The 54004-nt window shown below is 42.2% G+C and overlaps 4 protein-coding genes across 5 annotated transcripts; all 4 read right to left on the bottom strand.

Annotated features, from left to right (window-relative positions):
• Positions 1-8468: 8468 nt before the first annotated feature.
• Positions 8469-12192, bottom strand: LOC127763314 (probable protein ABIL3). Its single transcript, XM_052287973.1, has 9 exons — positions 11521-12192; positions 10579-10661; positions 10332-10482; positions 10035-10134; positions 9857-9952; positions 9750-9783; positions 9495-9616; positions 9281-9372; positions 8469-9125 (listed from the first exon to the last, which is right to left on the bottom strand). The coding sequence occupies exons 1-9, from the start codon at positions 11641-11643 to the stop codon at positions 8973-8975; spliced, it is 954 nt and encodes a 317-aa protein (XP_052143933.1). The 5' UTR covers positions 11644-12192; the 3' UTR covers positions 8469-8972.
• A 5320-nt stretch (positions 12193-17512) lies between these two features.
• LOC127758178 (auxin response factor 1) lies at positions 17513-22470 on the bottom strand. Its single transcript, XM_052283801.1, has 14 exons — positions 22321-22470; positions 22099-22226; positions 21880-21978; positions 21693-21749; positions 21135-21290; positions 20962-21046; positions 20734-20824; positions 20456-20620; positions 20252-20371; positions 20081-20153; positions 19834-19999; positions 19106-19749; positions 18138-18316; positions 17513-18050 (listed from the first exon to the last, which is right to left on the bottom strand). The coding sequence occupies exons 1-14, from the start codon at positions 22331-22333 to the stop codon at positions 17927-17929; spliced, it is 2100 nt and encodes a 699-aa protein (XP_052139761.1). The 5' UTR covers positions 22334-22470; the 3' UTR covers positions 17513-17926.
• A 23726-nt stretch (positions 22471-46196) lies between these two features.
• On the bottom strand, positions 46197-50988 carry LOC127762929 (uncharacterized). 2 transcript variants are annotated; one of them, XM_052287476.1, is made up of 2 exons: positions 50221-50988; positions 46197-46620 (listed from the first exon to the last, which is right to left on the bottom strand). In XM_052287476.1, exon 1 carries the CDS (start codon positions 50848-50850, stop codon positions 50233-50235), a length of 618 nt encoding a protein of 205 aa, XP_052143436.1. In that variant the 5' UTR covers positions 50851-50988; the 3' UTR covers positions 46197-46620; positions 50221-50232. The 2 variants fall into 2 exon arrangements, with proteins under 2 accessions (XP_052143436.1, XP_052143443.1); XM_052287483.1 differs by lacking the exon at positions 46197-46620 and adding an exon at positions 46627-48486.
• A 931-nt stretch (positions 50989-51919) lies between these two features.
• On the bottom strand, positions 51920-53474 carry LOC127768137 (uncharacterized). Its single transcript, XM_052293672.1, has one exon. It carries the CDS (start codon positions 53316-53318, stop codon positions 52143-52145), a length of 1176 nt encoding a protein of 391 aa, XP_052149632.1. The 5' UTR covers positions 53319-53474; the 3' UTR covers positions 51920-52142.
• Between the last annotated feature and the right edge of the window lie 530 nt (positions 53475-54004).

Below are 54004 nucleotides of genomic sequence, written 5' to 3'. Positions count from 1 at the left end.
GCATGCACGCACGCAGCGGTAGCGCGGCGTTTTTGCGGTATTCTAGCGGGCAATCAGCGGGGGGGAAATAAACCGGGGGTGCAGCGCAGCGCGTGCGATCCCGCGGCGCGCGGGCGGGCGGGCGGGCGGAGACGGGGATGCATCGAAGAGGGTTTGATTTTAGAGCATCACTTGCGACTTGCGAGGGGTCGCGGCGTGAGCACATGCGGGATGCGTGGACGCTGCCTGCCCTGCCCAGGCGCGCTCGGGTGGCACGGGGACCACCTGGGCTGGATGGATGGCCGATTGGTTGGCGGCCAGGATCCGAGACTGCCAGGTCGGCTGGAGATCGCATCTGCCTGCCTGGAGTAGTGGTGGGAAGTGGCTACTGGTTAGCTCCCCTCCAGTCCCTGCTGCACGGAATTGCACGGAGCCTCTCATACCAACATACCGAGATCATCGCGTGCTCCCTCTGTCCTAACATATAGCAACATATTTAATACATATCGTTTGAGCTACTGTGTAAAAGTAAACGAATAAAATAAATAAAAATATTTATATGTAAAGCTTTTTTATTCTGCCGTTAGTGGCACCAAAACCATTATTACTAAATAATGAAATATGATTAAGTTCAAACTTTACTTTTGCCCTTTTGCAATCTGGGTGTTACTACATTTCACGGTGTTAGAGTGTCGAACATGTATTAGAGTTTGTGTATAAAGTCGGTTATAATTTAGAACTTGGATTTGTACTGAGAAGAGTCGGACTCTATCATAGATTCTCTCTTAAATAGAGAGACGAACATGTTTTAACCGCATGACGATTTAGCATAGGCGAGTGGTAGCGACTGACAAAGGCATCCGACCGAGAGTCGTTGTAACTCTGATATATTGCAATATGTTAATCTAAGGGCGGATCCACCCATTAGACAGGGTGGGTCGACCGACTCAGCTATGACTCGTGTCGCCTCACATCCTTTAGACCCCTTTACCCCCTTATAATAGTCACGGGTCATCAAAATTATATATAATAAGGTGTGAACATCTAACATATTATGGCAGCTATGCGAATGGACTATTAATATAATATGTGATGTGTTCGATTGCTCTTATTGAGTGAAAATCTCCATTCTTCGTCTGTTGGATATATGGGCCCGGGGGTATGCGAAGTGAGGGAAATCTACCTTCCCATCCTGCCACGTGTCCCTACAACCTGGTCCTGCCTCCGCATTTCACGAACCGCAGGAGCGGCCGGGGGGTCAGGGCCTCGGGGTACCACGTCATACCCCTCGGGCCCTTGCACTGCTTTGCCCCGAGGCCCTTGCCCAGCCGCTGTTTGGCGGGGGGAGCAAGCGAGGAGGGGGCCCAGGCTGAACTTCCTTTAATGCGCGCAGCGCCCCAACTGCCCCCTGTCGCATTTAATGCAGTGGGGCAGACGTGCGGCATGCTGAACTGACGCGCAATGGTCAAGAATGACCGGTCTGCGACCGGCCTGACGTCGATCACGTCCAACTGGACGGACAACCGTGCTCCCACGTCGCATCTGCTTCCGGCGGAGTGGAGGTAGGTATGACCCGTCCCATCGGGGGATCATTCGGACGGCGGCCACCACAAGTCTTCACCTATTAATGAGGGAATGACAGGGTTGTCCCCCGTGTCAGGCGAGGGACGGCACTGGGCCCCGCTCAAGGACAAGCTGTGGTTTAGCTTCCAGGCGAAGGCGCGGGTCGAGTTCTAATCAAGATAGGGTGGGTCCCCACCCGAAAGAAGAGTAGGTAGAGGCGGTGCATGTGGTATCCCCTTGAGGTATAAAAGGAGGACCTTGCCCACCGAGAAGAGGAGGACTCTGAGAAAACCTGAACTCGTGGAGGAGGGAACAAAGAGTGTTCTCCCGAGTTTAGGAACCCTTGTAACTCTCAGTCTAAATCCCATTCACAGGAGTAGGGTATTACGCTTCATAGCGGCCCGAACCTGTATAATTTGGTGGTGTGCGAGTTAGCTAGGAGCCTTGGGAACGGATACGTGATTTCTAGAGGCGAGCTTTTTCCCCCGGCCGAACTCACGAAAGGGGGTCTCACGATCTCCCGCCAGAGAGGATCACTTCTCGACACCGTCCCATCTATATTTTAAAAGCTGCGTTCGCCAGTTAATCAATAACCTAGAGATGTAGTCTTCGACTGAAATCCGTGATCAAATATTATCTCGGGTCTCAGAGTCATCATCAGTTTTATATCTCCTGTAGTGTTTCTTCCATGATTGGATCTTGATGTACTATCGGGCCCTTTTTTTACCACACTCAGCCATTGTTTGCCCGGTGTTTTAGGTAGTACGTGTACGTACTAATACCCTACCAATCTACCATACATCCAATACCCTTACTGTGGCCGCGCTGCGTCCATCCACCGATGACTGATCCACGGCGTCTCTGGTTTGGCCACATGGCGACGATCCCGCAAACACTGCTTGCCCTGATTGATACTCCTCTTGCTACAGTAATATACTCCGTTCGTTTTAAAATATTTGACACCGTTGACTTTTTAAATACGTGTTTGACCATTCGTCTTATTCAAAAAAATTAAGTATTTATTTATTTTTTTCATATAATTTGATTCATTGTTAAATATACTTTCATGTACATATATAATTTTACATATTTCACAAATTTTTTTAATAAGACGAACGGTCAAATATGTGCTAAAAAATCAACGGTGTCAAACATTTGGAAAAGGAGGGAGTACTCAGCAATTCACCATATAAACAAATCACAACATGGGCCATCAACCTTGCCTAACAAAGGTGCGTACGGAATCGGGACGCCTCTTGCCGCCTCCCATCCGATACGCACCAGGGGGTACTCTGCTTCTACTACTCTTACGCGAGGCTGCGACGTGGTGACTCGGAACAGTTCTGGGGCCTTGTTGTCGCCTGCCCGCGACTTGACACTTTGCCTCACCATTTTTGATTAATTATTAATGGCTACGAGAAAAAAAATAAGGCAAAGGGAGAAAACGAACGAACAAACAAACAATATATATCCAGACACTGCTTGTATGTTTGCGTATATAATTGCGTGTGCCACATTATATCAGGATTGATGGATGAGATCTTCGCGACAGGTACTTTGACAGGGAAATCATGCTGATCAACGGGAATAGGTGATTTTTTCTGTGCTCATGTTTAGCTTCTTCTCGATTTTTCTGCAGTCAAATCCAATTGTATATATATGCAGCTACTATTACACAAGTCCATGTCGATCTCGATCGGTCGACCTGCAACTGCAACTTAGCTAAAAAAGAAAAAAAAAAGAAGAGGACCACGAGATTAAATGACCGATTATTGGTTGCATGCCGACCACGGAATTATGAGAAAACGACGGTGAAATTATATGGTACGTTCTCATCTCATCTCCTTCCTTACCTTCGATAGGGAGCGGAATTTAAAGTGACAGTACAATCGGTGGATCTCCGAGTTTACTGGCGGAGCTTCAACAAGAGCCAGGAGAGGCTTGAGCTTATGCTGAATCCGAATGGCTTTGGATACGATTTGCGGAAGGCGGTGTGTATATGCTCTGTAGATACTCAATTAGATCCCTTTGTTTCAAAGAAAAATTATAGAAATTTTAGAGGATTCCATTCATATAGGAATTTTTTTCCCTGTATAGCCCTTTAAATTAAAGTAATGAACCTCATGACCTATGAAAAATTAACATAAAGTGGAATCTCATGTCTCAAATTATTGTGTTTTTTTTGTATTTTGTAATTTTCTCTTATACACTTGTATTTCTGTCAAAATCTTGTGTTTTTTTTTCTATTCATCTATTTTTCCACTCTATTTTAGAAATTAGGGATCAATTGGTCGTCAACAAGTATTGCACAATCTATTGTTAATGGTATTACTAGCAATGAAAATAGTCACGGAAATTCCTGATGGCCGAGGTATTATTTCCGTATAAGTCATATCGGTTTTTTCAAAATGTAAAATTTAATTACTTTTTTTAGTTTCTTACAGCATCATATTGATGCCAACATTAAGTAGTTAAATTGATAAATATGATTAATTACTGACCGACTAATCATCATTTTTGAAGAGATGCTACTGATTTTGACTATTTCTGATCGTTTCATCGCTAGGTAATACTACCTCTATTTTAAACTAGAAGGAATTTTCTTTCTATTTTGAGATGGAGGTAGCATAATATTACAATTTTAACCATATGTTAATTTTGTTGGTTTTTCAATTCAATTTTTGTTGAAATGTGCAAGTGAAATTGTTTTAAAGTTCTAAAGATAAAATAATTTTGTTCCATTCATACTTCAAAAATAATATCAATAATTACAATCCAATCTAATACTCCGTATTTCTTATATTACTTTCTATTTTCTTATGTTTAATAACTTCAAATTTCAAAATTGATATGTATCTTTCTGTATGTTAATGTCTCAATTCGGTAATGTTGCTATAATTTAGTCTAGAGGTTTAAAACTAATAAGTATAGTTTTTATATACAGTTATGTATACTATTTATCTGCCAACGTATTTATACGCGCTTGAGGTATCTCATATTTAGCATACCGACATAATATCAATTATAGATTTTCATAATAATTAATTTTAGATTTATATGAATTTAGTTAGTTCTTGTGAAAAATTTGTAATATTCATGTGTTCCAACGGAGAGGGAACAAAAAAAATGCATACTCAAAGATTCCGAAGCATAAATCTGAAACACTTTTTTTTTCACAATTTCCCTTTCGAATTCACTAGTGGATTTACAGTGCCAAACATGACCTGATATATGCTGTTGCATATCCGATATTTGTTCCATTTTTTTGGGTGGAATCATGAGCATCTTCCATCGCTTTCCCAACCAACGCCCAACTTGCCCACAGAAAAACACTAACCAATGGTCGATGGGAATTTGAAACGACTACAGCACCTCTCGGACAAAAGAATCGCATCCACAAGCCAGAGCACTATGGACATGGACATCTACTGCTTCTTTATTTTATTTATTTGTTTTGACTAACAGGTCTACTACTACTAATCAACAGGACTAATAAAGCATTACCAACTCGTAGTAAGTATACTTAATGGTGATGATAACCATCATTGATTGGCGTATAGCTCATGAATGATGGATCCATGCATGTCGATGGTCAGAGAGTTGCAAGTGCTGAATTTTGTGTCGACCATCTTCTTGTCAAGCAATATCAGCAACTAGCAAGTGGTTTGCTTCCAGGGAGATGGACAGCAAAGGTTTGTTTTATCTAAAATAACCTATGTTCAAGGGAGAGGGACATCAAGGTTAATTAGTCTACGATTCTATGAACATGTGTTATGTAATCATGTTTGTGAAGCTAATCCATTGGTTCGAAACGCCAAACTGCGGCTGCGCCATGGATAGTCCATAAGGCCCTGTCTGACATTTTGGTTATGTAAGCGTGCATAATTTCTGAACATACGTACGTATATGGGATGTGGTACCTAGCTAGTCGATGCTATTATAATACTTCTACTTGACGTTTTAGACACTATCTTCAATGCAAATGTTTTATTCATATTTTTGCTAAATACTATATTTATACAAATCATTAAAACACAGACACTCACAACGCACGCGCACTCACCCCTATGAACATAGGCACGTAAACCCTAACCCTATGAGCATCTTTGAAGAAGAGGCCAGTATTTTTGCTAAATACTATATTTATACAAATCATTAAAACGAAGACACTCACTACGCACGCGCACTCACCCCTAACCCTATGAGCATCTTCGAAGAAGAGGCCAGCAAATCCTGGAGAGATTGACGAAGCTGTCGACATGTACGTTGCCTACCATTGAAAGCACAACGCCGTTAAATCCTATAAAATTCGCTCCCATGGGGAGTCGAACCCAAGATCTCAGGTGTTATTGAGGCTCTTGTAACCACTAGGCTACAGGCCCTTTCGCTAAAAAATGACCATTAAATTAACATATAGCTATGTGAAAGTGTCGCTCAGGGAAAAAATATTAATATTTGGTATATATTATACTATATGATATATAAGATTTTGAGATTTGACTGTACATTTTTCTTATAATAAATGATATGTTTGAAAAAGGAGAGAGTACAAATATCATAATGCATTTATATACATAAGAGAGAGTTCTTATTTTGTTATATGAAATCAAACAGTACCTCGGACCATCACCTACTGTTTTTATTACAAAGAAACTGCATACTGGCTAGAAAAAAGTGTGCATAATTTAATAGGAACTAAAAAGCAATTGTTAAAACCAAACCCTACCTTAACTAATCCATCATATTTTCTTTGATTAAGGAAAAGAAAGAATATCTCTATTTTTATAGTGTTGGTTCTTCCCTCGTCTACGTACTCAACTACTGAAGCACAAATGGTCGTTGTCAAGAAGAGTTAAACTTAGCAGTTAGATACAATGTTCTTGTTTGCCTCTTTTTGTACTATAAAATTTCCTATAAATTTTCGCTACAAGATGAATATGCACCGTGTGTGAAGACAGGACTAGAGCAGCACATACACGATACACCTCGAATCCCTATCGTGACAGTATGCACAGATCATTTAATTTGTTTGGTTGTCTCATTTTAAAAAATTCTTTGTATGCATACTTGGCCAGATTGTCACAACTCACAAGAAGTAGTACAACGGAAATAATATTTTGTCCCCTTTTTTGTTTTCCAACAGCTGAGGGAGTCAAAGACGTCTTCAAAAAAATTGTGAGAATGACATAATTATTTTCTTATTTCTTTCTTTATTTCTTTTGTCGTCACAACATTTCATCGAACAGATGATTCCAAATGAAATAAATAAAAACAAAAGGTACACATCAATCTATGTGCTCCATGAAAAATAACAAAGAAATGGGAGAAATTTAAATAAAGAGAAATGGTATACGAGTAGGAGAAACCGAGGGAAGCAGCTGATTGACCCCCAACCACTACTTTGTTTGAAAGTTTTCTTGTTATAATTTTTAAATTTGTAGATATTTCTCTTATGTAAACTGTCGCCTAGTATTTTTCAAGCTGATGTCGTTTAGTCCGTATTCATCTAGGACAGTACGGCTGCACGAATTATCTCTCAGCAAAAGAAATGAAAAATAAAAGGAAGCCCATTCTTAAGATGCAACATTGCAACCCTAGTGAAGGCCTAGGCCCAATTAAACGAGACTCAGACAAGCCCTGTATCAGCCATGGCAGAGTGTGGGCCAGGTGTCAGTGGGCTATATGGCACCTGGGGCCCACTCATATATGTGTTTTTCTTTTAGATGACCCCATTTTCTATGTGATATATTTGCATATGAATCGGGCTAAGGGCCTAGTATTGGCCCAATAAATCTATTCATTCCATCAAAGAAAAAGGATAGTTAGAATTGATTGGGAACTTGATTTTTTTTCTTGTTCTTTAGTTGCTTTGACCGTATATAATATAATTTTGCTTGATAAATAAAAATTAGATATTCATAGGATATTTGACATTTTTTTTATTATACGGCGGACGCATATAAATACACCACTACACACGCAACACCACACTCACACTCACGCAAATGCATCCCCTCACACTAACATACAATATACTTCAAGAGATGGAAATCGACGATACATTCTAGTATATTCGTGGGCATTAGAATTTAAATTCTGGTGGGTGAAGTCATGCACCTGTGATTTCACACCACACCACTGGTGCTTTTCACATGATAATTTATGGTCTAGATCATATGCAAAAGATTGGCCCTCTCTAGCCCTTGGACATATCCAAGTTCATTGAAAATTGTATAGCAGCATAGGATATAATCATATACCATAATACTATATCAGGGTTTGGAACTTTGGATTGGCATGCTTCTGAGAGTTTGCTGACAGCCAAACGACATGGTTCCTTAAAACAAGACATTGCCATGAGTGAAGTCTAATCACTCAAGAGAAAAGGTTTAGTGGACTCAAAAAGTATCATGTTTCATTACTTTATTGGAGTTGGAAGAAGAAGCAAGTTGGTTCCACCCGGGATGTGCACTGCACAGCAACCTAGCAAGTATCCATGTTGGCATTATTATAGCAATGCTACTCTTGGACTTTGCTTATGTTAAACACTTAACCAGTAAGCCTTGTCCAATCACATGTGAGCTCAATCATGACAAATGCATAATGATGTGCCCCACTGATCAAATAGGATATATATACATATATACAACTCCAATTCTCTTCTTTCAAAGGCTAAGAGCCCCATCGTTTGGTAAATTGGAGGAAAAACGAAACGACATATTTGCACATGAAAAATAATGTGAATAAAGTTTTTATATACATATTCTTAACGATATAAAAGCAAATACTGAAAACTAAACTATGATGAATAAAATCCCAAAATCAACTCCAAATTTAAGATTACAATTCAAATTTTGGTTGATAAGCATAATAATCCAATTATTTACAAACAGATTATGACAAAAAAAAAAACCAGGGCCATGTTTGTCATCTGCCATTTTCTAGCACTAGCTCCTAGCTATTGCAACCACAGCCCTCAGGGATCCCCTCAACAGAAACTGCCAACCAGCTCCATGTATGACAAGATTGCTAACAGTCACAAGGTAGAAAAACATCAATGGACCACCATATGAGACAAGTTCACACCATCTGAGAGGGCATAAGATGGTTTATGATTCATCTCTAGTGAAATTGTCATTATTCTGCTTGTGATTGTACCTTGGTATCAGGAGAAATGGAGACTTGGAGAGCATACGAGTACTGAAAAGTGAAAATGGAATTGGGAAAGCTTATCTGAACAGCTTAGTAGTTGCTGATGGATACACTTGCACAATGCCATTAGCAACACTGATGATAGGCCCTCATTGTATACACACATGAAAATGATAGAAAGATAAAGCGAAAATGCCTCCATTTGGACAAAAAAGCTAAAATCTCAAATATCAGATAAGTGAACAAGTGAGAGTTGGTTAACAGTAACATTTAAGAAATCAATATTCGTCCAAGTAGCTGTACAATGACTCATCGTTCCTCCACCGACGCCTTGTGAGCAATGATTTGAGGAACCCCCTGCCCTTGCTTGAGCTTTTCTCCTGCTCTTTGTGATTGCTCCAGTCAGAGTGTAACTGCATTGAAGTTTGTCTCTGCAAGAAATACTACATCAGAAGCAATAAATAAAAATTTCTTCTGAATATGATTGAACTCCAGGAAAACAAATGATGTAGGCTTTCTTAGGATCTAGTAGGATAATGTTATCTCCTTAATGTAAATATATAATTTGGTACTATAGTAAACATACAAAATGCTTTGGATGAACAGGTGGCCTTCTTGCAACCGTGGCAGATCGTGCAAGGGGATTGGAATTCGGTATTGGTGAACCTGCTCTTGTTTCTGCACAGCAGAAGGAATTAAAATAGTTTAGACTTATGTTTTCTGAAAGCTTAACATTCAAAGAACATATGACATTTTCTCATTCAGAAACAAGTGTAAACCATCTAGTGAATATAACATGCCTTTTGTTTGTGTGCTGATGATTTGGGGAGATGGGGATTTAGCTTGTGCTTTTCGAGAAGGTGACAAGGACCGTGATCGATGATGTGTGCCACGAGCTGAAGGAGATGGTGAACGCGCGCTCCTGTGACATAAGATGTATTAAAATCAAATCCCACAGTATATCTTTAAAAATACAGAACAATCAGTGGATAAGCTTATAAACAATTTGACTCCGGAGCAAATATAAAACAGGGTTCTGAGAGCTATCTGTTTACCTCATTGTAGATTGCCTGCCAACTGGCGTAGAGACTGCAGGAAGAAAAGCAGTTTCGAAATCAATGACAGTTTTCTCTCTAAAAATTCAGAAATGCAGTAAACTTACTAGATTGTGACTTGTGCATTTTACGGCTCATATGTTGCCTGCTATACCGTGGAGGTTCTGAAACTGGATGAATGGCTGATTCCACTATATCTGTGCCTATACAACATAACCACGGTGATAAGTGATTTTACAAGAAGGCATCATATAAAAAGCATAACAAAACTGAGTAGGAATTTGCCTGGCAATATGTAACGCCTGTGGTATTTTGGTGCTCTAATGAGAAGAGATTGTTGAGATCTTCCCTCCTGGTCGATTGTCTGTTGGCAAATCCGTACTCTCTGTAATCATATTGAGCAATGTTCCGAAGGTTAGCAGACATTAAACCAAGCATTCTGTAATAAATGAGGCCATACTCAAGTACTAGAATATAAATAATGTATGTGATATTCACTCCATGTTAAGAAAATTACACAAGGTAGTTAACGGACCACATACAAAATGACCTTTAAACTCAGTGCACATATGAATTTTGTACCTGCTCAACTGAGGATACTCGAAATTCTGTCTCATTAACCTCATCGGATCTTTCCTTGACAAGGTTATCCACCTTGTATGACACAAAGCCCAGATGGTCGACAGTGCTAACAAGGGCCTCAACTGTGTAATCTTTCAGACTTGTCATCACCCTACAGCAGCAGATCAGTGTAGATTTGTTTTACCCTTAATTTAATGCAGCAAGGTAAACAAAGAAACAGAGATCCAAATAAAACAAAAGATCTTACGTAGATTTCTGAGAATTGTTTCTGTAGAATACTTCAAAATATTCCGCCGCTGAGTATAGCTGTGAACGCAGATTCCTCAGGTCCTACAAAGAAATATAATTTAAGCCCAGCACAGGAGATACAGTACTATAAGAAATGCCAGCTCAGCTACATATGGGAGAAACATTACTAATTAACTAATGCGAAGGCATGTGGGGTTTCGTTGTGAACAAGGATCCTAACTTCTTTATCCTGAGCACCGAAAATTTTGACAAAGGAATGCAACTGTGCACGCCATTGGTTCACACCAATAGACTGATCAACTTGCTAAAGGAAATTAAGCCGTCCAAAATTCAAAATGGACAAGGAGACCATGAATTTACAAGTAATTTTGCTGCTTTCTAGTAAAAGCCCTTGGAACTGGGTTTCTGTCTTCTAGGCTCCATTTGCTCAATTAGGGAGAAATCAATTAAAAAGATTCAGCCAGTGCAGAGTTGCACAGCCAATTATGCAAGAAACAGATGATTATCTACATTACAGAGAGTAATAGTGTAGTACACTACAAGATCAGAAATTTATAACCACATAGTAAAAGTAGAAGGCATAGTAAGAACTTTCAAACATTACAACTACAGTGAAGCTTGGAAAGGTGTACAAGTAGAGAGAGCCTATCATGTTTTGCTACCAAACTAGGGACAAAATCTTGTGATTGACATGGACAAAACGGCACACGAGACACAACTGAGTGTGACCCCCAGAACAAGACCCATCATCATCATCAGGTTTTTACTTTTCTTAAACCTCGCCAAGAAATCAACAAATCGCAGCCCGATTTCTACCTAGATCCATGGCAAAAGGAGGTGGGAGAAGAAGAAGGCAAGAAGCAAAGATTGCGGCATCTTGACGGCTTGAGGAGGCCAAGACACACACACACGGTGTGACACATCGCATTCATCACCATACCTTGAGGCTGTCCGAGAAGAGGAGGCCTTCCTGCAACGACGACATGTCCTCGCTGGTGGAGGCAGCGTCGACGTCGAGGTGGTGTGAGGAGACGGAGGACGGCGACATCGTGATTGCCTCCATGGCGGCCGCCGCCGCCGCACCACTCACCGACCGAGCAGAATCAGACAAGGAAACAAAAGATTTCCCCCCTCTCTCGCCAAATGCCAAGAATCCTCCTCCCTACCAAGAACACCAAAAACCCCTCCTCCTAGGCCAAACCCAAGAAAAGAGCAGGCTCTTTGGAAGAAAGAAAGACGAGGCAAGCGCCCTCCTCACCGTCAACAACAGCGAGTCGAGCAAACCTACGCCAAGATCTGATTCGGGGCCTCCTGGTTGGCTCCCAGAAAGGCACTAGCGGCCGGCGGTGGTGACATGAGAAGAGCAGCACGAGGGCCCAGAGAAGCAGCAGCAGCCAGCAGCTAGCTAGGGGAAGAAGGAAGAAATGGTGATGGAAGTGTGAAGGGGTTGGGGGAAGGAAGGGGATAGGAGTAGGACTACTAGGAGTGAAAAAAAATTGGCTCTTTTTCTGCTACAAAAATGTTGGTGGGGGGAGCAAAGAGCAAATGAGAAATGAGAGGGGCGGCAGCAGCCAGCAGGCAAAGGTTTGCCTGTGGCAGAGGGCCATTCATTCACACAAGTGACACCATTGGTGGTAGTCTGGTACTAGTACTACTAAATTTTAGTACTAGTACTAGCTAAGAGCATCCCGGAGCTCATCTAAATTTTATCCTCCATATTCACATTCAGGGGCCCCTTTAAATCGTATGATTGAAAAAACGTAGGAATAAGAAAAACATGAGATTTTGATAGAAATGTAAGTGTAAAACAGAGGATTGCAAAACACAAGGAAAACACAAGAATGGCCGTTTGATTGGACCACATGAAAAACGCAGGAATTAGAGGAGAGGTAAAGACTCGAAGGAAAGTTTCTATGCGGTTCTACCTCATGTTAGAATTCCTCCAAAACTTGCATGGTACTATGGAATAACTTGCATGGTCCTAGGTATTCTATAAGAATTTTATAGGATTCCATAAGATCCATTCCTTTAATTCAAAGAGCTATATAGAAAAAATTCCTATAGGAATGAGATCCTCTAAATTTTCTATGAATTTCCTTTGAATCAAAGGGGCCTAGATGGTCATCCAAAAAGATTCTCACTCCGTATTTTTCTTCACTCCAACAGACCATCCATATTACATCATCCATATATATTTTAATGTATATTTCAACTACCATACATTTATATTTATATCTTTCCCTCGTCCTCTCTTCTATTCTACCGTTGCTTCGACGGGGAGGACAAGTGAGGGCGATGGGTGGTCGTCGGGCAGAGGAACGGTGGGGTTGTAGGCGGTCACCGGGCGGAGGAGGACCGGCGGCGCGGCGGTCACCAAGCGGAGGAGCCGCGGCACCGACGTCGGGGTCGCGGGCGGGGAGCGGCGTGGGCGGTCGGTCGCCAGGTGGAGGAGCCGCGGCACCGGCGGCGGGGGCGCGGGCGGTCGCCGGGCGGAGGAGCCGCGGCGGCGCTTCTTCTCCAATAAACCTCCCTAGCCCAGATCCGGTTGGTGCCACCTCTCTACCTCCCTTCTTCCTTCTTCCTTCGATCCACCTCCCTTCTTCCTTCTTCCTTCGATCCAGTTGCCGCGCCTCATCCTCCATATCTCTCTTCCTCTGCCTGCTTTGCCTGCCACCTCTATGAATTCCGGATGGGGGCGGGAGCTCGACCCTGAGAGGCGGTTGTGATTTGGCGTGAGGAGAGAAGAACGCAAAAATTGGCATTCCTCTCTCCTGTTTTAGCGCATCCGCTGGTGGCCGATTTTTCACCCCATCCGCTATTTCTCAGATGGAGGATTGGATGGAACATCTGCTGGGGATGCTCTAAGGGGGCTGTTCAGATTGTAACTAAAATAAACCTTATCAAATTTTTAGTAATGCCAAAATTTTGAAAATTTGATAATATTACCTTGTTTTGATAGGATTCTTATGTATTTATCAAAGTTTAATAAAAAAAACTAAATGGATGCATATCTTTGACTACTTTATTTAAAAATTGTATAGTTTGAAACAAGATCAATTTGAACAACCCCTATTAAATGTTTATTGCTCCTTCCTTGGCTTCGGCTAGTGTACCCTTGCAATCTGAGGCTGATGTGTGGGGCCCACAAGCAGAGCAATGGTTAGGAGCTGGGGCCCAGGGGCAACCGTGCATGTAGGTGAAGTGAAGTGAAGGAAGGACAGCATGGATCGTGTAGGATTGTACAGTAATAGATCATATGGTTGGCTAAGAGCATGTATAATACCAGGCTATAAATCAGCTATAACCACACATCGAGAAGAAAAGAGAAGAGAGAGAAGAAAGCGGGCTACAAATTTATAGCTGGCTGCAACACGGACTCCAATACGTTATGAGTGTATGAGAGGTAGGACCGGGTATTAATGATGTAGTATATTTTTATAGGTAATTATTGTATAAATGAGCTATTAGATTGGCTATAGATGATTTGAAGCCAGCAGATGGCTATACTATTGAAACTTGCTCTAAAGGGATATATGCACAGGATCTTGAGATGAGGTTTTTAATACTGCTACTTCGTGGCTCACGTGATCCTATGTATCATGTGTGGGTGAGAAAGATGTGATCGGTTGAAGCTACAATGAGCTAAGCAAATAAAAATACTTTATGACTAAAAGCTTTATATTTACTAGTACCATGTTATTATTAACAGTTTGAAAAAAATAACTACAAAATACACGACGAGATGGGTAAAGTAGAAGTGTTTTTTTATTAAAAATTATTCGTAATTAATAGTCTCCTTATCTCACGATAAGAGCAAATTTTACCTTACGAAAATATTGTCAAATACCCCTAAATGTAGAAGAGTAAAAAACGCATGGTAAAAACGGCATGACTCATCTAAGACGATACAGTCACGCCATCCATACACCTCTAAGGCTGTGATCGGAGTAAAAAACGCAGGATAAAAAGGGCATGACTCACCTACGAGGATACAGTCACGCCATCTATACACCTCTAATAACTACAAATATTAGTCAAACCATTCATCAATTAAATACATGTTCCAAAGCGGTTTCATCACTGATCGCAATAGCAACTCAAAAAACAAAGAAAACCAATAAAATCTTAAAAAAAAGCTAAAAAGATATATCTCAATTTGTTTTTTTATACAACACAAACAAACGTAGACACTCGTATACAAATGCTCACACTCGTTCCTACAAACGCCGAGTCGAAGACCCGAACTCAGATGGGCAGATGTCACAGTAAGGAACCTAACAAATTTTCGAATGTTTTTTTTTTAATTTCGCCGATTAGAAACCGGAATGGTTACCATTTCAGTCCCAAAAAAAGTTAAAAAAAAATATGGTTACCGTTAACTGCGAAACCTGCCAACTACTACCCCCCGAACATTGAACAGGCTGACCAACCTTTCGAGGGAAACACGGGTTCCAGTTGCTGCGCCACTTCAACCGAGCCCAGCAGCAGCAGGTGCAGGGTCCGACCACCTACAAGATTGGGAGGAGACCACCATACTTTGCAGCAGTTTGCACTGTCAAATCCGCCGGGACCGCCCGTGGTTGTGGTTGCTGCGTTGCGTTGCGTCTCGCGTGGCCTCCCCCTCGCGTGGGCACCGGACTACGGGAGGACTAGTAGTAGCTTGCTGGTACACCGCACGCAGGCCGCCGTGCCGGCCGCCCCGCCATCAATGGGGAGGAGGAGTAAATATGCATGCACCCCCCGGTTTGTGCTTCCGGTTAGAGCAGGTACACAAGAGATTAAGAATAGAGAGAAGAACAGCGATATATGTAGCTAGCTGCAGCACGGACTTCAAAACATAATGTGTGTATGATAGGTGGGACCATGTATTAATAGTATAGTAAACAACTATTGTATGAATTCGCTATTACACTGGCTATAGATGATTTGGAGTTAGTAGTGCTCTTAGCGGCAACGGCAACCGGCAACGGCGGCGGCAGTGCGGCGCGGCCGCGGTGTTTTTTTGGCATTGGCAGATGGGCCTGAATGCCTGAATCGGAGCAGTACTACTGATCAGGCCTGCCAAAAGCACGTGTGTTTTTTTAGGAAAAGGTCTGTTTCATATCCTTATAGGCCGAATTTGGTTCGCGTACCTCTACATCGGACATAGACTTCGAGCCTCATTGGTTGTACTAATAAGCAAAAGCCAAAATTTAAATTTTAGAACTTAATATTGAAGTTGATTTAAAGATATTTTCAACTTAGTTTTCTTTTAGTATTGACTTTTAAATAGCTACAAACATCTCTACTATTATAAAAATTGAAAATGTTTTTTGCCGGTATTCTGGTACGCCATACGGGTTTGAGTCAGTTTTTAAGTTCGTTCGCTTTAAAAATACAGATTCGTGTTTGAGTTGGATTTTAAGCTCATTTGTTTTTGAAAATAAAAAGGAGTCGTATAAGAAATCTATTTAAAGAAATCCGCATGCTAACTTGAGATAAAATATGGACTCCTAATTGCAGCTTATGATTTTCTAAAAAAATATATAAGCGAATTCTCACAGTGAATTTTACCCTAGTTAAACCGTATAACAACAATAAAATTAAAATAGCATTACCCGTTGCAACGCACGGGTATTTTTTCTAGTATATATAAAAGTTTAACCTATAAACTAATTTTTATTCCCTAATAAATCATTTTATTTCCTGATGGTTAAAACCGTGTCAATTTGTCCTCCCTCGTCCTTGTCACGTAAGCGCCATATAGACACCGCGCCAACTAAAATTGCTCTTGGAACAACTGAGAGAGGGAGCTTCTAAATAGTTGCAAGATACTACTAATCACTAAAGGAATGTTGAAACTCACGCGTCAAAGCAAGCAATTGATCTTACAATGTGCAAGATGTCACAGCTGAACTGTGCGGTGTGCCAGGGGGAACACCTGACTTGTCTTGCACAAACCAATTTTGCAATCGAGGAACGCGCGCGAATCAAAACCCCGGCTCATAGTCGACCTTTTTCTTCCGGGTTTCTATAGGAGGCCCGGCAACCACGTCGATGGACGTACAACGCATGGTTGGTTGGTTGGTTGGGCTTTCCGCAGATGATCGAGCTACATGCAGGCGAGCTCGGCCTGCCCGTTAATTTTTTGCTCCACAAACGATCGAGGGAGGCAGACGACGTTGGCATCGTGCGTGCGTGCGCGGTGGTGGTGGTTGCGTTGCCGGGGCAGGATCCGACAGGGGACGAGGCCGGCGCCGGACGGCGACCCCTCCCTGCCGCCCCCGCACCGCACGCACGCACGCACGCACGCACGGCGCGCGCGCAGATCTGCACGGAGGCGTACGTAACCACCCGGTGCTAACCCTGTCGACGGCGACCACGCGTCCGTCCATGCCGTGCATCTCCTTGCACGCGAGGATTTTCTTCTTCTTTTTTTTAAGGGAGATATTTTTCCTAGGAACTGATCAAACCTACTACGAAGATACTGGAAAATTTCATGCGTTTCGAAGGCTATTGAGGAAAATTTCATGCGTTTCGAATGAACGTCTTGACGTTCTGTTGGACAAAATCTTGAATTCTCTAGGTCTACGTTCTTATAGCGATTTCAAAATCAGTAAGAAATATACTATGATAAAAAAAATCTGAAAATCAAAGTTAAAACAAACTTCCAAATCTATATCCCAGCTCGTTTCTTCAAGCCTTCCCTCCGTTTGGATCATAAGCATGTTAGGCATCGTTTTTTTTTTCCAAATTGAATATCTGGAACCATTATGCAGGAAGTTTCTTTCTCTATTGACAAGGATGTTCAGTCAACAAACAAATCCAAAGAGAACAGAATTCAGAAGTGGAATAGCCACACTCGCCTTGAATTTTAGAATGTTAAATCGCAATAGTGAAAATATTGAGAAACATGGTTCAGTACATCTGATAGCAAGGTCAGACGATCAGACTGATCAAGAACAATGAAATCTACATGTCAATATATACCACTAAATTAAAGGGTGAAAGCTAATATCACAAAATTATAATCTCCCTTATAATATTTACAGAACTTACACACCAGTTTTATAGCTTCACGTTATTCCTTAAGCACCATTAAGGTTTTGACTAAACTTGAGCAAACTACTAAAGAGACATTGTCAAATCTTTTTTTTTTCTTGAAACCTATGTTACATCAATTTGTTCTTCAAAATGCTTGTGAAGAAACAGTTTTGACACCAGCAACAAATCTGTTGCATCAATACGACGAACTAGCCAGTAGCCACCATTTTTTCAGCTACGACCATCTCCAACGACAAAACGATAGCCACCAACGCTTCAATGGTGAAAGGCTAAAAAATCCACCTTTCAGCCTAGCCTCCCTCCTAAAACCCAGTCTTCTGATCCTGCTCTGGATTAGCTGAAGACAGTAACTTCAGGTGAGGCTCGATCTTCTTCTCGTCTTCAATGGGATAGAGCACAATCTTTCTGACCATCTGGCAAAATTCCCTGCAGGAGTCGCAAATATACACAATCATAAGTTTTTGTCGGATGAACAATAATCTGCCACTCTATTAAAAATATGCAGAAGCTTACAGCCAAGGATCATCTCCAACTTCCATTGTGTCACCCTCATCATCAGTGAAAGCCACCTTCCATTTTTGTTTGAGGTCCTTTATATTGAACATCTCTTCCAGCTCATTCATCAGTTGCTCATATCCGTCTAGATTAGCTAGATCCACAGCTCTGCCCACAGCATTTCCATGCATTTGAACCTAGTAGAAATGTTGAGTCAGTTACAGTTTAAGAAGCAGGAGGAGACTTTCTCCGGTACTTTGAAACCATAACATCCGTTGATCCACCCCAATCTAATGGTTTACATCAAAAGATACCTCTGAAAAGGTACTTAAGAAGTGGGCCAGGTATTAATTTAAAGATTAAGTGGGAGGTTAGATAGGTAATTTTGTCCTTGGTATTATATCAATCTACTATCAGATAAGGCAAATCGGTGAAGAAAGTTTTGGTTCTTCTCGATCAAACTGCTCGTAGTACAGTTCTTTTTCAAAAACTGTTCGTAGTATGAAGATCCTAATACAGATTACATGGAATCTGTGATAGACTACTGAGTTATTATTTTATATGATAGGTAGTGTAATACGGAGTACTACTATTTTAAACTTTGATGCTTTGAGAGTTCATCGATAAATCAATTATAAAATGCGAGCCACCGCCATGGTCAGCCAGAGAGAACAGAGAACAAACATGCCTTTGAAAGGCTAGGCAACAGAGATGTGATACGCTACAAGTGAAGATGAATTACGTAAAGAATAATGAAGTATAAGACGAGCATATCAATGGCAGACAAGAAAGTTCGGGGCTAGCAGCAAATGATCAGGAAAAAGTCATGGTTCTTATGACTTAAAACAATCTGTGCAAATTAAATTATCTCTATCCCAAATCTACCCTTTAGCAATCAACGGTTGATACTCAATAGTTTGAGAGGTACCCTGGGTACCTCCCAAGCACCATAAAAGGTCTCGAGGGGGAGACAGATAAATTTATACCTTTATGCGAGTTCTAGCGGTGTAATTCTGATGGCTTTGGATCTCTCGGGGGCTTTCATCCGCAGCAATATGCTCTTTTGTCACTTTTGAGAATGCTGACAGCTGACCAGAGTCTTCGTGAGAACCAGTACCTTTGGCTGAAGCTTCTCCTGCTCCCACACTTGACTTGTCATCAGTGGTAGTAGATATGCTGGTACATTTCATCAAATCCACACCAAACAGACGAAACATGGCAGGTTCCTTTTTTCCTTCAACAACCTTGGACGCATTTGGAGCAACTTCTTCAGTTCGGTAACCACAGGCAGCGGTGTTCGAAGACAACTTGGAAGTGGGCTCCTCAGCTTGGTAAGCAGAACGTGCAGGCCATGTAGCAATTCTTGCTTCATTGCTGGTAACCTGAAAAATTTTCTGAGAAATCTCTGACAAGGTAGGGGAGACACCCTTGTTTGAAGAGTTGAAATCCTTCAACCAACTTTCAAGTACTAGCGGATTCTGACAAACTGAACTACTCACGGCACCATATCCTGGATGCTCGCCTGGCCAAACAACTTGATGTCCAGAGATACAATTAGGTTCACTGGAACCAATACCTGTCTTCTCATGCTGTTGTGGCATTCCAGATAGCCAAAACTCTTGAGCTGGTTCTGCAAACGAAAACAAAAGGATTAAGAGCCAAATAATTCCACAAGTTATTGGCAAGTTGAGCAATGCACAAATGAATGTCATACCCAGTGATTGAAGGTCAATAGTTTCACTTGGCTCCCTAGGCCGCTTGTTTTTCGTTGCTGACTGCAGGGGTACATTGATGGCAGGTGCAGTGCCATCACATGTTTCAATTTCCCAAGGGGAAACCCTCTCAGGGCCATTAACATTTGTGACTTCATCCCATTGGACCTACATCAAGAACAGTTGAGATGGCAATCAGCACTTTTTAAGAAAAGAAATCTAAAACAACAATAAATGATTTTATCTTACCTTCAAGGACTTCCATTCAGAACCTGACCACTGCAGAGAAAGATCACCTTCACCAACTATAGTTCCAGAAAACCTACAGAAAATTACATCGACCATTTGAACATGAGATGCTACAACATATCAAGAAGAAAGTGAAATAGAAACACATGAAACCAGAGGTAAAACCATTACTTTTTAACCGGGACGTCTTCCCCTTCAAAACTCATCTTGAACCTCATGCCCACATTAAATCCAACCTTACTAGCCGCAAGGTACTTATTCACACTAACAATATATTGGCTTTGGCTTAACCTTTAAAACAAACAAACAACAGCACCCATTAGCAGAGAATAACTACAGTTGTATCATAACAAATGATGGCAGAAATGGCCCAACCTTGGCCTGTAGTACACTAGGAAAATTGAATTAGTCTTGATAGCATGAGATGCACTTGCAAGCACACCAAGATGCATGCTTTGGCTTGATATAACAGATGCCGGCATTGTGCTCTGTTTCTGCACAAGACGCCTCACTCCAACACGCTGCTCTCCTGTCTCACTCCTACAAAAGCAAAATATGCATGATCCCTTTTGATACATAAATCTTGTGAACATCTGCATAAACTTGTACAGGTCTGAAGAATAACAAGCACTGAAGGTAAGTGGGGATCTAACCTCAAGTAGACAAACGCGTCGCCAGAAATCAGCTTCTTCGATGTCACAAACGTGCTCCATCCAGTAGTCAGAAGATGCCTACGGGGTTGGCCTAGAGAACCGAGAATTGCACGAATAAGCGCCAGCATGCACATAAAGCTACTACAATCTTGATCATGGTGTGGTGGTCAAATGATTAGATAACGATCAAGCTGATAACCAAGAGAATAAAAACAAAAATTTGCATACCCCTGTAGATGTGCTTAAACCTCCACTCAGATCCATGAAGGTCCTTTGTGATGAGCTCTTGGGTTGGTGTCGCCATGGACATATCCTGATTAGCAACAAACAAGATATATGATTTTGACATACATAGCCGGGAACATACTACTATCACCAAAAACCATGAGAATTACGCATACCAGTGGCGGGAGGCACTCGTTGGCATGCCGTCGGAGCACGGAGAACCCGCCATGGGTGCTGGTGTCGGATGGGGTCAGGATCTTGCAGAAGGAGTGCACCACAGGCCTCGGCTGCTCCGGCAGGGGCGGGTCAGGTAATGTTGGCAGATTCTCTTGCTGAAAAACAGTGGAGCCCCAAATCACTCCCCCTTTTTTCACACACCAAACCCAAAATTGCTGCCTTTTCTGGGCCAATTCGGCATATAACTCAATGTGATCCAAAGTACACATCAAGTAAATTTACTTTCAGTAAAAAAAGACCGCTGTTCAAACATGCCAAAATTCAGGACATGAAAGCAGAATCATGGCTGTGTACATCCCTTTGGATGTAGAGGCCGGGTTTTTAATCCATTATCTAAAAAAAAATGAAAGCAGAATCAAAATTAAGGGGAACCCAAAAGGATCACCACGATTGTAGAACAGGGCAGCAGCACAAAGTACATTCCAAAACCATCAGAGGAGGCGACAAGAGCACAACAAAAAAGAAGAAAAAAAAAAACGGTGGTGGTCACCACTCACATCCGGGTCAGGCTGCAGGGTAATCTGCGCGAACACCTCGTCGGTTTCCGTCTCGGCCTGCAGCCACAAACAAACAAGGAAACGTAAGAGAATTTCACGGGGGCCTTTTCCTTTTCTTTTTCCTCCTCTCTTTGCTCCCCCACACCGGAGAGAGAGAGAGAGAGAGAGAGAGAGAGAGAGAGATTACCTTGAGCTCGACGTTGACGACCTTGCAGAGGATCTTGTACGGCACCTGGAACATCTTGATTTGCTCCGCCAGCAGCGCCGGGTCCGTCGGCTCTTGCAGCTGCACAAACAACAACAACAACAACAACAACAAGCGCGTCATCATCACTCGCTCGCTCCCGGCGAGAATGGAAGGACAGAAACCAAAGAATTCGGCGGCGGCGAGAGGCAAGGCAAGAACCTGCTCGAGGTGGCCCTGGAGGAAGTAGAACACCCGCTCGTCCCGCTGCGGCACCTCCACCAGCGGCCCCGCGCAGGCCCGCCACAGCTCCGCGAACAGCTCCGGGTCCCCTACCCCTCCTCCTGCTCCTGCATGCGCCCCCCCACCATCAAACCTCCCGGCAAACAAAACAAAACAAAAACAAGAACAAGAACAAAACAAGAACCAGAGGCAGCGCGTCACCTTGCGACGACATGGCGGCCGAGCGACCGAGGGAGCGAGCGAAGTGAGGAGAGAAGAAGAAGAAGAAGAGAGGCGGCAAGAGTGAGTAGGGAGGGAGGTGGGGGTGGTGGTGTTTGGGGTGGTGTGGTGTGGTCACCGGGTGGTGCTGCTCTGCTCTCTGCTCTCTCTCGTGTCAGGTTAGGGGGCGTTGGTTAGGCTCTCTCTCGTGTCACCCATTAAAGAAAGCCGCGGTGGTGGAGAGCAAGAGAGAGCGAAGGCAGAAGAGGAGGGAGGAAGCATAACGGCGGCGTTACAATTACAGGGCTGCGCTTTATGGCTTTAAACACTCTTTGCCTCACCCCCTTGCCTTTCTTCCTATTTCACATTTTTGTCCTCCCCTTCTTTGGTGCTCCTTTTTTTTTTTTTTTTTTTTGCAGAGGAGCCCCCTGTATATTCTATGAATTGGAGGTCATACTTTGTGTTTGGTACACTTTCTCATCACTTGCTAGAAGAGTGGTTGTGTGTGTCTCCTACACATTTTCTCTGAGTATGGCTACACATTTTTTATAGAGAGCCCCCGTATATTCTATAAATTGGATGCTCTTGGTATGGCTGAATTTTTTTTATGTGAAATGGCTGAGTCTTTGCCTTAGATAGAGATAGATAGGGGAAACATAGTGTTAGCACGCCTAAGTGAGAACATCGTGTGGCGGTTGGCCTATTCGTGAGGAGAAGAAGCGAGGGCCAAGTGAGGAGGGATGAGGTGGAGGTGGTCTTTGGCTAGTCTCTGGTCTAGTCATCGGGTGGTGCTTTCCCGTGTCAAAGCGTTTGTTAGGCTCACCCGTTTAAAGAAAGTCACGGTGGTAGAGTGTGGTAGAGAGGGCAAAGAGAGGGTGTAATGGGATGATGATTTTGCCGGTGATGTAAGTTTTAATTGTTAGAGATGAAGTGATCAAATCTTTGACTCGAAGATAGAGTGACTGAATCGTTGAACCCAACTCGTTACCGTGACGTCTTTTCGGTGGTCACATACTAAATAGCTCCATCTCTAAAACTTAATTGTTATTTCTCATATTTGTTGCTATGACTTTTGTCAATGCAACTATGTCCACCTGCAAAGTAATAGATAGAATAACATTTGGCCTCTCTAGGAAAACGAGCAAAGTGAGGAGAAGAAGCAAGCACCGAGTAAGGAGGGAGGAGGTGGAGGTGGTCTTGACTGGTATTTGGTTTGCCACGGTTGGTGCTTTCTTGTGTCAGAGTGTTTGTTAGGCTCACCCCATTAAAGAAAGCCACGGTGGTGCAGAGGGATAGAGGAGAGAAAGGAGGTGATTAGGCTGAAGCGGCAGAAGAGTTGCTAAAGGTAGAGAGACAAATATGAGATAAAAATTAAGTTTTAGAGATGGAGCTATTTAGTATGTGACTACCTAAACATATTTCACGGTAACAAAGTCGGGTCAAAGACTTGGTCACTCTATCGCGGAGTCAAAGATATTTGACACTCCATTTTTAACAATACATTCTCACTTATGTAACCTATGTATTCATCATCCCATTATCACCGCAATCGTCTACCCGAAAAATAATAATAGATAGTACACCAGTTGTGCAAGTTCTCTGGTAAAAACTAAGTCATTGTCCCAACAGAAGTTATAAACCATCCCTGGTGTTTGTACACTTTCTCTACAATTGCTAGAGAAATGGTTGTGTGAGTTGCTATGCTTTCTTCCCTAGCTAGAGAAATAGTTGTGTAGAAATAGGACACTTCAGTAGGGCCGCTTCCTAGCTTAAAGACATGGGGGTAGCATAGTGAAGTCCAAATAATGAGATGATGATTTCACCGGAGTTGCAAGTGATAATTAATTGCTGGAGATAGAGTGATTAAATCTTTGACCTGATGACAGAGTGACCGAATCGTTCACCAACTTAATATTGTGACATATTTCAAGTTATTGCATACCAAATAGATCCATATATAAAATGTAATTATTATATCTCTTTTTTTTCTATAACTTTGATCGACGCAATAATCCACCCACCAAATAATATATTACTATAGCATCTCTGCAAGTTCTTTAGTAAAAACTGAATCATCGCCCCCTCCAAAAAAAGGAACCACCCCTGATGTTGATACAATTCTCTTCTCTTGCCAGATGCATGGTTCTATGAGAGATGCTACACTTTGTCTTTCATCACTAGAAAAATGGTTATGCAGAGATATGTGTAGCCTAGTGTAGCACACTTACATGAGAACATAATGTAGAGGTTGACATATCGAAGTCCAATTAGCGAAGATGATTCACCTGTGTCATAAGTGAGAATTTATTGCTAGCGATAGAACGATCAAATCTTTGACCCGACTTGTTTTCTTGATGTATTTTAGGTGGTTGCATACTAAATAACTCCATCTCCAAAATTTAATTATCTTTCGTCATATTTGTTGTGATGACTTTGACCAGCGCAAAACGTCCACCCCCAAACCAATATATATTATACATCATTTGTGAAAGTTCCTTGGTAAAAACGAAACCATTGTCCCAATAATAATTGGAAACCATCATCGGTGTTGCTAAAGTTTCTCTTCCATCGCTAGAGAAATGGTTGTGTATAGATGAGATCCTTGAGTAGGGTCGCTTCCTGCCTTAGAGAGATAGAGGTAGCCTAGTGATAGCACGCCTACGTGAGAACATCCTGTGGAGGATGACCTATTCAATAAAAGTCCAACTAATGAGATGATGATTTCACTTGTGTTGTAAGCAAGAATTTGTTGTTGGAGACAGAATGATCAAATCTTTGACCTAAAAATAGAGTGACCGAATCTTTGACCCAACTTGCTACCATGAGTATTTTAGGTGGCCTCATACTAAATATCTCCGTTTCTAAAATTTAATTATTAGTTGTCACATTTGTTACCACAAATTTGATCAGTACAATTGTCCACCCGCAAAATAATAGAAAATACAACATTGGTGCAAGTTCTCTAGGAGAAACCGAATCATTGTCTCAATTGGAAACCATCCCTAATGTTACCACATTTTTTCTTCCCTTATAGCATTTATGTAAGTTCTTTGGTAAAAACTTACCGTAAATGATTTCACTATTGTCAAACCTTTCCCTATCGATGATTTCATAAATGCTTCTAATGGTTTCACTTTCGATGATTTCACTATTGGCAAAAACTTGCAGTCAATAATTTCACTATCAATAAAAAGTTTTGATGTATTTATCAATGATTTCACTGTTGTCAAAAGTGACATTTTTTTCTCTAGAGATAGAGTAAGGGAGATTTTAGCATATTAATGAAACTATTGACCTGATTTGTGTTCTCGATATGATGACCTTTTTTTATGACAACCACCCAACTTGATCTATCACCAGAACTACTTACTGTTATCAAAATTATTGTTAAAGGTTGTGTAGTCCTCAACTCCCGAGTAATGGATATTACGACAAGTGTGTGCAAGTTTTCTAGTAAAATTCATTTATCTTCCCTTGATAAAAAAAACATCAATTCATCCACCATCACAATAAGAAATCATGTGTTCTTGCTTGTGCTTACCTCGGAACCTTTCCTTCGTAAATTTGGAACAATGAAAGTCTCGACCGCGTTGAAGCCCCTATATATATTTCATATTAGAAACCATTACTGATGTAGTCACATGTTTTCTCACTTCCTTACTAGAGAAATGATTGAGTAGAGATGGGATGTCTGATTGGACCATGTTCTCATATTAGAGAGATTGAGGCTAACTTAGCGATGGCATGGTACACGAGAAGATCGTGTGGAGGTTGACCTATTCAATCAAAAACTAACACGACAAGATGATCTCACCCAGGATTCTAAGTGAGAATACGCTCTTAGAGATGGAGCAATCAAATCTTTGACGCGACGATAGAGCGATAAAATCTTTTTCCGTAAAACGAAAAATTCTAAAAAAACAAACACGCATACATGCATAAAACACGGGATTATTATGCCCTAACTGTGAACCTACTGCAGATCAGCCAACGCATCATGGATGCATGAACCCTCTTTCTTTTCTTCTCCCTACGAAGAACTTTGATGGAGCGACGCACAAAGCAATCATGCAGCCAGCAGCAAAGTCCATTTGGCCATGCGACGACATGCATGCACGGGTTTAGCTTGGAGATCGATCGATCGATCTGAAAGCCAAAATTAAGCTGTGCACGGCGAAAAGGACGCAGAGGATTACATGCTACACGTGCAGCAGCAGCAGCGGATGCCGTGGGGGCCGGACGATCTGCCGATCGATCTCCTGTCCTGCCCATGGGCGCCATGGATGGCCAAAGGCCTAGTTTAGTTCCAAAGTTTTTTTTTTTTTTCAAATTTTCAACTTTTCATCACATTAAATATTTCATACGCACACAAATTTTTTTATCACATCATACCAATTTCAACCAAACTTCCAAACTTCAGTGTGAACTAAACACAGCCTTTTAAGTCCAGGGCCACCACCTGATGAGATGAGATGACATTGCTGCCAATCTAGCTTAGACCGGTCAAGCTAGAGCCAACAGTGAGATGCACACTGTGTGTACATGGCCCACCACCCAGCCACACCCAATAATTTCCCTGCAGGGACTACGTACTGTGTGAGGTTTAAGTTTGTGTGATTCATAAGCACACGCTCTGGTTCTGGCCGGTGTGTGTAGCATACACATTCTCTGAACGTAGTGCTGACCTTTCTGTGCAGCGAAGAAAATGTGCGGTGCAAATTAACACCAAGTGGAAAGGAGAAAGGAATAATTAATGTGTAATATGCACATATGGAATTTAAGGTTGTCCGTATATGTCATCTTTTTTAAAAAAAATTGTGTGTGATACATATTTTGTTGTGAATTATAAGACTAATTCTTGATGTATAAATGTATAAGCCGCTAGTTGGTCATGACATTGGGTTAAAATGTAAGTTGTGATCTTAAAAAAAATATATAAAGTTATAAGAGCGGTTTTACTGTGCATCCTTGGAAGCTAGCATCTTTGTGTATACATCCCTCGTCCAAGAAAAAAAATCGATTACTATATATAAATGAATATGGATAGAAGTTTATCCAAATTCATTTTTAGAAGTTGTTCTTTTTATATGGGGGGAGTAGGTGCTACATGTATTCTCTATTAAAATCCAACTCTTGATTGGCTATGGCACGATGGTTATTGGGAGGAAAAGCAAAGCCAGCAAGGTCAAGGGCAACCCTACGTAGATCTGGACGATGGTTCTTCCATGTGGATGAAGAGGTGGTGTTGTACAACGCCTTGAGAAGAAAAAAAATCGTGCAGGCCAAAGGAGATGTTTAGCGACAGGATGATCCTCAGCGCAAATACTAGGCTTATCCACTCAAGGCCATGCCTTAGACACCGCGATGCATATCATCACTTTCTTCGACCACCATACTAGATCAGCTGCCCCTCTAACTCGCTCTCCATCAATAGCTAGTTAGTCACTTAGTCGTGATCGGGCGTCTTCAACAGCTTCCATTTCTTAGATCCATGAGTTCTATCTCTACCATTAGACTCAATATAATCAAACATTACAAAATTTTATCTCATAATTAAAAAGATTATCATCAATCATGCAAATGTTCTACTAATCAATTACGACATAACAACATAGCTCTATAAATGAAAACGAATTATGGTAAAGTACCAGGTGATTTTGGGACTAAACCAAAATCCAATCATCATCATGAAAAGATAAAAACATGGTGGGTGAATATGTAAAAATGCACCCTACTTTTCTGTCACAAACGTACATACCTTTTTTCCCCTCTTTTAGACGGAAATCGTGTTCTAGTTATTTCTGTTATTTTTTAATCCTATTGACAGTTCAGTTCAACAACGGTTAAAGTTTTTTGGAAATCGGTTTCTCTTTTTTCCAGGATTTGGACCCTTTTATTTTTCTTACAAGAAGACCATTGCACTCACGCCATTTTTGTGCTCCAACTGCGTGTTCGTGCACTCAACGCCAATGCAATATATATATACATGCGAGTCTTGTGTTGTGTGCGTACAAGAATACGTACTCCCTGTATCTTATATTCCAAAATACGTACGTGTACGGCAGTACAGTACATACGTACTTGTCCATGTAAGTAAAGTAATTAACCGACTTCTTTCTAGGCAAAAAGTTAAAAATCATGATAACTTCAGTTACTGATTAAAAATAAACACCATATATACATGCACGCATGATGTGGATGAGCGGTTAATTAATATAATAATTAACTAATGAACGCTCTCATTTTGGTTAATCATGTCCGTTAATATATAGTTGATAGGAGTAGTAATTAGTCCCTAATCTTGGTGTGTATATTTTTTCTTGATAATAGAATTCATTACTAGCTATCTTTGATTCAAATAAGTTACATCCAATTATTATCTTAATGTGTGTGTCTATATATATATACATATACATATATATATATATACATATATATATATATACATATACATATATATATATATATATACATATACATATATATATATATATATACATATATATATATATATATATATATATATATATATATATATATACCACTAGAATGGGAGAAAAACTTAAAAAGAATAAATAAATTTGGGGATAGGTCTTTTTATATGAACTATTTTCGCGAACGCGTTTTTTATGAACTAGACGTAGATGCTTATATAAATGTTTAATATGATTAAATTCAGGACATTTTTTAAGTGCTTTAATTTCCCCTACAGTTTGTAAGTAAGTACATTCGGTATTCTCCAGTTTTAGTATTCTAGTACTGCTCATACTTTTATAAGATACTATATGAATATCTCGTCGCGTTGCTATAGAAAATTAAGTTACATAATACGTACAAAATTAAAACAATTTGATATAATTTTGAGCTAAAAGTAATTGAGATTATATGTTTTTAAGAGAGAAGAAAGAAAAGACAATTTGAACTATATATCTATCATTTAAAGACTAGAAATAATTAAGATAATGTGACTTAATAAGAGAAGAGAGAAATAATATTAACTATATTTAGTGGGGATGAACTATATAAGTATACAGGATATATATATGTGGAGTACGTTTAACTTTTGAAAAGCATATAATTAAGCATAGGATTGGACACAACATAAACGAATTGATCTTCTTGTGATGGATGTAAGAAAAAGGTGGTGTTTTTTTAGCGAAGATTCCAAATTAAAGGAGCGATCAAGTGCAAGAATCTGGAATCTCCATGTGTCAACTTCGCTAGCTTAGCTGCTCTCACAGTAAGAAAAGTGAGCAAGTAAATTAATCTTATTTAAATTTGCCTCAAGAAAGTGACTCTATTGATCTGATCAAGTGATCGATCAGCCGTGTTCCCATCTTGAAGTATCACCATCGAGAATTGGTATTTTGAGATCCGGGGTGTAAATTAATCCCTCTATGTAACATTGACCGCGATTGAATCTAGCAATATCGACGAGTCATACCTGTTTTTCTACGGCATTTCCATGAAAACTAAAAATCCCAGAACATATTTTCCTGCAACCATAGAGTTCACGAAGATGATCTTATAGTGGTCTGAGTTGCGGGACGAAGCCTTTCTATATTAACCCTAACATGATAGTTTATTTTTCATATTATTTTTTGCCCTTTTAGTCTCTTTTTTAGTCTATTGTTAGCCTGTTAAGTGATGTAATGGTTGTGTGCATTCCTCGTTTATGTTAAAGAGTCACAACTTCTCTTATTTTTTAAAAAATAAAAGCATGTTGTCAATATTACAATTACATGTTCCCATCCACACTTATAATTATTCGAAATAGACAGGGGTTAGTCCTAAAATAGACAGAGCAAGTCACGTGGTGCAACAGCCCTTGACATGGTGGGCCTACTCCTACCAGTCAACAGAGTGCGGCAACCCCTATACAGGGTGGGCCCATGACCACCAGGAGACATGGCACGGTGACCCCTGAGCAGGGTATGCGTGTAGCAGCTAGGTGACATCATGGTGAACGACCACTGAGCAGGACAGGCATGCGGCACCATGCGACGTGGCGCGGTGGTCCTCCAGTAGGGTGGTCCCGTGGCCACTAGTTGGTTGGCCCGCGACCACTGAAAAGAGAGGCATAGAAGTCCTTTGGTCATGATCGGTCTCAATGTGATGCAAGGTATTGGACACCGTGCACATGCATGTAGTAAACGCGCGCATTATAGTCTGTCATTCCTCTTTGTTCACATCGTCAAGACTCATTTCATTCGTGTGCTCGCACAGTCAGTTACACCCATGTAATATCAATGGTTCAGCACATCAACCTCACCCCCTCTCACTACAACCCCGTATTACCGGGGGGAAAGTAGGCATCATGTCCCACACGTCTCAAGGGGTCACCGTGGAGCATGTCGGAGATGGCAAACCCAACAAGTTGGTAGAGTGCATGGTGCGAGGCATAGTGGTGTTATGATGTATATTATAGTAGTTTGGTCAGTGTCTCTAGAGAATGCCTATACTCTGTTATGATATAAAAAAATGCCTCTATTAAAATGCCACAAGACATAGAGACATTTTTTAAAATGCCTCTTCATTTACAGAGATAATTTAACATAAGACATTTATGACATATTTTTGAATATGTCTCTACAACATTGTAATATTTGAAAAGTGTCTCTATAACAATAGAAAAATATATCTACATAAAGACATTTTTGTTGTAATGAAACTATGTTTCCACCATAGCTTATTGAGCGAACGTTGGTCCCTCACGAACTTATCAATGTCGACACACGTATGCTAGTTTGGACTCTACGAGTGTAGAATCATGTCAATCAAAGGTAAAGTTAATTATCGGGCGTGAATAATGTTTTTTTTCATTTTTTTATGTGTCTATAGTCTATAAACTGATCTTCTAATTTAAATCAGAAATATTGAGAGGGAGAATATGTAGTGCCAATAATGAATAACGATTGGAAAATTGGCAAAAGTTCTTCATTTTCATTCAAAGTTGTAGTCTATGGCTCACTCCCAACATTTACAGGAAGATCTTTACACCTTTAAATATCTTTGAAGAGGGCCCATATATGATATTGAAAAAAACACAATTTTAGAGCATGCTACTTCAACGACAATTAACCTTCAATTGTGCGCGTGTCGAATTCCAATTGAGCGACTTGAGGTTAGAAAAATTCTACCAAATTTATAATTACTCCGAAAGACCTGGGGGATTAGTGCCTTGGCTTACCAATTGAACGATGTCTCCAATTTAAGTTGGACGCATTAATTTGTCACGTAGCATTCGAAGAAATATAAGTACCATTTTAAATAATAATGGAAGTGGTATACCAATTGAAGAAATACAATGCACGATCATCAAATATAATACCTCAAAAAAAATCCTTGCAATATCTATCAGAACCCGACGTCCTCATCGGCAAAAAGATATTGCAATGCCAGCTGCCCTCTACTACAACAAGGGCTCAATCATTCGCAGCCTCCTCGTACTTTAACTATACTTAATAAATATCAATAATAATAATAATCTTTTTTTTCTCCTGTCATTAGTGATTTCTCGCTTTGTTATGTAGTACTAATCTCTTGTTGCTGGGTGGGGAATATTCGTAGTGACTCTAGTGAGACTCCATTAAACATATGCAATGCTTTTGCAAGCCTGTAAAAGGGGCCTACGAAATTCGAAGTGTGATTAGTTTAATATTATGGAATCAATGATCAATCCCTTCAGAGATTAATTAAAATCAGATATAGCTTTTCTTGCATATGGGTTAAGCATACTGGTAGATGTGTAGTGGTAGGGTTGTGCATGCTAACTTTTTCACCACCCTTTGCATTGTGGCCCCCCTCTATACGTATATTTCTCTCTCTCACGCGCATACCCAGGTATATATGATTTGTTGGTGCCAATGGCCCCAAAATTCTTATATGCACTCGCAAGCGCCCGCCTCCATGTGGGAACCAAAAGCCACATACATATATATATATATATATATATATATATATATATATATATATATATATATATATATATATATATATATATATAGAGAGAGAGAGAGAGAGAGATAAATTAACTGGTGCTACATGGAGTATGGGCTCCAAGATTCAAATTGAGTATATACCCAATTTGAATGAGTATAAAATTTTTTTAAATGTTTAGATATGAACATTAACTTCTTTACTAACAAGTTCAAACAAGTTTGAACTTTTTTTTGTTAGATTTTGGTTCTAGGTATATAACATCCAAAAATATAATTCGTTAGGTATGTAATAATGAATTATGAAATAAAGTTGAGTTTGAGTTGTTTTGTTGTTAGGTATTTGTATGAATCAAATTCATATACCTAGGTATATACTCACAATTTGAAAATTTTTAAAAATTTGAATATATATATATATATATATATATATATATATATATATATATATATATATATATATATATATATATATATATACACACACACACACACGGCTGAGTGGATTTATATACACTTCATGGTTTATTGGTTACAACGATATTTTTATACATACTGCTCTGAAGAAACATTTATATCTAGTTTTACTGGTCCAACATTTATAGTTGCCTTGTATTTGTATATTTTTAAAGATCAAATAAAACTATTGAACTAGACGAAGTTAGATATACTAATAAATGACTATGTGTATATATGAATGTACGTGCATGTAGTTAGCCTAGCTACGAGGCTAATTCGAGTCATAGACTTAATTGGTATTTCTATACCCGCTTTTTTCAGAAATGTACAATTTGATGCACACATAATAACTAATAATAGAGACGTTGTACATTACATGCACACATGTATATATAGGTGTCGCTGGTAATTTTATAAGGGTCATAAAGGAAGCTCATGTAATGTGTCTGTGTGTGCGTCTGATTTTAGTCTCAGTCAAACAAAATGCAAAACTAATTAAATATGTTGTTGCACATTACTTTTCACCTTTTAGCCCAATAGCATATGTAGTTCGGAAGAAAGAAGCTCATATAAGGGTGTGTTTAGTTCACGCTAAAATTAGAAGTTTGATTGAAATTGGAACGATGTGACGGAAAAGTTGAAAGTTTATGTGTGTAGAAAAGTTTTGATGTGATGGAAAAGTTGGAAGTTTGAAAAAAAAAAGTTTGGACTCTAGCAAAGAGTTGGTTGAACTCTAGCAAAGAGTGAACTCACATGTTGTGTCTCCATAGCAAATTTCATGCAAGAGGCTAGGTGCACCTGGCCTAAAAATCAAAAAGAATGACATGGCACATGGATAGAGGTAATCATAAGCTAATCTCTCGTTTGAACTCGCACTAATTATGTCTGCTGGCTCAAGCTCTTGCAGCCGGCCATTTTTACGGCTGCGGCGCAGTGATTTGCACAGTGTGTGCACTTTGCAGTTTACTTATGGAAATCCTTACCGATTATAGTAGTACATTCTGTTATTAAATATGACTCCAAAAGGTTGGGAATAAATGCATTTGCAAAAAAAGAAAGGTTCTATTTTTATTGCTATAGATTAATATGTCCATTCTTGTTTCTATAATTATATAAAATAAACATCTTTATTATTTTGGGGCTCCTACCTCACTTGACATAAAATTTTGTCATTATTACATAAATAAAACCACCCATATCACATACCAACAGAATAGATAGGAGGCTCACGCCATATAATTAAATATAAATTATATATGTTAGTCCCGTATTACACAAAACACTAAATAAACACGAATAACCCAGCATATATACCAATGATACCGACATATCATGTCAGACATTCTTCATTTTCTTCTTTTATCTAGATCTCCCAACTAGCCATCCTACCATGCATGATGCATGGGATTGGAGCACCACTCTCACTTCCATCTTAATTCAACTCCATCCAGGGACGGATCTAGCATAAGAACGGTAGGGGCTCGAGTCTCCACTACCAACAATAAGACCATATGAGCCCCATAAAACCCTCACTAAATGTTTATTTATCATAAATACATGCGAACGGACTATAACTTTGTCTAATTTATTCAGGCTTCCTGATATTTCTTTTTATTCGCTAAAGTCCATCAATTGAAAAACAATCACAAGTTCATAGCCAGAAATTGTATTAGGGATTTTTAGACGGAGGCTGTACTAATCTCATGCTAAAAATGAAAAGCAAAACCGGAGAAGAGCAAGCAGCAACCAAACGCAGACAGGACACGGTGAGAAGGAGCAAGCGAGACAGGTTTTGTTTTGCAAGCCGTGCATTGAACCGGCCAGCTATATTCTTGCTCACCTACAAACACAGGGTGGGCCCCACGCAGCAGCATGTCAGCACCGTGCACGAGTGGGGAGTGGACAGACAGATGCTTCCATGCACATGAGAAAAATGGAAAATGTGGGGGGGATTTAATTGTAAGCTGAAATAATCACGGCAAAAAAACAAATGTCATCTCTAGTGTCAACATCTCACAAGGATCCCCTACGGCTTGGCGATCTGGTAGGCATTATGTGGTCCTGAACAATTGATGAGTTTACAAGATAGCGAAGTACATACCACTACCAGTGACTAGAGTTCACCAAACCATTTTAGGTGGGGTTACTGTTATCCCATGGTTTGATGGTTATCGTAATAACAGAGCAGTTACCGCGAGGTATATAATGATTTAGAAAACTGAGAAGGTTAATGCACGTAATAACCGCCATACAGTCTTGTAAACTCTTCCATGACAGGCACTCGCACGAGAGGCAAAAGAAGTCACTGGCTTGAAGCTGGTTAGGTAGATTTCACTACAAGAAACTTAATCAACTGAATTATATTTATGTTCATAAGATAAGTTTTAATTATACTACTACCTCCGTCCTAAAATATAAAAATCTAAAATTGGATGGGACAGTTCCTCTGTATCCAAATTTATATACTAGGAATTGTCTCATCCGATTATCAGTTCTTATATTTTTGGACGGGGAAGTAGTAGTTTAGAACAATGAGTATTAATGCTAAAATATAAAATTTTCAATTACCACTGTTCTAAGTCAAATTGAACAATTAACATTAGGTGTCAAATTTTAGATATGTATGATGTCACATCTAATAATTTATCTGGATAATATTGTTGTAGCCGTTTGACATGCGTACTTACAAGGAGACCGGTATGAGAGCAATCATACATAACATGACACTCTTTATATGTGAACTTCAGTGATAGTCTAAAGTTTCGTCTATAGAGTTTTATACACGGTGCCTAAAATTTGGCCCTAACCAGTGCACTGAATCAGAGCAATTGTCCAAGATAAAGGCCTAGCTACAGGGTGTAGCAAGTTGAATTACTCCGTACAAGGGATTGCGTTGCGTGTAGAAAATCCTCATTGAATGAATTGAATGGAATTGAACCGTGAAAGGTGACAAATAGGTGAGGCAAGGGTCCCAGTACCTTTCCTAGGCAACGGGTGTCACCATCACCCATTTAATCATGGATTTAATTACCTCATGGTGACGTCAACAAGGACACGACGTGTCCCTTATCCCGGCGTTGGGCGCCGAGGTTTTACTTCCTCTTTTCCAAATAGCTTTGTTTAGGTGGTGAAAAGAAAATTTTTAAATTTCACATCGAATATTTAATCGGATGTTGGAAGGGGTTTTCGGATACGAATGAAAAAACTAATTTTATAATTAGTCTGGAAATGGCGAGACGAATCTGTTGAGCCTAATTAATCCATCATTAACACATGTAGGTTACTGTAGCACTTGTGACTAATTATAGACTAATTATGCTCAAAAAAAATTTGTCTCGTGATTTTCTCCCTAACTGTGCAATTATTTTTTATTTTTATCTATATTTAATGCTTCATGCATATGGACAAAGATTCGATGTGATGTTTTGGGAAAAAAATTGGGGAACTAAACAAGGCCTAGTATTGTTTATAAATCATTTCGTGTAGTACACAAAAATCAACAAATTTGTAGTACAAAAAGAAAATTCTTCGGGTTTTTCTTCCACTAAATGTACTTGTGTTTTGGGACATGGCTTCGATTAAGCTTTCTTCCAATAGGATTGTATAAAAATTGTATACTATGATATAAATTGTTGGTCGATACTATATTTCGAAAATGTTGATGCCCAAAAGATCTGCAACTTTCTAACAGGATGTTAATGTCCAAAATATATGTAACTTACTAGTAATAGGGACGGATATACAACCACCAGAGTTCTATGACTCTGATAACGCCTGATAAACCAGAAGTATTAACTCATGGTTTAAGGCTATTGGTCCATAACGTCACTACAATATGATGAAACTAGTGGCCCGGTGGATGGTGGTTTGATCTCCTGTATCCGCCCATGCTTTAGAAGTACTACTAGTACACTGAGATTTTTTTTAAGAACTACTAGTACATTGAGAATGATGATTCATTTTCTCATGAGTGATAGCATTTATTCAGCAAAGATATGAATGAAAAAAAATGGATGAAAGTGCCTAGAAATTTAATATGGTATTCAAAAAAGGTTTGTAGACTAAAGACTACCTTCTTTTTTCAATGTTATTAAGTACTACATCACATGATTTTATTTTTGTCAACTATATATATAATTCTACATCTTCCGCGGTTCATAGTCCTTGTTGACATGACATATGACCGAAAAAATTATGACCAACCGGGAGCATTTACTACAATGTGAAAGTAATGCGATATTCTCTTTTTTTCCTCCCAGGATAGGCCAGTCAAATGGGGAAGCCCCAACTAATGGTTAAAATTTCATTACATAAAAAAGTATAGACGATTAATTATTTACTGAAGGACGAAGCCATTTGACGGAAATTAACCACTGTTACACTTAAATGTAGGTGATTAATAATTAATAAGTGCATTACTTCCTGCAAAATCCTCATGAACAATGCATTACATCTATATCGTACTAACACTCTGGGTGGTCCCAACTGTCAGTTAATACTGTTGGAAACCTAACGGCAAGGGTGGACTTAACTAACGGTGCCCAACAACTGTACTTGCTTTGGACCAAATTGAAACGTTTATTAGTGCTAATGTCTTCGTCATTTGCTTTCTACTCCCTGCTTATCCAACACAAGCTGACATTTCCATGCAACCTACTACTATTGTTGTCACTGCACGGCTTGCTTGGAAGCTATTGGAAAGTACTGAAAATGAAATGCACCGTTTCCTAGTACTTCAGTAGCATTTTCGTCAGTCTTTCACTGCTCAAATTAATACTAAAAATGTTCAGTAACACAACTTGCAAATGTTGAGTTCAGCTCGTATTATCATACATATTTGCCCAAATTACGAGTTGCCTGGTGTTAGTAAACCATTGGACATACATAAAAGTAGTTTTGTTGTATATGTTTGTTTTGTTCTGTTTCGTTTCTAAACTCCAAGAGAATTAAAAAAAACGATAACAGGATTATGAATATTAAAAAGGATCATGAAAATGTGCTAAAAGCGTGAGAATCGGTCCGAGATGCGCAAGGATCTTTGTCATTCACATGGAGAGTATCTGAAGAATATACTAATAATTAGCTCAAGAAGTTTATGTGTAATTCCACTATGTTGAGCTGTGCCAATTAAGCGCAATCATATGGTAGGCAAACCATGAGACAGTGCCAATTCAAGGGTCTATGGGGGCAACAAGGCATTACAGCATCCTGTTTAGTTTGCTGACTGAATGGGCAAGAGAGAAGGGGAAGACATTCAGGAAAAAAATTCAGGAGACAGATCTACTTGATCATTAACAAATGCCATGACAATAATTTGGAGATTATTCGGATGTTATGCTGTTGGATCTGTCGTTTGCAGTGGGATTATGTGGAAGTTATCCTGCCCTTCTATTTGGCAATGTCCTGGTCCCCCATACTTAATGCTTAATCTAATCTTAATGATGCTAGTTTATGGTCATCACAACAGTTGTTTAAGTCCATGTATGTACTATGCTCACTGACCCATGACACTAGTCCTAGCTCAACTAAATGGACTAGTTTAGTTGTCACCTATTATAGCTGAAGGCATCAAAGTAGCAGCATCTGGGAAACAATTTTGCTCTTCTAATGGTGTTCTACAAGAAGACAAAAATGGGAAGATATTGACTAACAAGCACTTAGCATTAGATTGTAAGAAACAAAGATTATTTTGGCACTAAGCTCACTGTTTAATTGCTAGTAGTTGACAGTGCCATCTCACAGGGCATTGGACCATCCAAAGTAGTAGATAGAATTGTATAATATACATGACTTGACAATCTGAATAATACAAGGTGCGGTGTACATTTTAGAGGGAACACAGTATTTTCAGAATAACTGTGAATGATTTACTGTATGTTAGCTTCACCAACTGTCCATGTAATCTTGAGAAAAGATCACAATGTACAGCATCTAGGTTAATTACTAGTTTAATGACTTCTTAGCAACTATGAGTTAGATTGACTTCAAGTCTTGGCAGGAAAGATGTCAGTGTTATCAAACTTTTTCTAAGCTTTGAGGCAAAGCATACCCTAGACAATCTACTGGCTTCTTCTAAGCCATGAATAGACAGGCAATAACATTAACAATTTGAGCCTAATAGTGAAGAGAAGAGGCCCTATATATATAGGATTGGAAGAGAATATGCCGCAAGTTGTTGCACCTATCTTGACCATATTTCATAGCAAATCATGCTCCACTCTGCAGAACAGAAAATATTTTCTCCTCAGCTCCGGTGCACCGTGAATTTTCGCATGATGCTTCCCCAATTCATCCTAATCTGTTGCTATATATCTTAGACTGCATATCTCATATATAGTTATGATAACAAAGATCACATTCTTGATTCAAAGCAGCCAAGCACTTAGCCTCAACTGCCATTAAACTAATCTTGCTCGCAATCCCGACAGAATAACATGGCAAGCTTTCATACTGTCGATCGATTCTCCCATCCAATGAACTCTGGTTTGTGATGCTTCTTCGGTGATGCGTTCATGTGAGCATTAAGCAAAGTGTTTGGCGTGGTACGAGATAATTATATGGCCTAAAAGCTGGCTAGTGGAAAGGACTTAGAAAATTAAAGAAGCATTAGCAAGGGGTTAGGCTCTAGTATGGAAGGCAGGCATTTGCATCTCTGACCATTAAAGGACGGCTTAAGGCCATTGATATGGATCCACTTGTCGGCTCACAGTTGCATCCTCTGCCTGTATTTTTCATCACTGGAATGTTATTTCTTCGCGCTGCAAGAATAAAGCGATTTTCGCCTTTCCTCCGCGCCTCCTTCTTCCCTGTTTCTGCTAATATATTTTTATGTCCTTGATTCCTGATGTTTTGAGCTCAAGTTTATCATAATCATCATCCGTAGACCCCCTGAAGTGGATGCTGATAAGCATGGAAAAATCCATTGGCTGCTGAGACACACTGCAATCCTGTTAATTGCCACTGCCAGCAATCTGAATGTTGGATCCAACACTGTCTGCACATACAAGCATTGCACTTGGCCTCAGCTCTCATTCCCTCCTGGCCTATCTCCTGCTTGATTGCCAGGGGCCATACATATCAAAATGGCTCATCACCTGGGGTTCTTTCTGTGACACCAACTTCTGCTGATGACCCCTTTTTATGCCGGTTACCGCACCCGAAGATCGGCGATGGAGACGGCACAGGGAGATACCCTGCTGAAATTTCAGTGTCAAGAATTAGATGATTCTATCATAGATCAGTAGATCACACTGTTATCACACTGTTACTGCATGTGCATGAGCACGAGTGCAGATTAGGGAGTGAAAGCTTTCTGTCCAGGATCTTGGAATGCACTGCAGCCTGTTGGAGTGAAATGGTCCAACAGCATGTGCATTCCAGCGTTAGGTGATAGAATTGACCTGATGCGATGCAGAGAAATGACGCGGGAAAAATAAAAAGGATCCACACAATTATCTGATGCAGTGATGCAGCCGCTGAATTGGTGCAGAGGGGTTTATGCAGCTGGGGACATGGTTTGCTTTCTGCAATGTGCGTTGTCTATCTAGTTTTGGCCTTCTGAAATGACCATGGGGGACTGACTGGTGATGAAGAGAAAAAGGAACTGAAGAATTTCTGCCCTGTCCATGCATGGACATTTTCATGGAGAGATTTGAGTACAGATGTTGTAAGATGCACCATGGATAAGTTTGCTGCAAAAATCTCAAATGTCTCAGATTACCCAGGACAGGATGGTTACTGCGTCATTGCACAAGATTTGATGGCATTGGAGTCTCAGACTCTCAGTGGTGGTTCTGACAGACATTTGGGAAACAGCTCAACACAGGTTCAGCATATGGGTGTAGTTTGTACAGTTCAATTGATGTCCAGATGATTGGAATGCACTGTTGAAAACAAAATGTCCAACGCCACAACGTCCAAGAAGAGTACGAGAGATGTGAGTGAAAAATCAGCAAAGCTCCATAGGCTAAGATGAGGATGATGGAAGCAATCAATCACATGAACTAACAAATTCAAAATTATGAAGTCTATCAAGACCAACTGGGATTCATTTTTCCAAAGATGTTTCAGATATTAACAGGAGGTAACAGTTGCCGCTGAGTACCTGTTCCCTTTGCCTCTACTTCTTGGCAGACATCTCACTTCCCAAATTTCTATTGCATCATGCATAAGGTGAAACTGCAGCATAAATAGTATCCATGCATCCTGACAAAAAACAAAGGGGGCAATGGGTTCATCAGAAAATTCAATATAACAACTTATCACTGGCAAAAAGAAGATACCCAGTTTCCATTCTGCAGAAATGTTTGCATAAGTCTCATCATAGAGAGACCAATAGAAATGAAAAGAGAGAGAAATTTCGTGAAGTAGAGAAGCTTCGTTGTTAGCCTACTTACCGGGCCTTACCGGCCAATGCAGCTGAATCCCCTGCACACGGGCGAGCCAGGCAACGAAGAGGACGCGGCGGCGACCTCGCCGGCGAACGGGAGTCGGCAGGGGGAGCGCCAGCCTCCGCATCTCCGTCTCACATCCTGGCCTCGGGGAAGCATCGCATCGCCATGCCATCGCCGCTGCCGGAGGAAAAAAGCAGCTGGTGGTGGGACGCCGGGAGCTGCGGGCGCGAGCAGCACTGCGGTGCGCCCGCGCCGCCGCGGTGTGCCCGACATGCCGGTGGTGTGCGGCCGCGAGATTCGGGTGGCCCTCGCCGGCGCCGCCGTCCCCCGTCGTCGGGGCCTCGGGCGGCCCTGTGCCTGTGAATGAATAGGTGGGCCAAATTCATTTTGTGGGCCCAATTCATTGGTGAGAATTCGATAGGCCAAATTCAGTTGTGGGCCGAATTTACCAACGAGTGTTAAGTGGGCCAAATTCTGGGGTGGGTTGAATACGTCGACGAGATAGCATGGCCCAAATTGATCTGTGGTCTCAAATTGGGAATAAGTTCACTTGAGGTCCCTTAACTTGTCAACGAATCCGATTTTCGTCCTCCATCCGCAAAACCAGATACAACGGGTCCCTTAACTTACAAAACCGGTGCAAATTTCGTCCTAAGGCAGTATGGCTAGCGGTTTAGTCCGACGTGGCACTTTGACTTGTCGTACGTGGCGCTTTGACCGCTGAGTCAGCACGGCCGTTGGGGAATAAATGGGGGGGGGGGGGGGGGGCTTCTCGCGCATTCGGCGCCAATCCTCTCACATTTCAGAAACCCTAGCTTTTCGGCGTGTAGGTTGCAGCGATTCGGACGGCGACGGCGTCGTGATTCGGACGGCGGAGGAGTGGCGATGGGAAGCTCAAGGAGTGAGGGGTCGTCGTCGTCTTCGGCCAGGCAACCGTATGGCTCGCCTATTCCCTATCGCGTTGGTCCGTTCGAGTACGAACCAGCGGTGCTGTGCCGGTGCGAACTGAAGGCGGCGAGGTGGATATCTTGGAGCGTCGACAACCCTGGTCGTCGGTATTTCAAGTGCCGCAATGCTCGGGTGAGTGAATTTGCCGTGTTAATTTTGGATTGGTTTTATTTCGGACTGGGGGCCTAAATATTAGGGTTTTTGACGCACAGGAAGGGGGCTGCGATTTTTATGCTTGGCACGGTGGCCCGACGAGCAGCTTTCTGAGGGAGGTGTTGAATGATTTGCGAGGTGCTGTGCATTCTCTGAGGAGGGAGAAGGCAGATGCAGTGAAGGAGGTTGAGGAACTTCGTGTGAAGTCTGAAGAGCAATGCAGGGAGTTGGCTTCAGTTGGGAGGGAGTTGGCTTCAGTGAGGGAGTTGGTTAGTGAGTTGGATGTGAAAAATGATGTTTTAATTGATAGCAAATGTAGGTTAGAGAAGGAGCGAACTGTGCTCATTTGGTGCATCCTGTCATGTATGTGTGTTGTTATTCTGTTAGTGCTGGGCAAGAACTGATATTGTGTGGGCATGGCCTCAATGTTTGCTGGAAAAAAAATGTGTGGCAGAACTGTGAGGTGCAAAAATTTACCAATGAAATGTGAAGTTCTGAATGTCTTGCCAAAATTGCTGAATGCAATGTCATGTATGTGTGTTGTGTACAAATATGCAGCAATTATGTTTTGTATGATAGAAAAACAAATCTCAGCAAACTCAGCATAAATGTAGCCAATATAAATTAGGAAACATCATAGGAACCAAATGTCAGTCAGCAGAGCTGCTTCAAATGTGGCATTGCATCAAAAATTGATTTGCATCACATTGTCAGTCACCAAATCTGGTTTGCATCTGGAGTAACAAATGTCATCAAATATTCTTTCTCAGCAGACATGCATTCAGCAAACAAGTGTTCTGTTTTGAGCACACATGCATATAATGAAAATCTGGAAGACAAACATTAGCAGTGCAAATAACATATCACAGTATTGGCTTAAAGGTTGCCATTACATCACATAGGTCTTAGTTTGCACAAAACACATAATAGATGGCCTAAAGTTTGGCATTACATCACAGAGGTCTCAGTTTGCACAAAATACATCATAGCTGGCTAAAAGTTTGCCATTACATCACACAGCTGCTATACACAACATTCCTAAAAGCTTGGCATTACAAATGACAATGCATCATAGTTTGTCAGATTCCCATGGAGGGAGAAGAAGCAGTGGTACTTTAGCTTTGTTCTTTGTAGTTGTCCTAGCAGGTTCTTGAGCTAAAACAGATACAGATGCTTTCCCTGAAGTAACAATGACAGCTGAAACCCCCTTCCTGTGCGTCAAAAACCCTAATATTTAGGCCCCCAGTCCGAAATAAAACCAATCCAAAATTAACACGGCAAATTCACTCACCCGAGCATTGCGGCACTTGAAATACCGACGACCAGGGTTGTCGACACTCCAAGATATCCACCTCGCCGCCTTCAGTTCGCACCGGCACAGCACCGCTGGTTCGTACTCGAACGGACCAACGCGATAGGGAATAGGCGAGCCATACGGTTGCCTGGCCGAAGACGACGACGACCCCTCACTCCTTGAGCTTCCCATCGCCACTCCTCCGCCGTCCGAATCACGACGCCGTCGCCGTCCGAATCGCTGCAACCTACACGCCGAAAAGCTAGGGTTTCTGAAATGTGAGAGGATTGGCGCCGAATGCGCGAGAAGCCCCCCCCCCCAATTTATTCCCCAACGGCCGTGCTGACTCAGCGGTCAAAGCGCCACGTACGACAAGTCAAAGCGCCACGTCGGACTAAACCGCTAGCCATACTGCCTTAGGACGAAATTTGCACCGATTTTGTAAGTTAAGGGACCCGTTGTATCTGGTTTTGCGGATGGAGGACGAAAATCGGATTCGTTGACAAGTTAAGGGCCCTCAAGTGAACTTATTCCTACAAGAAATCAGTAGGCGAACCTAAGTAGTGGGTCGACTTTGTGGAATAAGTTCACTTCATGGCAATTGTGATCGAAATCTAATTCATGACCCTAAACCACAAAACCAGATATTTCGACCCCCAAACTCCTAAAACCGGTGCAATTCAACTCCCTGCGCGGTTTTCGGAGGCGGTTTTGCTGACGTGGCGCCACGTGGCGCCTACGTGGCAATATTGACCGAGTCTTCGATCCACGTGGCGTTGACGTGGCACTTACATGGCATTACAATTGTGGGACCCGTTTGTCATTCACACACATAAAAAAAATTGTGGGTCCCACTGACATGTGGACCCCACATGTTATCCTCCTTCCTTCTTCCTCTTCCCTCTCTCCCTTCTCTCTCTCCCACCCTTCTTCCCCTACGTCTCCCACAGGCGGCGATGGGCGATGGCGCCGGGCGACGGGGAGGCCAAACGGCGGCGGCCATCCGGCTAGAGCGGCGGCGGCGCTAGAGGCAGGTCGAGCGGAGGCGACGGCTTCGGGCGACGGGGCGGCGCAAACGACGGAGGCCTCCAGGCGCCGTGCAATAGCCTCAACCTCGACGCCAACCTGCTCCGCGGCGACATCCAGATCGGCGTCCAGATCGAGCCGGCCTCTGGCGCCCTCGCGCGCCCCAAGCCGTCCGCGCCACCCTTCGAGGCCGACACGCCGCGCACACCCAGCCTCGCCGCGCGCCTCATGGGCGGAGGCCGCTCGGCTCGAGCGGAGGCGATGGCGCCGGGCGACGGGGCAGCCCAAACGGCGGCGGCCGCCCGGCTCGAGCGGCGGTGGCGCCAGAGGAGGATCGAGCGGAGGCGACAGCGATGGGCGCCAGGGAGGCCCGAGCGGAGGCGGCGACGACGGCGGCGGGCGGGCCTTCCTCCGTGCCGTCCTCTCCTTGCTAGCTGCCGGCGCCCGAAGCTCCGCCTTCACCGCCCCCCGGCCGCTCGCTCTCACTGTCCCCGCGTGCCACCGGTCGAAGGGGAAGAAGGGGAGAGAAAGGGAGAGAAGGGAGAGAGAGGGAGGAAGGAGGAGTACGGTGGCGGCGGCGGCTGCACGGCTCACCGCTCCTGCCCTCGCCCGTCTTGTCGTCATCGCTCCGGCCCTCACTTGCGTGCCGCCACCACTCGTTCTCGTCGCCCGCCGCCCACTGAAGGGGAAGAAGGGAAGAGAAAGAGAGAGAAGGGAGAGAGGGAGGAGGAAGAAGGGCTGACATGTGGACCCCACATGTCAGTGGGCCCACATTTCTTTTTTATGTGAATGACTAATGGGCCCCACGCATATTTTTATTTCTACCGCCACGTAGGTGCCACGTCAACGCCACGTGGACCAAAGACTCGGTCAATATTGCCACGTAGGTGCGACGTGGCGCCACGTCAGCAAAACCGCCTCCCAAAACCGCCCAGGGAATTAAATTGCATCGGTTTTAGGAGTTTGGGGGTCGAGATATCTGGTTTTGTGGTTTAGGGTCATGGATTAGATTTCAATCTCAGTTGAGGGTCACGAAGTGAACTTATTCCCGAATTTGTTGAAGGGAAATAGGACAAACTGAGGGACCTCAATTGAACATATTCCGGGATAAATTCATTGGTGAAACTTTGGTGGGCCTAAATCACTCGTAGGCCGAATTCATTTGTACGCCGATGTCGTTGACAGGAATTAGGCGGACCTAATTGATTCCTGGCCTTCGTGGTCTCAATTGGTTTATGGTAAAAGATGGGTTGAATTCGTTGACATGAATTGATTGGGTTGAATTCGTTCGTGGTCGTTGGTGGCCCGAATTTGTTGACATGAACTAATCGGGTTGAATTCGTTCGAGGGCCTCTGTTCCAGCTACAATACTCCTATTTTGAGCTTTTTTTATCATCATCAGTAAGCTCCTGATAAGGCATGGAGTAATCCGGTGGCTGCTGAAACACATTGAAATCCTGTTAATTGCCAGCAATCTGAATGTTGGATCCAACACCGGTTACACATACGAGCATTGCACCTGGCCTCAAGCCCTCAACTCTCATTCCTTCCTAACCTATCTGCTGGAGCCATAAATATCAAATAGTTCTTCATCTGGAGATCTTGAAACTGAATTATCAAATTGTTCAGATGGGAAAAATAAATCTTCATGGATGTAACACTTTCAACAGAACAGAGACCACTTGCTTTGTATTGCGTATGGTAATGACAGTAGGATTCAGATATATCGAGGTCTGTCCTGAACAACATAGGGGGGAAACAAGATCAATGAGGCAAAATTTCAACATTTGCTTTGTATAGTAAATGAACGAAAAAATTACACTACTGGGTTTACAGATGTCCTCAACCAAACCAACAAATTCAAACTTATGAAGTCTAGGCAAGACCATTGGGCTTCATTTTTCAAAGATGTCATATGACAGGGAAGTCCCTAACAGTTGCCGCTGAGTGCCTGTAAGGCTAACATTTGCCTTTACTTTGTAATCCTGGCAGATAACATGGTCATCACTTTCCAATTTCCATTGCGTCATGCATAAGGAGAAACTACTGCATAAATAATCTCCACACTTTTTTTGTCTTGAAACCTAGCACCCTGCATCATGACAAAAAATGGCAAGGGATCATCAGAAACAATTCAATATAACCGCTGAGCACTTTCAATAAACTTTTCCATTTTGAACTGATTAATACCCTTAATTCATGCTTCTCTCAAAATCAGAAACATTTGCACATTTCTCACTCGCAGAAAAACATTAATCAAATAAGGATCCATTTTTCCTCCTCAAAGTCATAATATTAGCACTGACATCAACAGGAAAGGAAACAAAGATTGCACACTTTTGCATGCTCGCAAGCATCGTTATAGGGGGATATGTACACACATGGCACTTATGACCCAAAATGAAGAAGAAGAATGTGAGCACAAACCATTACTATTTTGTTTGGAATACCCGCCCGTACATGCAAACTGTAATGTAAAGGGTAAAAATCAATATCTGCTCAATAGATCGATTCAGCCTGATCAAATATAAACAAACCTATTGATTATATTTTAGAGTATAAAGATTATAAACAGCTTTTACACAGGGAGAGGGACTATGGGATAGCATATTTTCTTTTCATCTAGTTAGCTCACTGAATCATGGGTTGCACAAACTGGAAACTCCACATGAAGTAGTTAACATAGCCATTCTACCAAATGAGCTCTGCTCGTTTTCAGAAGCTGCATTGTCATTATGAAGAGGGGGTCTGCTTCTACCCTTGAGTTGGCTATATATCATATATATGATACATGAACAAGGAAAGCAGTAAAGATTTAGCAGGCGTTAAAGCACCATTTTTTTTTATCACTGAAAAGTAAGGCACCTTACAGTACTAGATCTAAGAAAGAGCCAAAACCCAAAGAACTTTACAAGTGCTCCTCTAGAACTGGTCCATGACTTTGGGTCAGCCAATTAGGGTATTTTACTTTTGTGTGTGTGCATGGGAGGGTGCTGGGTGATATCTAGCTCCATTTGTGGGGTTTATTGAGTAGCTCTAATTGTTAGTATGGCGTGCGGTAGTCAAGCGACAACCACAGACAATGTGGAGGGCTGCCACACTATCATGGGCATAACAGATGAGGGGATTCAATCTCCCAAGCTTCTGCAACAAAACTCAAATGCAAATTCTTCCCATGGCTTCTAGTTGAAAACAAGATTCTAACAGTGGATAACTTGGTGATTCGAAGATGGTATTATCAACAATTGTGTCCTTTTCAGTACACATCAAGAAACCGTAGTACACATATATTGCAAATTGCAATGTCCCTCAGTCCCTCCACGATGGAAGTCTAGTTCTTAGCCCTGATTTGGGCATTTTGAGATCATCCATCAAGTGGACCCGATCCACTTAACAAATAGCAAGTGACCCAGCTAATGACCATAGACATGCAGAGGGAACTTAAGGGGATCATCATCTACATCATGTGGAACATGTGGAAGGAACTCAACAGACAGATCTTCCAACACATATCAGCCACTGCCCAGGACATTGCCAGCATACAAGAGGAATGGAAGGCATCGAGCAACAGCATATGCTGTGCTCCATCAGAAGGACAAACGAACTTGTTCTCTGTATTTCTGCTGTTTTGTACCTCACCCCTCTTACGAGTTAGCTCAAGGAGGGCCTCTTGGCAGTGGAGTTGTACCCTGCATCACTGTATTTTTCCTCACCTCAATAATTGATTGGCAGAGGTCCTGCCTTTCTGTTCCATCAGAAAAGGAGGAGCACATAAAAATATACGTACAATAAAAGATCTGAAATTTGTTCGGTGCCACTTCTAGAGAAAAAAAAATTTGTGTCTTCTGATTTGAGTTGCTAATACTAAATTGTAAATAGAAAAAAAAAATTGTTCAATTCTCTTTTCAACTGTGTTCCCCTAACACGAAATTCTGGATCTTCCATCAGCAGATGGTATCTGCACAATCAAACTGCCGATTACGAAAAGGAAGCTGAGAATGGTGCGAGAATATAGGGACTACAATATTCCTGATTGTGCTAGTTAAGAAATCTCTCAAGGAAAAACAGAGGCTTGTGACAATCATAGATCACCTGCAGTTTATGATATTAATGGCAACAATAAGACAAACTAAATTAGTATGAGTGATTCCTAGATATTGGGGCTGGTCAGATCCAGCATCTAATGCTTAAAAGTAGGAATCATCAGCCTAGTTTCCAAATATCCTATTTAACCTTCAGCCTCAAATTAACCAGCATTTTTTGCTCTTCTACCATATCCAGTGTCATCGTATCCAGCCATGAGAATGCCATCAAAAGGACAGATCTTGGTCAGGTCTGTACCCAGATCAAAAGCACAGAGCTTGTGGACAACATCCAGATGAATGGTTGACGTTTAGTTATAGATTCCCTTTTCCAGTCGGGCCATCATCATTTTCACAGCTTACGGGGGCACGGTGACAGCAGGACAGATGCACTCAACCTTTTTGTTCTAGTTCACTCAAAGAACTTGGGCGCAATATCCAGTTTAGCTATATTGTCATGATTGCAGTGGGTTATAGGGTACGAGGATCCCAGGAAGCACACTCAATTTGAATCAGTCAATGAATCAGAATTTTAGAAGTGTTTGTAAAATGGTCATAACTCACAACTTCCTTCAGAATCACAATCCTATGCATATTATATGAAGGATTGAATGTAAAATCAATTTGTCTTAATTTAAATAAAATTGATTAGTTCAACTAATTTTCTTTTTTAAAAATCTTGTTTTGTTGCTTGGAGTTATAACATGTTATACTGATCATATTGGCTGCAAAAGATGAGTAAGATTTGCAATGTTAAATTAAAATAATTGGAGGAAAGTTGAATTCAGTACTGTAGGCTTGTGTAAAAATGCCTTCTGAAAATTAAATTTTGAACATGGAGAGTTATACAAAGATATTTGAAAATTAATTAATGTTCCGCAGACTAGGCAGTAGGCACCCATATTAAAAATTGTCTGATTCATGTGTATGATACTATGATGGATATGAAATGTATGATGCATTTGGTATGTTTATTGTAAATGAGTTTTGAACTAAGTTCAGAGATCAGACTGAAACTAGCTCAAATTAGTTTAATTAAGATGAATTCAAATTAGTTTGATATCTCAAACACAGGGTTTGAATAAAGGGAGATATGTAACATTCTTTTGCAAATCCCATGCCGCATAGAATTAAGGCAGGACAAGGTTCACCAACTACTGGATCAGCCATTGCCACTTTCTCCTCTGACTTGCACATCATCCTTTCAGGTAATCTCCATCTAAACCCTGACCCTCCAGATCAGATTATCGTGCTTGTTACTTACTTGAAGGTAACATTTCCCAGTTACAGACTACAAATGCTATTCAACTACTTGAATGCGATGAGCGATCATGTTAAAAAGTTGAATGCCACTGAAACAACCATGATGTTCCAGTTCCTTTACTCTTCATCCAACCAAATGGGTGTAATTAACACCAACAACCAACCCATTCAGTGGTAGGAAACTAGGAATTATGAAGTTTGGTCGGTCTGTAGTCTGCAATTCTACCTCACAACCGTTGTTGTTAGAGTACTAACTATGTTTTCTGCCTTTCCACCGCCGAATCAAAAATTTAGACAATTGAAGTGAACGCGAGATCAATTCCGTGAAGTAGAGAAGTTGTAATTACCTTTTTACCTATTTACCGGCCAATGCAGCTGAATCCCTTGCACACTGCGAGCCAGGCAGCGAAGAGGACGAAGAGGAGCACGAGATCCGCGAGGACGATGAGCCACAGCTTCCGCCTCCACGTCCACCCGGCGCCGCCGCTGCGGGCGCGGCGCTCCCTCTTGGGCGTCCTCCGCGCGAGCTCACCTTCCCTCCGCTCCGCCTCCTCGGCCTCGGCCTCCGCGGCGGCCACCTCCCCGGCCTCCCGCGCGAGCGCCTCCTCGTCGGGGAACGGCAGGCGCAGCGCCAGCCGCGGCATCTCGTCCCGCATCCGGTTCCCGGGTAGGCATCGGAGCCGCCGGAGGAAGAGCAGCAGGTGCGACGAGGGCAGCTGCGGGGCCCGCGAGACCGCCGCGAGCACGAGCGGCGGCGCGAGGAGCACCGCGTGCGCCCGCCCCGACGCCGTGTGGGTGACGTGCCGGTGGTGCGCGGGCGCCCCGGCGACGAGCGCGGCCGCGACCGCCGGGGCGTCGTCCTCGGCGGCGCCGCCGGCGCCGCCGTCGTGGGGCGGGGGGGCGTGGGCGAGGTCGGCGACGAGGGCGCTGTCCCGGTAGGCGCAGGCGTAGAGCAGCGGGTGCGAGGCCGGGAGCATCCGAGGCAGCGTCGTGGTGGTCGTCGGCGGCGGCGGCGGCGGCGGCGAGAGAGCGAGAGATTCACGAGGATTTCGGGGGGGAAGAGAAGAGGAGGTGGCGGTGGCTGGCGGTGTCGTTGGTACAGCAACGGAATGGAGACGAAGGGAGCCAGACTGGACACACTGGACTAGTTCTCTATTACTAGTTCACATTTGAGTTTTTAGGAAAAAAAAGAAAGATAATAAAATGTGTATATTTTTTAAAAAAAAATTGATTTCCTTTAACTTTTTTCACTCTTTTTTTTATTTTCTTATTTTTTAAGTTTACTAAAAAGCAAATGATCTAATGCGGATTTACGGAATAAAACTAATAGTGATTATCTGATAAATTAGCAGACGGAAAAATAACTATGGTGTTCCATTAATTACTCGTACCTGATCGGCTATAACCCCTAGAAACAAAAGTTTTCATTGGGCGAATTTTAAACGCTTATGTGACAGAGATTATAAACAAGTACTAGCAAACACATCTCAATTAAAGAAAAATAACGTTCCTGAATTTAGTAGTTTAGCTTTGGTGGCATGGCATGAACTGTTGGTTATGTAGGAGTATTAGGTTGTAGTTTGTTGAGTTGACCTTACTCACTCACTTTGTGATCCATCAACTTGAAAATTTGAAACCCTTTTGGTGTTTTAATGTGGTACATGATCGAGATTTGACATTATTCATAATCTTCTGCTAATGTTTGTTTTTCTTTTGGCTAGGGACCGTTTCAGCTGCAAGCTTGCAACACATATCCATACTAAATAATTATGTCGGCCTAATAGATACTAGATCCACGAAGGAAAAAATAGAAATTAATTCAAATTCATAACGGGCATCCATGTGGGAGCAGTTGGCGTTTGGATCTCAACGCTCTCCCTTCCACTAGTACTAGTCCTTGACAGCGTGTTTAGATTGACCTGCTCAAATTATTTACTATATTTATTTATTTAATTTTATTATTCACTATAACACTATCAGATGTAACAGATGTAGTACAGAGCTGGGATGGTTGACTGGTTAATATAGATTACTAATTTTGAACAATTAAGACGAAACTATTAGCATTTGTTCCAATAATTAATCAAAAAAGATTTACAAAAAATACACTGCTATACAATACTATTACAAGCACTATATACCATTTCAATTCTCATTTATAAACCACTAATAGAGTGTAGTTTAAACTCACAATTATACGAGTATATTATGGATAAATATACATGGGCGCGGATTAAACGCTAGAAGGATTCGCGGCGGTGGAGCACAATCAGTGGCAGATGGGGCACAGCATGAGGCCGTTCTCGTTGCACTTGGCGCACCGCTCGACGTCGGCGGCGGCGGCGGTGGCGCCGGCGGCGACCACCTTGCAGCTGCCGCCGCACTCCCAGCACGGGACGAACCGCGCGCCGCCGCAGCCCTCGCAGCCGCGGCCGTCCTTGGCGGCGCAGGCCTCGCCACGCGCCCTGGCCCAGCGCATCATCTCGCGCAGCTTGCCGCTCTCGGCGAGCTCGGCGCACGCGTCGGCGCCGCCGAGGTAGCGGCCCATGACGAAGAGGCGCGGCGGCGCGTCGCCGGCGCCGGCGAGCCCGCGGAGCTCGCGCAGGTACTCGCCGTGGAGCGACACGTCGCGCTCGTCCACGACGACGGGGGATCCGCCCGCCGCCGACACGGCCTCGGCGCACGCCTCCACCGCCTGCCGCGCGCGCTCGCAGTCCTCGAACGTGCGCCGCACGCCGCGGAGCGTCGTGGTGTACAGCACCACCCCGCCGCCGGATGCCCCCGGGGGCCGCCGCTCGGGGTACCCCTCGAACGGGTCCCTCCGCCGCCACCTCGCCGCCGCGGCGGCGGCACCGCCGTCGTTCCCCTTGTTCTCGCGGTCGCGCATCAGGAAAGGGTTGTCCTTAACGACGCGCCGCCCGGTGAGCTCCGGCGGCGGAGGCCTCCTGTCAACCTCCTCGTTAGCGCCACGCGCGGACGGCGCCGCCGCCGCCTTCTTGGCAGCTGCCTCGATCGCCTTCACCGGCTCAGGCAGCACCGTCGTCGTCGTCGTCGGTGGCTGCGGCGGCGGCGCAGGCTGCTTCTTCTTCTTCTTCTTCTTGGTCTTCTTCTTGGCGTTCTCCGTCGTCGTGGTGTTGGAGCTGAGCGCAGGCTTGATGTCCTCCAGGGCCTTGCTGACCTCCGACCACGACGCCGGCGCGAGGTCGTAGCCGTCGAGCTTGTCGAGCAGCGGGAGCGGCATCACGGTGGTGGTCGGCTTCTTGCCTTCCTCCTCCTCCTCCTCCTCTTCTTCTTCATCCTCCTCCTCCTCCTCCTCGTCGTTCTTCTTGCCGGTGGCGATGAGCCAGGGCTCCTCGATGGCGCTGATGTCGAACAGCGAGACGCTCGTCGGCGGCGGGCGGTAGACGTCGGCCACCGTGACGTCCTTGGAGCCCGCGCACCCCATGGCTAAGCTCAGCTCAGCTCAGCTTGGAGCTAAGTGAGAGCTAGTGATGGCGTCTCACTCTCACTCTCTCTCTCTCTCTCTCTCTCTCTCTTGTGTTCAAGTTGTGGAGGGAAAGGCAAATTAAGGATGGTTTTTGAGTGGCTGAGTAGCGATAAGATGATCAAGTGAGAGCTGCACGGCTCATGCCGGGTTAACGTCAATGCTCTCCTTGGCGAGTTTTGCTTCTGCACCTCTGCGCCACTGGAATTAGATTTTATTTCATATTTGAATTCCTCTCGTTCTCGAAAAATCAGTGGTAGTGGTTAAGCCAAAAAAAAAAAAAGAGCGTGCATTTGACTAAACAGGATATCAATCTTAGCCACAGTGGCAGGACTAAATTGCATCTAATCAGCCAAATCACGGTGAAAACCGAAGAATCGTACACCCTGCATTCCAAAGAAAATCTAATCATGACTATTCTATATTTCTATGACTTTGTTTGGATCCTCCGGGCTATTAAATAACCTTCCGGAATCTTGCTATTTAGGAGTATTAAACGTAGATTACCGACAAAACCGATTCCATAACCCCTAAACTATTTTGCGAGACGAATCCAATGATGTATATTAATCCATAATTAGCGGCTGATTACTGTAGCATCACTGTAGCAAATCATGGATTAATATACCTCGTTAGATTCGTCTCGC

Source organism: Oryza glaberrima, chromosome 1 (assembly GCF_000147395.1).
Source record: "Oryza glaberrima chromosome 1, OglaRS2, whole genome shotgun sequence".
Taxonomy (NCBI): Eukaryota; Viridiplantae; Streptophyta; class Magnoliopsida; order Poales; family Poaceae; genus Oryza; species Oryza glaberrima.
The sequence above is the reverse complement of the archived record's forward strand: the minus strand, read 5'-3'. Positions and strand labels throughout refer to the sequence as shown.

Excerpts from the sequence above, each read along its gene's own strand:
- LOC127763314 (XM_052287973.1), bottom strand. The coding sequence starts at position 11,643 with ATGGAGGCAATCACGATGTCGCCGTCCTCCGTCTCCTCACACCACCTC. Across the intron at positions 10,662-11,520 it reads TCTTCTCGGACAGCCTCAAG|GACCTGAGGAATCTGCGTTC; the intron begins GTATGGTGATGA and ends ATTTCTTTGTAG. Across the intron at positions 9,617-9,749 it reads GGCAGGCAATCTACAATGAG|GAGCGCGCGTTCACCATCTC; the intron begins GTAAACAGATAG and ends CTTATGTCACAG.
- LOC127758178 (XM_052283801.1), bottom strand. Across the intron at positions 20,000-20,080 it reads CTGAATGGAAGTCCTTGAAG|GTCCAATGGGATGAAGTCAC; the intron begins GTAAGATAAAAT and ends TTCTTGATGTAG. Across the intron at positions 18,051-18,137 it reads GTTGGAGATGATCCTTGGCT|GGAATTTTGCCAGATGGTCA; the intron begins GTAAGCTTCTGC and ends CGACTCCTGCAG.
- LOC127762929 (XM_052287476.1), bottom strand. The coding sequence starts at position 50,850 with ATGCTCCCGGCCTCGCACCCGCTGCTCTACGCCTGCGCCTACCGGGAC.
- LOC127768137 (XM_052293672.1), bottom strand. The coding sequence starts at position 53,318 with ATGGGGTGCGCGGGCTCCAAGGACGTCACGGTGGCCGACGTCTACCGC.